Source organism: Arachis ipaensis, chromosome B8 (genome assembly GCF_059453495.1).
Source record: "Arachis ipaensis isolate K30076 ecotype BB chromosome B8, ASM5945349v1, whole genome shotgun sequence".
NCBI lineage: Eukaryota > Viridiplantae > Streptophyta > Magnoliopsida > Fabales > Fabaceae > Arachis > Arachis ipaensis.
The window spans coordinates 44391831-44463919 of record NC_142443.1 but is presented as its reverse complement, the minus strand read 5'-3'; the positions used below and the strand labels follow the sequence as shown (position 1 = coordinate 44463919).

General features: G+C 34.2%; 5 protein-coding genes across 5 annotated transcripts; 2 read left to right on the top strand and 3 right to left on the bottom strand.

The window, feature by feature from the left end:
- Positions 1-3017: 3017 nt before the first annotated feature.
- LOC107613812 (solanesyl diphosphate synthase 1, chloroplastic) lies at positions 3018-6694 on the bottom strand. Its single transcript, XM_016315973.3, has 6 exons — positions 6043-6694; positions 5444-5577; positions 4977-5104; positions 4757-4860; positions 4175-4302; positions 3018-4003 (listed from the first exon to the last, which is right to left on the bottom strand). Exons 1-6 carry the CDS (start codon positions 6263-6265, stop codon positions 3455-3457), a joined length of 1266 nt encoding a protein of 421 aa, XP_016171459.2. The 5' UTR covers positions 6266-6694; the 3' UTR covers positions 3018-3454.
- A 20003-nt stretch (positions 6695-26697) lies between these two features.
- LOC107611009 (uncharacterized) lies at positions 26698-27378 on the top strand. The gene has a single exon (XM_016312978.1). The coding sequence runs from the start codon at positions 26698-26700 to the stop codon at positions 27376-27378; it is 681 nt and encodes a 226-aa protein (XP_016168464.1).
- Positions 27379-27402: 24 nt separating this feature from the next.
- Positions 27403-28141, top strand: LOC107611008 (uncharacterized). Its single transcript, XM_016312977.1, has 2 exons — positions 27403-27992; positions 28063-28141. Exons 1-2 carry the CDS (start codon positions 27403-27405, stop codon positions 28139-28141), a joined length of 669 nt encoding a protein of 222 aa, XP_016168463.1.
- Positions 28142-39760: 11619 nt separating this feature from the next.
- LOC107612748 (1-aminocyclopropane-1-carboxylate oxidase homolog 1) lies at positions 39761-43334 on the bottom strand. Its single transcript, XM_016314471.3, has 3 exons — positions 42669-43334; positions 40929-41250; positions 39761-40171 (listed from the first exon to the last, which is right to left on the bottom strand). The coding sequence occupies exons 1-3, from the start codon at positions 43226-43228 to the stop codon at positions 39920-39922; spliced, it is 1134 nt and encodes a 377-aa protein (XP_016169957.2). The 5' UTR covers positions 43229-43334; the 3' UTR covers positions 39761-39919.
- An 18893-nt stretch (positions 43335-62227) lies between these two features.
- Positions 62228-65488, bottom strand: LOC107612750 (1-aminocyclopropane-1-carboxylate oxidase homolog 1). Its single transcript, XM_088497490.1, has 3 exons — positions 64758-65488; positions 63462-63783; positions 62228-62671 (listed from the first exon to the last, which is right to left on the bottom strand). The coding sequence occupies exons 1-3, from the start codon at positions 65282-65284 to the stop codon at positions 62414-62416; spliced, it is 1107 nt and encodes a 368-aa protein (XP_088353616.1). The 5' UTR covers positions 65285-65488; the 3' UTR covers positions 62228-62413.
- Positions 65489-72089: the final 6601 nt, after the last annotated feature.

The window sequence follows — 72089 nt, the reverse complement described above, 5'->3', positions numbered from 1 at the left end:
CCCAAACTTTTATAAAATAGGAATAAAATTTTAAACACAAAAAAGGCAAAGCACTGATACCACTAAAGGATTACCATGTGTTCATAACACACAGCGGAAGAAAACAAGGTAAGTCTAAAGATCTATTTTGTGCTTAAATTTTACTCTAGAAATAATACATAAATCAAATCTAAATACCTTTAGACGCTTTAGTAAAAACTTTATTCTTCGATTGTACGAAAACTCTATGCGTATCCACACCGAGACCAACCTTTGCTGTCAACTCATTGATCAATGAACATCTAATCTAAATTGAGGAACCTCTTGTAACTCTTTGCACACCATAAAATTCTTCTCCAAGAATCAGGCTCACAAACGTTTATGTGTGTATAGGTAAATATATATAGTATGAGATTTGTTATTGATTTTAAATTTGAATCTCAATTCAAATTTAAATCATATCTTGAAATTCTAAATCTGAATCCTTCAAATTTATGAATCATATCATAAGTCAATTTGAAAATAGAATCAGTTAGGATCTCATCCAAATTTAGAAATAGAATAACTAATTATTCTCAAATTTCATTTAATATTCTCAATTATCATACTATTATATTCTTGGTGCTAGCAAAGAATATAATAATATTCTATTTGAATTAATATAATTATTTATTTGATCAAATCAAAATAATAATTAAATAATTCTATAGCAAAGATTAGAACACTCGTTAGTGTGTGACCCCATAGGTTCAATACTAAGCGAGTAGTAAATTAGTCATAATAAATTTACTAATCAAGGTTGGCGTCTAGCAACACTCCTCAACGACCCGATAGTATGAAGTAATATATTTTTACTAAGAACCTTAGAAGAACAAAGTATAATTCCTTCCATCTTTTCAGCTCTTGGTTAATCCTTAGAGTATGGTTTAATTGTCAAACTCTAACTTGTTACCATTATTATAATGAACTGTGAATGACTTAAGAAAATCATTTCTTCATTCATTCAATCCCCTTGGCCAATGTTTTATTCATCTCATTCATTATAATCATAGAGCTCAAACTCTTTACCGAGAGTTGACGGATTCCTTATTGACTAATCATTAATTCTACAAGTATTTAAATCATACCCAATATCCATTCAACTAACACCCTATGGTATTAGGTGTCCGGAATCAAAATATAATAAATACATTGTTAATTACTATGACAGTCGCAGGTCAAAGAAAACTCTATTACCATGTTCATCTTGGATATATATATATATATATATATATATATATATATAATTTAATAAATGAGATCTATTAATCTTCATCCAATGAAGACCATTATATATATATATATATATATATATATATATATATATATATATATATATATATTTTGATCTTTCCGAATTATTAATGTCCTTTTTAATAATCCTATGATCAAGAACAATTTAGATTAAATTATAAAAGATTTATCTCAATTTTATGATCACTATGACAATGATAAATCTCTAAATTTAATCAAGGACCTTATTATATTAACATTTTAATATAATAACAATAACAAATTATTTGATACGTGATTGATTGGATTGTGGTCATACTACTTATTCCCAACATTCCATTCTCGTTCGGTGTATTTTAAAAATATTTCGGTATATTTTTATTCTGATAAGTTCTGCATAATTCAAAATTCTTTCTCTTCCTCTTCCTCTTCCTCTTCATCTTCATCATCTTCTGCAGCTGCTTCTTCTTCATCTTCTTATTTCATATTCTTATAATTTTTCTTGGGAGGAAAAAATCAAATAAAGAAGAAACAAATACATAATGTTGTAAAATCAGTAGAAAGAGGAGGAGAAAAAATGTAACAATAACAGTAATAAAAAGAAAGACGATGAAAATGAAATACGCGAAGAAAAAGGAGGAGAAACACAAAGAAGAATGAGAAGAAGAAGGAAAAGGAGGAGGAGGAAGAGGAACGCAGAATACAAACATTGGAGGAGGAATGACGTGATTTTACGCGCGCGTTATATAAGTGGGTTTTGTTGGATTAGGATTAACTTATATAAACTTGTATGCCAAAAATATTTGTATGTGTAGCGAGACTCTTTGATTAATTATTTTCAACCGCAAAAGAAATAAAAACATCTTTACAGGTTTTTTTTGGGGAATTTAAACTTATATATCTTTATTTTAAGCTGTGGTTACTTTAAAAATAAAAAATTGAATAAAAAGTGATTAGTTTGTATTAGGATTTTTTTTTTTCTAAAATAAAATAAAAATATTATTTTCCAAAACAAATTAAAAATACTTTACATATTGAAATACATTTTCTTTACCTTTTATCTCGTATTTTCATTTTAATATACCAAATCAAACGCAACATGTTTGTGATAATTTTATTATTTATTTATAAATACATATTTTAACATATAAAAATTAAGTTTAACAAAACACTTGAATATAAGTTGTGTCATTATTTTTTTAGTTCGAATATAAATTATCCATATGAGTTGCTAAAATAATTTAATCAATTTTGACATTAGAATAAAAAAGTTAAAGATAAAACTCATATTATTTATTTTATATTTATAGTCAACAATTTTTCCTATATCTAGTTACAGCTATTACTTATTATCATGTCATGTTTAGCAAATATTCTCATTATGAAATTCTAGCTTTATGAAGTTTTCCGACAACTAGATTTAAAATCCTAAGTAAACAATACTTATTCTAAATTCCTCCCACAATCACATATTCTCGACCAAAAAAAAAAAGAACAGTAAGTTCTTGCCAACACCAAAAACCAGAAGCACCCTGCCTAAAAAAAATATAAGTTATTCTACCTGAATGGCTTAGTATTATACCATTAGTAATTCAACAAAAATAAGTATGAAGTGTTCCTCTTTTCATCATCCTCATTTTTCCCATATAACAAATTTATCACAAGTCAAAGGATTCAACTTGCATATTGAAAGGTTATGATTGCAACAAAAAAAAAAGTATGAAAATCTTTTCTAGGTACATGATAACATAGGTAATAAAGTATGGTGACGAGAAATGATGATTTCACAAGCTCAATTGTATGGTATCTTCACAAAATATAGAAGAAAAAGATACAAAAGACAATTTATCATCTTTTCCCTCCCCTCACTGTTTTCAAGATCTCAGAAAAGAACAATGGGGAAAAAAATATTGCAGACATGCTGTTTATACAACAATGGAGTATATATATATATATTATTTTCCATGTAATTTAATTTGCAAGTTGCAAATATATTAAGTGATGACACTGTGTTTGCTTTGTTCTTCAATTTCTATAATATAACCCCCCCCCCCCCCCCCCCAAAGTAGCTCATGTGGAAGCATTTGCTGGAAATTCTTGAAATGACATAAGTTCAAATGTCATGGTTCTCATCCTTCTATTAGTATCAAAGAATGTTCTTCTGATTTTCTTTTCAATAATATGTTCTCTGCAATACAAATGCTCATGCAATCCTCTGAAGGTTATAGGCTACCATATCCTCAAGAGCTAATCGAAATATGCTTGGAGGAAGGCATTGAAGACTCTGAATAGCAAGATCAGCTTTCTCTTTTGCCAATTCTTGCGCCCTTTCGATGCCACCACAACTCTTGACCAACTTGATGGCTTCGTCAAGGGAACTGGTCTCGCTGAATTCTGATTCAATGATGTCCCTCAACTTTGGTTCTTTTTCCAAGGCGAAAATCACCGGTGCAGTGAGGTTACCTTTGGCAAGGTCAGTGCCTGCAGGTTTGCCTAGTTGCTCGGCCGATTGTGTAAAATCCAATATGTCATCCACAACTTGGAAGGATAGACCCAGATTCTTTCCATATTCAAACATTTTCTCAGTGATGTTTCGGTCGGCGCCACTAAAAATTGCAGCTCCTTTGGTACTGGCAGCAATCAAAGAGGCTGTCTTATAGTAGCTCTTAATTAGATACTCGTCGAGTTCAACATCACAATCAAACAAGCTAGAAGCCTGCTTTATTTCACCACTTGCAAAATCTTTAATAACCTGTCACAGCAACAAGAAGTGTTGAAAAAATCATTGCCTGTTACTGCCAGCAGTGAAAATTTTCAAACAAGAAAACATGGATCTCTTCAAATTCTCTGGTTGGCTTCAAGCGGATAAAGTTTGGAAGTTAAAAATGAAGATTTTTTAAACAGGTATGATAACTGAATTTACCTGACTGATAAGTTTAATAACTTCGATATTTTCAAGGTTGGCGAGATACCATGACGACTGTGCAAACATGAAGTCTCCGGCCAACACTGCCACTCTTGTTCCGAACATTTGATGAACAGTTTCCTTCCCTATACATACATAACAATAACATTGAGTTCAAATAATGAAACTCAAACCAGATGAAGAGATAGTAGGGAAGAAAACCAAGAAACCAATTGTTACAGTATGAAACTTTAAAAAAGAAATCAATATATACTACAAAAATAGCATGTGAAATTATAACTGTTTGTAACATCAGCAATATACTAAGTCTGAAACCAAAAGTTCCAAGATCTAAAGTTCAATCCAATCAAAGTAGAAAAAGATCTATTCCATGTGAACATTGGAAGAACATATCATTTTTTCATTTTTCACTTCAGTTCCATTAAAAATTAAAGCTGACTTAAGTTTTATTCTTTCATCCATTTTTGGAGGGACTATAGCAGGAAGTAGATCATCAGATGATAGAAAAATCAAATGAAAGATTCAACTTTTATTTCTTCAAAAACTATACAGACACTTTTAAAGAGATCACAAGTTTACCTCGTCGTAAGTCACTCTCATCTAGTACATCATCGTGTATCAAACTTGCAGTATGAATCATTTCGATTATCTCTGCTAACCGTCGATGCTTGACAGTAAGGTCCCTAGAGCCATGCATTTAGAAGGTTAACCCTTCAACTCTTTTAGTGTCATATGAATAGAATTTCCACAACATGCAAATAATGTGTGTGTGCACGATTGAGAGACAATTTATGCTTACTTCAAGCCAAGTAGCTCTGCTGTAGCCCGTGACACCAAGAACACCAGAGCCGGTCTCATCCTCTTCCCACCGGCGCTAAATATCTGCTCAGCTGCAGACATTAAAACTGGATTTTCTGCACCTACAATCTATCAGAATTAGAGCATCGTCATCAGATACCTTAAGCATTAATTCAAACATTTACTGTTTGTAAAGTAAAAGAAAATAAAATGCAACAACACCAGCAGATAATAAGAATGATTAGGGCTAGACTAGCAAAATAAGGATTTCAATGAAAGTTAACAAGTCAACAAAAATGAACGCGGGAACTGATTGAGTTGAATCATTGAACAGTGAATATAATTCATTCCATTCAAAGTTCATATCTTTTTCTGGTCAAGTTAAAGGCAAGGCAACAACTCCAGTTCAATCTCAGCATAGAGTAAACACAGAACACAGCATGAATTCTTCGAAGAAGCATCAATTACCGATTGAAGATTTTTGTTGAGTGTCTGCAGGTCATCAGCAACTACTTCAAACAACTTTGATGGTGATATGGGGGTTTCTGAATAACTCTTCAAGTCCAATCCTGTTGGAATTCCTTGAATTGCATCAGTTCCACCTATAAAACGAAAACCAAACCAAATTTTTTCAATGCCTAATAGAACTTACAACTATCATAAGCCTGTAATCAAATACCTATATTAATTCATTCAAACTAGTAAAATTTATCATTGAAGCATCTTTTCCAAAAACTTAAGTTGTTCAGTAGAGGCATGTAAATACTTTTATATCTAATATGCATGCCCCTCACAACCACTTATTTTGGGCTTATTGAATGGACAATGCAGAGGTCTACCCATATATTGTGCTAAAATACAATTTTAGGATTGGGGCAATAAGGATCAAACTCTAAAAATCTTTATCACAAAGGTTCTGAATACCACCATATCATGAACCATCATAGCTATCAAAAGCTATTGAATAGAGAGGCACAAGAATGTTCCTCTATCTAATGAAATTAAGCAACTCAACTACACACTTCATATTTGATCAAAAATTATAATTAAAAACAACAAATTCATACCATTAACAGTAGGTTCAGCAGTCTTCATAGAAGAAACCCTGCACTGAATGCTCCTACTCTTGCAGCAGACAAAATTGGCAGCACCATGACCTCCTCTTCTTCCCCACACTTTAGAATTCACCCTTGCAGCATAGCTTCTCACAGTGTTAGCATTGGAGGAGCATCCACAAGAAACCAAGTTTTTCCCAGCATAATCAATGCTTTTACTTGTCACAGAAATCATTCTGAACTTCTGCGCCAAGCCCAGAAGCTGAAGAATGTGATGAAGAACCAAACAAAGAAACCAATACTAAAATTAAAATCACAAAAGACCCAAATGCGAAATGAGCTCAAGCAGAGACAAAGCAGCAAGTAGCAGCCATTGGAGGAAGGAAAAGAAAGAAAAGAAGTAAGAAAGGGTCTTTTATATGTTTTTCTTTTTTATGGCTCACAAGGTTTTTGAAGTGCTGGTTTTGTAGAAGAACGAACAAACAACACACACGAAAGAGAGTGAGTTAAAAGAGTTTAAGTGAGTGGATCCTATGAGCCCACATCGGATGCAATGCCTGTTCGGTTTTTCTTATCAGATTTTGGTGAGAGAAAAGAAAAGAAAAGAAAAGAGAAGTGATGAGAATGAAATCTGTGACTCGTGCTTCTTTGGACTTTGATTAGTAATAAGATGATAAAATATTTATATATATAAAGAACTCATTTTGGTCAAGTTTTATGATGTCACAGTCATAATTCATTGGGAAAATGTAAGAAATTTTTGGAGTTGATTCATTGCTAACTGTTGTTTATATTATTTTTGGGGTTGGATTTTAGGGTAAATTACTCTTATTTTCTCCCCCCAAAATTAGATAATAAAACACACGTGAAATTCATTAATTTGTCATGTCTCAACAAAAGAAAAATCACCTAACTGTTATATTTTAAAAAGACAGACCCTATATAAAATTAAAAATATTATTTGTACACTAAAATAAGTGACTAAAATCAGCTATTAATGTATTTATATATAATACATGTGTAGTTTAATTTATTTTCAATATGTATTTGTACTCTAATATGTATTTTATCATAGTAACTAATTTTAATTACTAATTTTGATATACATGTAACATAACTCTTATAAAATATATGAACATAAATAATTATAAATTATATTTGAATAAAATCTTATAAAGAAAATTTATTCATAGAAGTTTCAACTTTCTTTTTTTATTAGTTATATCCTTTTTAGGTAGTTCATATTAATTTTGATATAATGCTAAAGTAATTTATATCTATAATGAATTACGTAATTAGTTAAAAAATTGTTTTGAATTATAACATTTGAATTTGATATCCTTATTACATAAGATAAATATCGCAAAATAATAAAAATTAGTCAATAATAAAATTATTATAAATATTAGATATGTAGTTTTTAAGTTTTGAAGTTTTAGATCTGTGAATTTGTTGTTAGTTGATTGTATTTATTGAAACTAAAAAATAAAAATAAAAACTTTTTTTAATCTCTGATTTTAAAGTGAGCTTTTTTTTCTATATTTGCTTTACATAAAAAGATATTAAGAAAATATCATTAATGTCACAAAATATAATCATTAATTTTTTAATGCTATTATATTAAAATGTTGAAAAATAAATTATTTTATTGATTGAGTTTGATAATTACCGAATCTTAAGTAGGCAAAATTTCTTCCGAAAACTAAAATACTGATAATTTCATGGCGAAATTTAATTTTAAACTTTTTTATATATAAAATCTATAACCGATAATTCAATATTAAATTTTAGGAATTAACTAACAAAAACATTAGTTATATGAAGCAACTACAATGTCCTCAAGATTTACAAATTTGATAGATTATAGAGATCAGACAGTAATAATAGTTACGGAAGTGCTACGAAAGGAGGTTGAACATAAGGATAGATTGGTAAATTCAGAGTCAATTTTAAATGAATGGAGTTATGACAATTTAAGGCTCAATCAAAGAAATTTGGTAACACATCAGCAAATTGATGGTAATAATGAAGGGTGGACAAATTTTGTGGGATATAACGAAAAGAATGAAGTGGATTTTGAACTCACCTTTCCGTAAAGTTATAGTTGTAACTATAATGAGTTAGTAAAAGGGATAAAAATTGATAAAGGTTTGAGAGTTGTTGATTGGGCCAACAATGCTAATAATTTCAAAAACAATGCGTTGGGCCAAGGGGGCCCAAGTTCATCAACGCTTGTGAAGGAGGGCGCTGACACTGGCTTTGTTGGGTTGGATCTGCAGAGTGCAGGTCGGGTTGGGAGGGTCCAGGTTACAAAACCCGGATCTCACACTGCTAAAACGCCGCTACGTCGTCCTCGTGCGTTGAGGGGCCATGGCGAGTAGCTTCGGAAAGGAGGAACCTGTGATGGACGCTGCCAAGTCACTCAGGCTGAAGGTGGGGAGGCGCGGCGCCAACTGGGCAGATTGGCGGGGGCTGAATCGGTGCCGTGCGAGCGTGCTATCCGGGAGGAAGAAGACCATGATGCATTTGTTGATGGAGATGGATTGACGAGGATGGTGACCCAAGTTGAAGCCATTCCAAGGCCCGCTGGTGGGGCGCCGGGCCTGGTAGCCGCTGATAGTGAAAGGAAGGCCGGTAGAGGGGCCAGAACAGTGGAGGCAGGGGACTTTACGTTGGAAAAACAGGGTTCACGGATTGTGATGCACCACTATTTCGTGGTACATTTTATGCTTAATTTGAATGGATTTCATCCATTATTCCCACATTTATTCAATGAAATAGCAGGGTTTCATGACTTTCTCCTAATTTGTTTTTAAGAGTGAAAACATGCTTTTTAGGCCCTTAATTGGTTAATTTGAAATCACCTTTGAATCCACTAGATGCCATTATGTGTTTGTTAGTGAATTTAGGTTGAAAAGGCTAGGAATGGATCAAAGGAGTGAAGAGAAAAGCATGCAAAGTGGAGAAATCATGGAGAATCAAGGATTTGGAGTGCATTCATCGACGCACATGCGTGGCAGACACGCTCGCGTGAATTTGAAGTCGCATGGCGACGCGTACACGTGACATGACGCGTACGCGTGGAAAGCAAATTGCCAAGCGATGCGTACGTGTGACCCACGCGTACGCGTCGCAGCTTGGGCGTGACCTCATTAAAGTGAAAACGCTGGGGGCGATTTCTGAGCTGCCCAAGCCCAAATCCAACTGCTTCCAGAGCCTATTACATGCAGAAATCAAGATGAATCAAAGGGAAAAAGCACATAGTTTAGTTTTCTATCATGCTTTAGTTAGTTTCTAGAGAGAGAAGCTCTCTCTTCTCTCTAGAATTAGGTTAGATGTAGATTTGGATTTCTTAGATCTAGGTTTAATTCATGCTTTGATTCACTTTTCCTTTACAATTTCTTGTTCTTCTACCTCTACTTTCTCTAGTTTAGTCTTTTACTCTTGTATTTGTTTATTTTGTTGTTGATGCACTCTTGTTTTGTCTATTTTCCTTTTAATGCAATTTTTGTTTGATTTCTTTTATTGTTGATTTGAGTTGTTGTTGTTAATTTCCTTGCAATTGGTAATGTAGATCTACATTTCTTGCAATTTTATCTTACTTTCCTTTTTTGCCTTCCAAGTATTTGATTAAATACTTGGAAGGATGTTAGAATAGATTTTTGTGTTCTTGGCGTGGGATGGTAACTTAGGTGCAATTGAGTTACTAATGTCCAAGTCTTGATAATTGGTGTCCATTGACTCTAGCCTTCCACTAAGTTAATTAGTGAGATGGTTAGGACTTGTGGATTAGGATTGGTGTAGCTCATTTGACTTTCCTTTACTTGTTAGATGATGACTTAATGAGATTGATCCTTGCGATTATCACGTTGTGGTTAGTAATAAGGATAAAGATCCTTGACCATCATTCCTTGCCAAGACCTTTTTATTATTTGAGTTTCATTTACTTCCTTGCCATTTATTTTTTATGTTCCTAATTCAAAACCCCAAAATATGCATCTCATAACCAATAACAAGAACACTTCCCTGCAATTCCTTTGAGAGACGACTCGAGGTTTGAATACTTTGGTTATTATTTTTATTGGGGTTTGTACTTGTGACAAACAATTTTTTGCATGAGAGAATTGTTTGTTGGTTTATAACTATACTTGCAACGAGATTTCATTTGTGAAATTCTATACCAACCAATTTTCCGTTCATCAAAATGGCACCATTGCCGGAAAATTGCAAATGTGTGCCTTGTTATTGGTTATTGTATATATGTGAATATTGTGAATATGTTTGCCTTTTGTTTCTTTGTTAGTTCTTGCTAGTTTTAGGATTTGGTTTTCTTTGTTTCTTATTTGATTTTGTTTTTATTTGCTCTTGCTATCATGAATTCTCACCCTTTTGGCTATGAGTTTGGTTACAACTAAGTTGTAGGAAATGGGAATTTCAATGGGAATATGCATTAAGGATGGAACAATCAAAGGTGGGAGGAGCCTTAAGCATATGTCAACCTTCTTGGCAACAACCTCCTCCGGTTTCGTATAGGTATAATTCCACTCCTTATGCATATCAATCTAATAGATGTGGTAATTCTTATTGTACGTGTCAACAACCACCACCACATGCCTATGAACCACCTCCTTAACATAGTCCTCAACCATACTCACAAGCCTCTTTTCACCGAATACCTTCCTATGACCCTCATCCATCATATAATCAATCACCCTTACCTCATCCTTGTGACTATTATGTAAGAAAATCCTTAGAGCCATCACAATTTCAACATCAATACTCCCAAGAACCACACATTTCATATGCACCACCTCCATATTCTATCAAGAAGAACCATCTTCCTATTATGATCCCTTTCTCCAAAATGATGAACCCTCCTATCCACCCCAAGCCCCAATGGATGATTTTCTCACTCTATTCCTTCAAAGGCAAGAAGAGATGAAGAGGGAGGTACTAGAATCCACGACCGCCTTGGTAGAGGTGGTAAACCGATTAGCCTCCCAATGTTTGAGCACTCAAGGAACTCCCATGGCCACATGTGGAGAATTAATTGAAGAGCATAGCATGAAGGAGAGATTGGAAACTCTGGTGGCAAATGAGGAATGTTGCTTTGTGTTAGAACAATTTGAGGAACCTATGCTTGTTAAAGAAGAGGAAGAAGTGGTTGAAGACTTAGGAGATGCAGAACCTCCATGGGAATCTAGAGTTATAGAAAATCCCTCTAAGAAGATTGAATTTGATGTTGAGAAGAGTGCACAACCTCCAAACCAATTTTTGAATGAAGACTTGGAAGGAATGAAGCAAGAATTGAGTTCCCTTGGTGATGAAAATCATGCATCAACCCTTCTTGGTGGTGAATCCTTTGAACTTGAATAACCTTCTCCTGGTAAATTTGAAAGTGTTGTGGAGGTAGATTTCTCTCATCCGTTCATTTATGATTTGAGTGATGGAGAAGAGTTAGATGAAATTGATGAACAAACGATTGAATTTGAGAAATCCTGTGAAGAGGTGGAGGTCCTTAGAAAAAGAAGGACGGGAGTTGAATGCGCTTTGTCAAGATCCTTAGAAGCTTCTTTACCTAGGTTGTCGTCCACTCCTCCATTTGAGTGGGTGAAACTCATTTCTATTAGCTTTATTGTCCCACTTAAGTATGGCTTTCTTGAAACGGATGGTCAACTTAGGGCACTTTGCGGGATGAAGCGTAAGAGAAAGATGTTTCGTGGTTAGCGTTGTAAATCAAGGCTCATTATAGTTGATACTTCAAGGATTAGATACAAAGGTTTGGCTAGTGCTCAATTAGATGGGTCTAGAGGGATAATTTGGTGCTTTATTGAGAATTCATCTTGCTTACCACCCGGATGGAATAATGATGATCAACTTGAAGATGGGTGTCAAAACAAAGTGTGGGATCCCGGATCGCACAAGGAGAATAAATTTTGGGAGCTCATGGTTTGTGAATAACTCCATCAAGGCTTGAAGTTATTAATTTTGAAGAATGGAGCTTATTAGAGACTCAAGCATTGGTGGATGTTCCAAGATAAATACAAGCACAAGCCACCTTGATAAGGAGCTCCCCATAAGTCTAACTTAAGGACAATAAATAAAAGTGCTAGGTGGGAGACACCCCACCATGGTAATATCTTTTCATTTTCTTCTTTTGTAAATATTAGTAGAATTAGTTTAATTTCATGTTTTGATTAGTTTGTTGAGTTTATTTGGTAGTCTAATATGTTAAATAAGGTTTTATGGTGTTTTGATAGTTGTTTGGAGGTTTGGAATGTTTGGTTTGGTGCAAGAACATTGAAAAATTTTGAAAAACAGAGCACCAACCCACGCGTACGCGTGGCCCCAAGCTTTTCAACCATCCACGCGCACGCGTCACCCACGCGTACACGTGGATTCAAAATTTCCACCTCCATACAAATTCTAGAGAGTTGTGCCTACTTTGTGCACGTTTTGTGCCTCGAGCACAAGCCAGCCCACGCGTATGCGTCAGGTGACGCGTACGCGTCGCCTCTCTGAATAACACACCACGCGTACGCGTCGCTCCCATTTCACCACCCCACGCGCATGCGTCACGTCACGCGCACGCGTGGATTTCCTTGTTTCACATCTCTTCTTTTCTTTTCTTCTTTCCATTTCTTCTCTTTTCCTCTCTTCTTCCCTTCTCTTACCCATCATCCAACACTACCACACACCTTTAACCATTAGTTAGTTAGTTAGTTAGCTATTTAGTAAGTTTTATTTTTGTTTCATTTTCCATTTTTTTATACGTGTTGGATTATTAATTTTGTTTACTATTTATTGCTGCTGATTGTTGATGAGATGTTATATTAACATCATTGTTGTTAATTGTTATTGTTGGATTCATTGTTGAGGTTGTATTTGGCTACTTAGTTTTGAATTTTTCGTGCTTAACCTTTGTGAACACCAAGTACATGAGAATTGCCTTCAAGCTTTTTAAATCTTTTTGAATTGCATGATCTGGCCACCATGTGATTTGAATCCTTTCCTTTGATTAGGCAATTTCTTGATGGATGTTGTGCATTTATCTTAATGCATTGTGTTTCTTGATCATATGCATCCATATGTTTTTGGCTTGAATGCTTTTATGCTTCTTTATTGCTTGTTTGGTTGTTTTAACCTACGAGTTTAGAGCATCTCAAGCACACTAGAATGAGTGAAGTGCATGCTTCTTTTGTGACATAATTTTTTATGCTAGTATGTGTTCTAAACCGCGTGCAATTTAGAACCCACTCACCTATTTTCATAAATGTCACACTAATTCACTCACTCCATTCTAGTGATTCTTACCTCATTCCAACAATTTACGCTTCCTTACTTTTGTATTTTCTCATCTTACGGTGTTATTTTTTGTTCTTTCATGCATGATGCACCATAAGCAAAAACAAAAGCGGAAAAAAGAATACGCAGCAGCCGGTTGATCCACCAGCTGAAGGTGGCAACCCATGTAGTCACCGTACCCCATTGCTCATCTTTGGATGCACCAAGGACGGTGCAAACTTTTAAGTGTGGGGAGGTCGTCCGGCCAGTCGGCGTTTTTGGGTGACAAGTTTCTAAGCCCAACACTTTTGCATTTCATTTTTAGGTCTTTTAGGATTGTTTAGTTGTGTTTTCTTATTTTGCATATATATACATAATAAGCTTAGTCAAGATAATGAAATTTTCAAGAAATTTATCTATAGGGCACCCCAATTTATTTGAGTAAAAATTTTTAATTGAACTTGCTTGAATTATATATTGTGGATCATGTTTTTGAGCTAAGAACACAAGCATGTGAGATTTGAGCCTAATTGTGTGGTTACATCTTATAACCACTTATTTTCATTCTTGTGTGCATTATTCTCTTTCTATGATTGTAATCTTTGATTTGTTTGATTCTTTATGTCAATTATTTTGTGTATGAATGCATATATATGATTGAGGCCATCATTTTATTTAGCTCACTTACCCAAATAGCCTACCTTTTATCTTCCATTGTTAGCCAACTTTGAGCCTACGATTAACCCACTTTATTCTTAATATTAGCATATTACAAGCCTTAAAGCGAAAAATAATAAATGTCCTTTATTTGGATCTTTGATTAGCTTGGGCTAGTGAGTGTGTATCATTCAAGTGCAGGAAAACTTGGGACATTGGTTGAGAAAAAGTGTGTGTTTTGTATTTCTATTGTAAATATTGAGAATTGGGTACATACTCATGTGTTAATTAAATGTAAAACCATATGCATTGATGCTCTTGTATATACTATATTGCAAAAAAAAGAAAAAAAAATATATATATAAAGAAAAAAATAATAAAAAATAGAAAACGAAAGAAAACGAAAAGCAATAAAAAAGGGACAAAATGCCTGAAGAGAACTTTTGCGTGGTCTAGAATTCAGAATAAATTTTCGTTGCAAGTATAGCTTCTAAACTAACAAAAGTCCTTTCTTACAAACGTTTTGGTTGTCACAAGTAACAAACCCCTAAATAAATTGATAACCGAAGTTTTTAAACCTCGGGTCGTCTTCTCAAGGAACTGCAGGGAGGTGTTCTTATTATTGGTTATGAGTTTTGTAAATTGGGGGTTTTGAAAGTAAGGAACAAGTAATTTAAATGGCAAGTAAAATAAATAAATAACTATAAAATAAACTCTTGGCAAGGTATGAGAACTTGGAAGTCCTATCCTAGTTATCCTTATCAATGGTGATGAGAATTGAGTTTTAATCCCACTTAGTTAGCCTTTACTAAAGCAAAGGAAGGTCAAGTGACTAATCAGTTTGATCCTCATGTCCTAGTCAATTCCTAAGAAAGGACTGGAATTATTGAAGTTCAATTCAATTAGCAAAGACAACAATTATCAATCACGTTGAGTTTGATAACTCAAGAGTTGCCAATTAATCAACCAAAGCCAAAAGGGGAAAAGTAAACTTACTCGAATAAAAATGTCTTCAGATTGGAAGCAACAGTAGCATAAATAAAAGAAAGAAATAATAAACTGAAATGCCTCAAATTATATTAAATAGAAATTCAAATCTAAACATGAATGGTTCATAAGCCAATTTGGCAACAAAAGTAATCGAAGGAAAGCATTAAAATATCTAGAAGTAAAAGAGAAATATAAAGTAAAAGGAATATTGAACCTGATAAGGAGTTGGAATACTAAATTGAAATAATAAGAAATCCTAATCCTAAAACCTAAGAGAGAGGAGAGAACCTCTCTCTCTAAAAACTACATCTAAACTATGAAAAGTAAATAATTGGAGAGCTCCCCTATGAATGGAGGCATTCCCCCCACTTCATAATCTCTAATCTGTGCCTTCTGGACTTGGATCTGGGCCAAAAAGGGTTTCAGAAATCGCTGGGAGCATTTTCTATAATTTCTGGTGTGTGGCGTCTGTCACGCATCCGTGTGAGTCACGCGGTCGCGTCATCTGGAGTTTTTCTTATCACGCGTTCGCTTCGGTCATGCGTCCACATCATCTGTGTTCTGCTCATGGCGCGCGTCCGCGTCAGTCACGTATTCGCGTCACTGTCTTTTCGCGCTAGGCATGCGGCCGCGTCGTCCATGCGTTTGCGTCGCTGTCAGTTTCTTCAAAAACTCCATTTTGTGCTTTCATTCTATTTTTGTATGTTTCTTTTCTATCCTTTAAGTCGTTCCTGCCTTAGGAGATCTGAAACTTCTCAACACACAAATCACGGCATCGAATGGTAATAAAGGGTGATTAAAATAAATAATTTCAAAGCATAGGAAACATGTATTTCACATTTATCACATAATAAGGAAGGGAAAGTAAAACCATGCAATTTACATGAATAAGTGGGTGAAGGATTGAATAAATCTCTTGAATTGAGCACAATATATATCATAAAATATGGGTTTATCAACCTCCCCACACTTAAACAATAGCATGTCCTCATGCTAAATCCAAGATAAAGAATAAGGTAAGGTTAAAGTGGTGAAATCTCATGCAATGCAATCTATTCTAAATGCAACTACCTAAATGAATCATGCAATTCTAATTGTTATTCACTTGTATATAAAACTTACATGTAGTTAAATTAATTCACATTCTCAAGGAATCATATATGCATAGCCAACCTTAGATAATGTTAAAGCGCTTTTACAATTGAGATGGGTAAAAATATTTTTCAAACTTGCAAGACAATTAATAATTTAAGCAGAGATATATGGTGATGAGCTATTGAACCCTCACTGGATTTTGTGTTTACTCTCTAGTCACTCAGTGTTTATTGGGTTAATCACTCTATTCTTCTTTTTATCCTTACTTTCTATAACCTTGTTCTTCATCTAACCAATCAACAATTATAGAATACAGACATACAAAAATCATGAGGTCTTTTTCAAGGTTGTAATGGGGCTAAGGTAAAGGTAAGGGTATATGTATAAGGCTAAGTGAGCTAATAAGTGAATCCTTGATTAGTCTAAGATCTCACCTAACATACATATTTTGTAATTCAAAGCTTCTTAACCTATTTGCCCAGATTTTCTCACTTTGTATTGCAAGCTCATGCATTAATTTTAATTTTATCCTATGTGCATTGATTCTTTTTATTTTGTAATTGGAAAATTTTTGTATCCCCTTAATTAAATACCGAAAATAAAATAAAAGCTTTTTTTTAATGCACATGGTAATTCAATTGATTTCACATGAGCATGCTTCCCAAAATTTTTATTTTGAATATTTTTATTCTTTTTAACTTTCTACCTTTGTTTCTATCATCCATGTTCCCATAAAGTTCCCCACACTTAAACAATACACAATTTCTATCTTAAGCTAACCAAGGATTCAACTTGAGATTTTTATTTTGTTTTTCTGCTTAAAGCTAGTAATGTGGTTTATAGAACAAGAGGGGATTAAAAAGCTCAAGGGGGCTAACAAGGGTGATGTAAAAGGCAGGCTAATTTGGGATACATGAGCAAATATTTCAAGCAATGGCCTCAATCATCTCTTAGTATGTATCTATATTCTATATTGGACATATAGATTAAAACAAAGCAAAGAACATCAGAATAAAAAGAAGGGCGAAACACACAAGAATGAAATTTATGGTTTGAATGTAACCATACAATTAAGCTCAAAACTCACAGGCTGTGTGTTCTCTAGCTCAAAAATCATATATCAGTTATACATGTCATGCAAGTAGAAATTAAGAGTTCTCATTATTCTCAATGTAAAATTTCTTGGGTGGCTTTAAAGTTTTAGTGTTCCTCCTTGATGAAATGTTGTTAACTAACTAACATATTATGCTATATATACAAGGTGTGTGGATTGTTGTTGATTATGTTAAAGTTTCTAGTTTACTTCCTTTTTATTTTCAATTTAAACCAAACTATCATATGCTAAAATGGTAAACTATACTAATTAATCCACATATTCTATAACTAATAAATTTATAATTGCAACTAAACTAAACGGCTAAAATATAAACTAAGGTGCAAAATGCAGATATAGAGTAAAAATACATAAAAAAAGGACAATGTATAAGTACTGAAAGATAAAAATGAAAATAAAGATTAAAAATACATAAAAATAACCAAAATAAGATAAAAGAGTCTGTAGTGGTTCACCAAAAAGATACGCCAGAGATGGCAACCTCCCCACACTTAAAATAAAGCATCGTCCTCGATGCTCACTCAAGCTGGGTGTGAAGGAGTGTCATCACTAGAAGGATGGGCTGCTGGAGTCTCAGTGGTGGCCTGAGGATCTGCAGACTGGATAAGGGTAGGAGGATCTGTCTGCTGCAACGGAGGCTCTGACTGAATAGGAATCTCGGGATCTGCGGCCTGTATCTGGTGTGGCTCCTCCTGCTGTGGCACAGCCTGCTCCGGGTTTGCCTGCTCAGCCTGGGCATGTGTCTCCTCCTCATGGGCACTCGCCTCCGCCTCAGATGTGTCAGAAGGGGTGTCAGGCTCGGAGGGGATGTCGCCGCCGGATCGGATCATCAACTTGAGGTGCTCATAGCGTCGCTTGTTGCGACGCTCCATACGGTCCAAGCAGGCGAAGAGTCGATGCACCAAATGGTAAATAGGCTCAGGAGCAGGTGGAGGTGCAGTGGGTGGGGTTGGTGCAGCAGTGGAAGAAGAGGGAGCAGCTGAAGGCGTGGCTGTCTCAGCAGAAGCGGTGAGGAATGGAGGTGCATAGCCTAAAGCCCGAAACTTCCTGCTGTGAGGGATAATCTTCTTGCAGTCTGTAGCAGGTGGCTTCTCATCAGCATCCTCCCAAGGCACGTCAGCTCGACGGCCTAGCTGGGTGACCAGGTAAGGGAAAGGAAGGGTGCCTCTGACATGGACCCTGGCCATAAAGTGCCGGATGAATCGTGGCAAATACAGGTCCTTACCCTCCTGTACACACCAGAGAAGGGTGATCATACTGGCAGGCAGCTCCGTCTCATGAGTGCTCGACATAACAAAGTTGCTCAGGATCTGGTACCAGAGCCGAGCCTCATCATTCAAATACATAAGCTTGATTCCTTTAGGCATTGTGGCGTTCTTACCCATGACCCATGGGATAGTAGGGTCAAGGGCTATCCTCTCCTTGATAGCATCCCAGTCAAATCTCAGAAACCTCATATCCTCTTCAGCCTTTTGGTAACCGTCAGGCTGATCTGACTTAGGCTGAAGGCGCAGAATATCCTCAATGGCCTCTTCAGTGACCAGTATCTGTTTCCCTCTGAGGTTCACTGCATCCAAGGAAGTCTTGAAATAATTGCAGTAAAACTTTCTTACCCAGGAAGCATTGACCTCAGTCAGGTTTCTCTCCAAGAAGAACCAGCCTCTCTGTTTGATCTGATCGGAGGTGTACTACTGCAGTTCTTCTGGAATTTTAGAGTCCACTCTAGGTACAGGTTTCTGGAGGTAGCAAACACTGGATACTTCAGCTCACAGTATCAGTTTGCAAACTTGATTGGATCATTGGCAGGGAAGAGCTAGTCAGCCTTCTCCTGCGGGGTAAAGTGCTTTTCCCGACAGGAGTCATCATGCATAATCTTCAGGATAGACATAGAGGGTTCACCTCTTTTTCGTTTGCCAGTTGTTGCCTTTCCTTTTACCTTTCTTTGAGGGTCAGACATCCTGAAAAACAGAAATCTAGGATATAATAAAAGCAGGAAAATAAGTAGGCAAATAACAAGATAAGCACAAAGTGGCAAAGGAGCAGTAGAATTATGAAATGAGTTGAATAATTGTGCATATTGGATTGTTTCGGAGTTAAAAAGCGGAGATGAGAAATTTACAATCCAAAATGTATTATAAGGAGAATACTTGTTAATTAGGAGCAATAATAATCATGCCATGAGTTAAAAAGTTGAGAGAGTTAGTCAAAAAGCAGAGGGGGAAGTTAGAAAGTTAAAAGTGGTTAAACTTTGAAAAAGAGGTTAGAAAGCAAAAATCAGTGAGTTAGTAAAAAGAAAATCAGAGTAAGTGGCATGATGATCGGTTTCTAAGTAACAAGAATTTCATCATTTTAAGCAACAGTCAACTCATATTCAAAAAATATCAGGTTAGTGATGATGATTCATAAAGATATAAAAATAGCAAAAAATTAAAATCGAATCATCAAAAGTGCAAATTTATTAACCAGGAAATCGAGAGGAATAAGAATGCTGGCCCGTGCATTCATGAAGTGGTTTGGGAAAAACCAAGTGATGCCAAATTCAAATTGCCAAACCAAAATATGAATGAATATCAAAATAATTTACAGAAAATTGGGCAGCATTTCGGCTAAAATTGGATGATCCCGGGTAATAAACAGCACGCAGAATAGTTCATATAAAGTAAAATAAAGCTGTAATTACATATACGGAATATAAACATGAAATAGAAGTGTAAAAAGCAGCATGAAACAGTAAAGAACAGCATATGAACAGTATTAATCATCACAGCAACAGCTGAATTGCGAAAATTATAAAACAAGTAGCATGAACAACGCAATTAAACAGGCCTAAATCCACTAACCACATCCTAGCTACCTAACCACCTAGAATCAACTACAAACATGCATCTCTAACTAGCCTAATTTTGAACATAATTGAAAACATATGCAACTAACTATGAATGAAAGAAAAATGGCATTCGGCGGAACCTGGTAGGCGTATGAACAAAGCTAGGGAACAGAGAAATGGCGTGGGTATGATGGTGGTGCTGGGAGGGGGGCACGGCGGTGGGTGGCTATTTGTGGTGGCAGGGGGGTTTCGGGTAGGGTGACTGGGGGAGGGGTGGTTGAAGAAGGATGGGGGTAAGGTTGGTGGTAGTGGGAGGCGCGGCGGTGATGGCGCGGTGGTGGTGGGAAGAAGAGGAGAGAAAGAGAAGAAAGAGAGGGAGGAAAGAAGGAGGGGGTGGGCGTCGCGGTTGTGGCTGGGTGGTCGGCGCTGGTGCGGTGGTCAGGGGTGGTTGGCAGTGGGTGCAGAGGAAGGAGGGAGAGAGAACAGGGGGGTTGGGGAGGGAGAGTGGGGCGCAATGAGGGTAGGGTTTCGCGTCACTGGGGTTAGTGAATTTGAATCCACGCGAACGCGTGGGGCACGCAGTCGCGTGGCTAGGGTGGAAAGGGGTTGACGCGATCGTGTGGAATGGGTAAAAGGATGAATGACACGGTCGCGTGAGGCATGCGACCGCGTCGCTAGAAATTGTGCTAAACGCACAATTCCAGTGTCGTTTCAGCGCAACTCTCTGTCTCCTTTGGGGTGTTGTGCAATCCATGCGACGCGAACGCGTCGCTCACGCTTCTGCGTGGGATGGGTTTTTTGCAAGTGACGCATTCGCATCAGGGATGCAAACGCGTGGGCCCTTTTGTGCTAAACGCACAACATCCGCACGATTCCAGCCCGGATTTCTGGGCGTTGGATTATTACGCCGATTTCCAGATTACGCGTTCACGTGGTTGACGCGGACACGGACGCGTGGGGGGTGGTTTTTGCAACTGACGCGAACGCTTTAGCGATGCGGTCGCGTCGCACGCCCTTTCTTTTTTTTTATGCAATTATGCAATTATGCAGATATGCAGTATGCAATGCGAATGAATAATATTCAGGTTCAATGAAAAATAATATAATATAAAAATAAACAACACGAAATAAAACTTGAAAAAGAAACGACCATACCATGGTGGGTTGTCTCCCACCTAGCACTTTTAGTTAAAGTCCTTAAGTTGGACATTTGATGAGCTTCTTGTTAAAGCAAACCATTTGATGAGGTTCTTGTATTAGGTGGTAATGGCCTTAGGATGGGTGTTTCCAGTGGTTCTGTACGTTCTACTCCCTTGTATTTTTCTGTGGATTCCTCCACTTCTTTGCAAAATGCTTCAACTGCAACTGTGTCCTGGTCAAAATCTTCTATGTCTTCCTCATCACTTAAGTCATACGCTGGAGGTTGACAGAAATCTACCTCTGCATCATCTTCGTATTCACTTGGGAAAGATTCTTCAATCTCGGAGAATTCACTTGCGAGTGCAAGTTCATCACTAGGAGAACTTGACCTGTGACTATCACTATCAAGGAAACTTACGTCTTGGGTTATTTCGTCTAGTTCTTCATGAAACACCTGCTTTGGGGATTGTGCACTATCCTCCATAGCATCAATTGTAACGTCCTTGACGGAACTTTTTCACAACTCTGGATTCTCATGGAGGTTCAGCATCTCTTAAATCTTCAACCTGTACTTCTTCTTCTTGGATAATTTGAGCTTCCTCCAATTGTTCCAAAATAAAGTTATGCTCGCTACTGCCTACTGGGGTTTCCAGTGTCTCCTTCATGCTATGTTTGTCATTAGATTCTCCACATAAAGCTATTGGAGTTCCTTGAGTGTCTAAACGTCTGGAAGATAATTGATATATTGCTTGCTCCAGCTGATGAAGGGTTGTATGAAGTTGATCTACTGTTTCCTTGAGACGAACCTGTGATTCTCGAGGTGATGGATATGGACATGGTACACAGGAAAGTGGCGGGGTTTGGGAGTAAGTGGATTGGAGTTGGGATTGTGGTAGATAAGGGTCATATTATGGTGAATGGTGAAAAGGAACTTGTGAGTGTGGTGGTTCAAATCTACGTTGAGAGGATGGTCTATAAGCACAGGGTAGGGCTTGTTGGTAATTACAAGGGGGTCCACCATGTTTATCAGCTTGGTATGCATTATAGAGTGATCCTTGCCCATGATATCTTGGAGGGTGTTGTTGCCTAAAAGGTTGATCAGATCCTCTTGACTCCATCCATCTTTGATTGCTCTGACCTTGATGCATGTTCCTGCTATAACTTCCGTTCCCTTCAACAATATTAGAACCAAACTCAAAGCGAGAGGGGTGAGAATTCATAGTAGCTAATAAAAATAAAAGGGAAAAACAAAAACAAATAAACAAATAAAATAAAAATATTTACAATAACCAATAATAAGACACACGTTTGCAGTTTCCCCGCAACGGCGCCATTTTGAAGAGAGAACTTTTGCGTGGTCTATAATTCAGAATAAATTCCCGTTGCAAGTATAGCTTCTAAACCAACAAAAGTCCTTTCTTACAAACGTTTTGGTTGTCACAAGTAACAAACCCCTAAATAAATTGATAACCGAAGTATTTAAACCTCGGGTCATCTTCTCAAGGAACTGCAGGGAGGTGTTCTTATTATTGGTTATGAGTTTTGTAAATTGGGGATTTTGAAAGTAAGGAACAAGTAATTTAAATGGAAAGTAAAATAAATAAATAACTATAAAATAAACTCTTGGCAAGGTATGAGAACTTGGAAGTCCTATCCTAGTTATCCTTATCAATGGTGATGAGAATTGAGTTTTAATCCCACTTAGTTAGCCTTTACTAAAGCAAAGGAAGGTCAAGTGACTAATCAGTTTGATCCTCAGGTCCTAGTAAATTCCTAAGAAAGGACTGGAATTATTGAAGTTCAATTCAATTAGCAAAGACAACAATTATCAATCACGTTGAGTTTGATAACTCAAGAGTTGCCAATTAATCAACCAAAGCCAAAAGGGGAAAAGTAACTTACTCGAATAAAAATATCTTCAGATTGGAAGCAACAGTAGCATAAATAAAAGAAAGCAATAATAAACTGAAATGCCTCAAATTATATTAAATAGAAATTCAAATCTAAACATGAATGGTTCATAAGCCAATTTGGCAACAAAAGTAATTGAAGGAAAGCATTAAAATATCTGGAAGTAAAAGAGAAATATAAAGTAAAAGGAATATTGAACCTGATAAGGAGTTGGAATACTAAATTGAAATAATAAGAAATCCTAATCCTAAAACCCAAGAGATATGAGAGAACCTCTCTCTCTCTCTCTAAAAACTACATCTAAACTATGAAAAGTGAATAATTGGAGAGCTCCCCTATGAATGGATGCATTTCCCCCACTTCATAACCTCTAATCTGTGCCTTCTGGACTTGGATCTGGGCCAAAAAGGGTTTCAGAAATCGCTGGGAGCGTTTTCTGTAATTTCTGGTGCGTGGCGTCTGTCACGCGTCCACGTAAGTCACGCGGTCGCGTCATCTGGAATTTTCCTTATCACGCGTTCGCTTCGGTCATGCGTCTGCATCATCTGTGTTCTGCTCATGGCGCGCGTCCGCGTCAGTCACGCGTTCGCGTCGCTGTCTTTTCGCGCTAAGCATGCGGCCGCATCGTCCATGCATTCGCGTCGCTGCCAGTTTCTTCAAAAACTCCATTTTGTGCTTTCATTCCATTTTTGTATGTTTCTTTTCCATCCTTTAAGTTATTCCTGCCTTAGGAGATCTGAAACTTCTCAACACACAAATCACGGCATCGAATGGTAATAAAGGGTGATTAAAATAAATAATTTCAAAGCATAGGAAACATGTATTTCACATTTATCACATAATAAGGAAGGGAAAGTAAAACCATACAATTTACATGAATAAGTGGGTGAAGGATTGAATAAATCTCTTGAATTGAGCACAATATATATCATAAAATATGGGTTTATCAATGCCCCAAAGTGAAATCCAATAATAATCAATGCATATGAGTTGTAATCAAGAAAAGAATGCATAAGTGTGTGAAAAAGTGAGAATTATGGGTAGTTAAGTTTGTTTAGAATTGCATAGGTTGTTATATAGGTTAGGTGGGAAGTTTAAGTTAATCAAAGATTCAAATTATAGTCCACTTGACTATATGCATCTTACCTTGACCCTAACCCCATTACAATCTAAAGAAAAGACCTCATGATATTTGTATGCATGCATGAAATAATTGTTGATTGTTAGATGAAAAACAAATCTTGGAAAGCATGATTAGAGGAGAATTGAGTGAATCAACCCTATACACTTGAGCGACTAGAGCGAATACACATCCGGTGAGGGTTCGATTGCTCAATTGCATGTTTTCACCTATGATCATTTATTTTCTTGCAAGTTTGTAGAATCTTTAATAACTCAATTCAATTGTGGTTTGGCTTGGTTGTTAATACCCTTAGCCCTTATGCTTATATTAGTTTTTCTTGGGGATTGATTTATTTTGACCAAGTAATTGCATCTATTTAGATAGTTGCATGTAGATAGATTGCATATAGTTTATTTACACTGAATAAATGATAGTACCCTTTGTCTCTTTCTTGGTTTAGCATGAGGACATGCTATGGTTTAAGTGTGGGAAGATTTGATGCACCATTATTTCGTGGTACATTTTATGCTTAATTTGAGTGGATTTCATCCATTATTCCCACATTTATTTAATGAAATAGCAAGGTTTCATGACTTTCTCCTAATTTGTGCTTAAGAGTGAAAACATGCTTTTTAGGCCCTTAATTGGTTAATTTTAAATTACCTTTGATTCCACTAGATGCCTTGATGTGTTTGTTAGTGAATTCAGGTTGAAAAGGCTAGGAATGGATCAAAAGAGTGAAGAGAAAAGCATGCAAAGTGGAAAAATCATGGAGAATCAAGGATTTGGAGTGCATTCATCGACGCACACGCATGGCAGACGCGCGCACGTGAATTTGAAGTTGCATGGCGACGCGTACGCGTGACATGACGCGTACGCGTGGAAAGCAAATTGCCAAGCGATGCGTACGCATGACCCACGCGTATGCGTCGCAGCTCGCACGTGACCTCATTAAAGTGAAAATGCTGGGGGCGATTTCTGAGCTGCCCAGGTCCAAATCCAACTGCTTCCAGAGCCTATTACATGCAGAAATCAAGAGGAGTCAAAGGGGGGAAGCACATAATTTAGTTTTCTATCATGTTTTAGTTAGTTTCTAGAGAGAGAAGCTCTCTCTTCTCTCTAGAATTAGGTTAGATGTAGATCAGGATTTCTTAGATCTAGGTTTAATTCATGCTTTGATTCACTTTTCCTTTACAATTTCTTGATCTTCTACCTCTACTTTCTCTAGTTTAGTCTTTTACTCTTGTATTTATTTATTTTGTTGTTGATGCACTCTTGTTTCTTCTATTTTCCTTTTAATGCAATTTATGTTTGATTTCTTTTATTGTTAATTTGAGTTGTTGTTGTTAATTTCCTTGCAATTGATAGTGTAGATCTACATTTTTTGCAATTTTATCTTGCTTTTCTTTTTTGCCTTCCAAGTGTTTGATTAAGTGCTTGGAAAGATGTTGGAATAGATTTTTGTGTTCTTGGCTTGGGATGGTAACTTAGGTGAAATTGAGTTACTAATGTCCAAGTCTTGATAATTGGTGTCTATTGACTCTAGCCTTCCACTAAGTTAATTAGTGAGATGGTTAGAACTTGTGGATTAGGATTGGTGTAGCTCATTTGACTTTCTTTTACTTGTTAGAGGATGACTTAATGAGATTGATCCTTGCGATTATCATGTTGTGGTTAGTAACAAGGATAAAGATCCTTGACCATCATTCCTTGCCAAGACCTTTTTACATTTGAGTTTCATTTACTTTCTTGTCATTTACATTTCATGTTCCTTATTCAAAACCCCAAAATACTTGTTTCATAACCAATAATAAGAACACTTCCCTACAATTCCTTTGAGAGACGACCTGAGGTTTGAATACTTCGGTTATTTTTATTGAGGTTTGTACTTGTGACAAACAAATTTTTGCATGAGAGGATTGTTTGTTGGTTTAGAACTATACTTGCAATGAGATTTTATTTGTGAAATTTTATACCAACCAATTTTCTGTTCATCAGATTGGTGGAGCTGTGACGTTAGTTGAGGGGGTTCATGGTGACGAAGATGCGAATGTAGGGGCGGCCGACGGTCACGGTTATGGTGCCACTCATCAAAATAGTCGTGGTGCTAAGGCAAATTTAGCAAATCAAGGCCTGGGAATTGATTCTCTTGGTGAAGAAAACTGCTAATTCAGAATGAGAAAGAGGGCTATGGTGACAGAGAGGACCATATGAGAGAAGAAGGGCTTGCCAATGATGATGAGGACAGCGATATTGAGTATGAAAAATTGGAAGAGCAACTGTTAGAAAATCAAAGGACTTTGGATTTAGCAAAAGAATCAGGAGCAGTGCTATATAACAAAGAAGATGGCATTATGGCTATCTTCCAAGAACAGAATGAAGAAATTACTCAGAAAAGATTGGCAAAACAGAAGGCTAAAGCTAGACGGAGCAGGCCTAAACGTTACAACAAGGTGTCTAATAATAATTTAAAATGATTGTTAGCTCTGGAATATTAGGGGGTTAAGAGGTGATGGGAAGTTTCCAATGGTGAAAGACCTTAAGAGAAAATATAGCTTGAATATGTTAGGCTTGGTAGAGACTAAAAGACAATTAGTGACAAGATTTAATATTTTGAAAATTTGGGGAAATGGTTGTGTGGGGTGGGAGTATGTTGGGTCTGACAGTGCATCTGGCCAGTCGTTGTTAATGTGGGATGATGGTTTCTTTAAAATGAGAAATTGCTATAAAGTTGAGAGATGGTTGTGTGTTGAAGGGATTTTGTCGGAGACTTCTATTAATTGTGCTTTTTTCTTGGTCTATGGTGCACATACTAGAGATGAGAAACTTGTTGTGTGGAAGGAGTTGAGTTACGTGGCTGGCTTGTTTCAAAGACCCAGCTATTTTTTGGGGGACTTTAATGAGATTACACAGGTGGAGGAAAGGCGAGGCTCTGATGGCTTACCTTCAACGACGCAAGATTTTAAGGACTGGATAAACGACATGGGTTTGGTGGAGTTACCGATTACTGACCGTAAGTTTACATGGTTCAGAGGACGTTCATGTAGCCGTATTGATAGAGCTCTGGTTAGCTTGGAATGGCTAGAGGCATTTCCGGAGACTCGCTTAAGAGGTGGTTCACGGGGTTTGTCTGATCACTACTCGATTATAGTGGAGGATAAGAGGCAAAGGAATGGACCAAGGCCGTTCCGAAGTCTAGATTTATAGTTTACACATGACGGGTTTCTAAGAATGGTCAAGGAGGAATGGAGAGGGTTAGGAGAAGTACAATTCACCGAAAATTTGAAGGCTTTGACGGTTCCTTTAGGGAGATGGCATAGAGACAACTTTGGTGATATGGACAAGAAAATCATGAAATTTGAGGAAGAGATTAAGAATAATGATGACATGGTCGGTAATGGGAATTATGATGGAACAGTGGAAGCAAGAAGGAGGGCGCTAGTTACTTGCTGTGAGAAATGGTATGTGAGGAAAGAACTACACTGGAAGCAGATGTCGAGGTCTAGGCATGCGAGGCACATGGATAAAAACACGAGATACTTCCACAACTTAGCTTCCGCGATAAGGAGGAATAATAGGATTGATGCTCTGGTTATTAATGGAAGATTGATAAGAAATCAAGTCAGGATCAAGATTGCCATCAGAGAATTTTATAAGGGTTTATATCATCAAGAGCAGTCTCCTATGGTGTATTTTAGAGATGGTCTGGTAGAAATGATCGGCGAGCAGGATGCTATGGCTTTAGAAGTGCTACCGACTCCTGAGGAGGTTAAAGAAGCAGTGTGGGATTGTGAATCTTCTAAGACTCCAGGAAGTGACGGGTACAACATGAATTTCATAAAAAAGTGATGGGATGATCAAAGCGGTACTGGGTTTCTTCCAATCTTCCAGGTTGCCGACAAATGCTAATGTCATTTGGGTGGCGCTGGCTCCTAAGTTTACTGGTGCTAAGGAAATCAAAGATCTGTGACCGATTAGCATGGTGGGGTGTGTGTATAAGGTAATCTCAAAGATGATGGTTAGGAGAATGAGAGCAATTATGCCAGGGTTAGTAGGCGAGACGCAGAGTGCATTTGTCAAGGGCAGGAAGATTCATGATGGGGCCCTTATCGCGTGTGAAACGATTTAGTGGATCAAAATAAGGAAGAAGGAAGCAACAATAATAAAGTTAGACTTCCATAAAGCATATGATAGAGTCAAGTAGAGTTTTGTAGACCTTGTGTTGTAGAAGATGGGTTTTGGACGGAAATGGAGGGAATGAGTTATGGAGTGTGTCAGTACGTGCTCTATGTCAGTATTGATAAACGGCTCGCCGTCAAAGCCATTCAAGATGGAATAGGGACTGCAACAGGGTGATCCTCTGTCTCCATTTCTATTTGTACTTATTGTCGATGTCCTGCATAGGATGATTGGAGAGGCTGTTAGAAACGGACGCATATCGCCGTTGTTGGTTGTAAGAACCGAAGTTTTTCTATAAAACCGTTTTAATAAAAATAATAATTTTAAGTTCCCGAGATAGATTCAAAATTTAGAAGTTTTAATTTGAAAATATAAAAGTGAAATTTGATTTCAATGAATTTTTCTAAGTTGGAAAATGTATCTTTTGTGATAGGTTTTTGTAAAAATGCGTACTGGCGCTTAAGCTGGCAGTACCGGCTTTAGTCTGTTCAGTACCGTGTATGTTGGAAAAATAAGATTTGGAAAATTGATTTGGTGTTTTGAAAGAACAAAAATAATTTAGAATTAAAAACCGGGCACTAGTTTTAAAGGTTTTAGCCCAAAGTGGGCCAAACGTACTAAAAACCCTAACGGGGTGGACTAGGCCCAAACTGGGCCCAAGGCCCAACATATATATACATGTTTAATGAGCTTTCAGCTCATTTTTCACCTCCAAGAGAGAGAGGCGCAGTTTAAGAGAGAAGGGAGAAGAAAGGGGGGTAACACTATTTATCACCACCTTTCGGGAGCCATATCTTGAGCTACGAAGCTCTAATTGACGAGCCGTTTACAGCCACACGAAACTCTTATCGAGCTCTTCATTTTTATCTAAGAAAATCTGGTGACCTCTAGTAGTGGATAATTGTCGGATTTCGCTCCAATCACCGTTGGATAAGCTTGTCTTGGGAGTTGGTGGTGGCTTTTGATTTGGCTTTGGTGGTTTGGAGCTTGGTGGAAGCTTGTTGGAATCAAGTTTAGTGTTTGAGCATATTGAGAATCGGCCAAGATATGATTTCGGTTTTCTTTATGTAATATGTAATGTTTCGTGAACCTTAGGCTAGTTGACCTTAAGATAAGATTGGATGTTTGGGTGTATATTTAATTGTATGTGATTTTGATGTTTGAAGATAAGTTGTATGGTAGGGATGATGATATAGAGTTGTAGAATGTGGAATATATAAATTTTGATGTTGATTGTTGGTGATTAATGACTATGAATATTAATTATGAGTGTTGTGATTTATTATTGTTTATGAGGATTGTGGGAAAGTGAATGTTGATAATAATTGCTAATGTTGAGATAAATTGTGGAGGAGTATGAATATTAATGTTGATGACAAATGGGTGAAGGATGTGAGCTTTATGAGAATAATGTGAGAAATAAACTTTTTGATGAATTTAGGTAATGTTAGATATTGCTTGGTGATGATAATTGAAACTGATGAGGATTTGTAGTGGTTGTTGATGTTGTTATTGATTGACGATGATTATGAATGTTTATGATGATTTTGGATGTTGATGATTAAGGGTTTTGATGGTGTTGAATGGTGTAATTGGGATATTATGGATGGTTGAGTGACAAACCCCAATTTGACGGTTTGTTTTGCCTTGAATTTAGAACATTTTGATAACCTTTTGTCACATTTAGCCTAAGAATTAGCATGGTTTTGTTATCTCTTCCATGATTGTGCTTAAGTGTAAAAAGCATACTTTTTAAGCCTTATTTTGGTGAATTCTAGTTTCTCTTTGATTCCATAAGATGCCTTGATGTGTTTGCTAGTAATTCCAGGGTTGAAATAGGCTAGGCATGGATCAAAGGAAGCAAGGAAGGAAGCATACAAGTGGAGAGAAGCATAAAAAGTCAAAGAAGCAAAGTCAGCCATGCACGCGCACGCGCACAAGGCGCTCGCGCGCACATTGCAGAATCGACCAGGGACGCGCACGCGTACCATGCGCGCACGCGCCGATGTTGGCACATGACCTCATTAATGCAACACGTGCCTGGCGATTTGAGAGGGTTTCTGAACCCATTTTTGGCGCCAAATTGCTAAGGGAAAGGAATAAAAGGATGAAGGATTAAGGAGAATGCATCATTCATCACTTTCATACTTTTAGATACTTTTCATACTTTAGAAGTTGGAGATAATTAGTTTAGTTTTAGCTTTGTAGTTAGTTTCTAGAGAGAGAAGCTCTCTCTTCTCTCTAGGATTAGGATTAGGTTTAGGTTAATCTCTCTTCTTAGATCTAGGTTTAACTCATGCTTTGATTCATTTTTCATTCACCAATTCCTAATCTTCTCCTCTTCCTCTTTCTAGATGTGTGCTTTAATAATTGTAATTCTTCATTTTGTTTTGGATATATTGTTGTTCCTTGGTTTTCTTTCAATAATGCAATTTGAGGTAATTCATGATAATTGTGATTTCCTTGATTGTTGTTGTTAATTCTTTACATTCAATTGTAGTTAGAATTCATTCTTGTTGTGATTGACTATACTTTTCTTTTGTGCCTTCCAAGTGTTTGATGAAATGCTTGGTTGGATTTTAGTATAGATTTTGTTCCTCTTGGCCTAGGTAGAGTAATTAGTGACACTTGAGTTATCTAGTACCTTTGTTGATTGATAATTGGAGAGATTGCTAATTGGTTTGGAGTGCACTAAGGCTAGTCTTTCCTTGGGAGTTGGCTAAGACTTGTGGCTCAAGTCAATTCATCCACTTGACTTTCCTTTAATTAGTAAGGGTTAACTAAGTGGTAGCAATGAACAATTCTCATCACAATTGAGAAGGATAACTAGGATAGGACTTCTAGTTCTCACACCTTACCAAGAGCCTTTTATAGTTGTTAGTTTATTTTCATTGCCATTTACTTTTCATGCTTCTTATCCAAAACCCCAAAATAACTCATAACCAATAACAAGGGACTTTATTGCAATTCCTAGGGAGAACGACCTGAGGTTTGAATACTTCGGTTTATAAATTTTAGGGGTTTGTTTTAGTGACAAACAACTTTTTGTATGAAAGGATTAGTGATTGGTTTAGAAACTATACTTGCAACGAGACTTCATTTGTGAAATTCTAAACCGTCAAAAATCCAATCATCATTGAGTTGGGAGAAGAATGGTATGGACTTTTATGTTGTTTTGGTATTGTCTGGGTTGTGATTAGTTTGGTTTTGTATTGAGAGTTTTGGTGAAATTGAGGTTTTGAGACTTTTGTAAAAACATATTTTTGGTGAACTTTGACGGATCATAACTTGAGCCTCAGTTTTCAAATTTATTGAAATTTTCTTTAAATTAAAGTTCATTGAAAAATCTTTAAATGGATATAAAGTTTGTAGGAAATGAATTTTTGTAGAGGAAGTTATGTTCATGCAAAATTGTATCAAAATCTGAATTCTGTGCATGCTGCAGAATTTGTGATTTTTGGTTTGTGTGCGCACGCACACCCCTGTGAGTTTTTGAACCTATGCACACGCATAGCCTTGTGCGCATGCACACTCAGGGGAAGGCTTGTTGTTGAGAGCGCTAGCACGACCGGTGTGCACACACAACCAATGAAGTTTTGAATCCTGTGCGCACGCACACATTGGAAGGTGCACTCTGTTGAGGGCCTTCGCACGTCTTGTGCGGATGAACAGAGTTTGAAAATTTTACTCCTTGTGCGTACGCACACCTCTATGCGTATGCACACATTTGAAAGCTTTCCTGGAGCTTGGTGGAAGCTTGTTGGAATCAAGTTTGGTGTTTGAGCATATTGAAAATTGGCCAAGGTATGGTTTCGGTTTCCTTTATGTAATATGTAATGTTTCGTGAACCTTAGGCTAGTTGACCTTAAGATAGGATTGGATGTTTGGGTGTATGTTTAATTGTATGTGATTTTGATGTTTGAAGATAAGTTGTATGGTAGGGATGATGGTATAGAGTTGTGGAATGTGGAATATATAAATTTTGATGTTGATTTGTTGGTGATTAATGACTATGAAGATTAATGATGAATGTTGTGATTTATAATTGTTTATGAGGATTGTGGGAAAGTGAATGTTGATAATGATTGCTAATGTTGAGATAAATTGTGGAGGAGTATGAATATTAATGTTGATGACAAATGGGTGAATGATGTCAGTTTTATGAGAATAATGTGAGAAATAAATTTTTTGATGAATTTGGGTGATGTTAGATATTTCTTGGTGATGATTATTGAAACTGATGAGGATTTGTAGTGGTTGTTGATGTTGTTGTTGATTGACGATGATTATGAATGTTTATGATGATTTTGGATATTGATGATTAAGGGTTTTAATGGTGTTGAATGGTGTAATTGGGATATTATGGATGGTTGAGTTGGGAGAAGAATGGTATGAACTTTTATGTTGTTTTGGTATTGTCTGGGTTGTGATTAGTTTGGTTTTATATTGAGAGTTTTGGTGAAATTGAGGTTTTGAGACTTTTGGTAGAAACAGATTTTTGGTGAACTTTGACGGATCATAATTTGAGCCTCAGTTTTCAAAATTTATTGAAATTTTCTTTAAATTAAAGTTCATTGAAAAATCTTTAAATGGATATAAAGTTTGAAGTAAATGGATTTTTGTAGAGGAAGTTATGATCATTCAAAGTTTGGTGTCAAAATCTGAATTCTGTGCACGCACGCACACCCCTGTGAGTTTTTGAACCTATGCGCACGCACAGCCTTGTGCGCACGCACACTCAGGGGAAGACTTGCTGTTGAGAGCGCTAGCACGACCTGTGCGCACACACAACGAACGAAGTTTTCCAACTTGTGCGCACGCACACGTTGGAAGGTGCACTCTGTTGAGGGCGTTCGCACGTCTTGTGCGGATGAACAGAGTTTGAAAATTTTACTCTTTGTGCGTACGCACACCTCTATGCATATGCACACATTTGAAAACTTTCCTGGGCGTGCGCGCGCACACCTCTGTGCGTACGCACATGCCCTATTTTTCAACTAAAATCTTGTTTTTAACTGTTTAACCTTCCCAACAAGCTTGTAAACTTCTGTGGCACCTATTTAAGATGTTTTGGCTTGCTTTTGGATGTTAAACAAAGAGAAGGTCTTGGAATTATTTGGATATTACTTTGAAAAGTTAGAGAGCGGAGGTTTAGGTTTCTAGTGTACTGAGGATGAGTTCGGTTGAGAGAGAAGGAAGAGTAGTGAACTTGGTGATTTACTGAAAACAAATTGAGAAACTGATGAACTAACGAGTTCGGAATGGAATTAAGAACTGATGATGGTTATTATGAGCTTGATGGATGTTGAAGGAAAGTGTGCTAAACACTATATCCTTAGAATGTTGAGAATTGAGAATTGAAAGTGATTTGAGATGAGAGATGGTGATGCTTTGAGGTCGATGGACTTGTTGGATGTGGATAGGATGCCAGGCACTATATCCTTGGAATGATAGTGTGCCAGGCACTATATCCTTGGAGTGATTTATGATGAAATAGATGTTGTTGTTGTTTTCCTTCTCTGCCGCAAGAGTGTGACAAGCACTATATCTTCGGAATGAGCATGCAAGTGTGCCAGGCAGTATATCCTCGGAACAAAAGCATGCCAGGCGCTATATCCTCGGACGTGGCAGAAAGGCGACATCTGGAAGGATGTGTCGGGTTGGCATTCATAGACCGACAAGTGATATCACGAGCCAATAGGACAGGCATTCATCATGTGCATCTACTATGTGTTTTGTTTGCTTTGCCTAATTGCATCTCTTGTCTAAATGAATAATACGCTTATTTGCTAGTTATTTTACTTGTTGTACATGTATATTACGTGTGATTTACTTGCTTGTATTACTTGTGATTGTCTGGTGTTGAGGAGGTAGGTAGGCGGTGGCGATGGGATCGCACGGAGGTTAGGTTGGTGAAGGTTGTGGGATACAGTGATGTGATTAGTATTAGTTAGAATTCCCCGAAGTTTAGATAACCCGGTTTATATTTTAAGTTTTTTATTTATTTAATTTATTCTAAGTTTGAATATTCGTATTTGATGTGAAGTTCTAGGATTGCCTTCGGCGTCCCGGAGCCTTACATCTTACATATTGGACACTGTTACCATACTGAAAACCTCCGGTTCTCATTCGATACTTTGTTGTTGCTTTTCAGATGCAGGTTGCAACCCACCTCGGTGAGTTGCTTTGATGGTAACAGAGCGGAGGATCCTGGATATGTTTTTGGAGTCTTTTTAATTATGTGTTTATTCTTCTCACTTTTGTATTTACTTCTGCCTAGAAGCTTACTTGGAGAGAAAATCTTGTATAAGTTGTTTTTAACTTTCAGATTTCTGTATGATCTGTATATAACTAGCCGACTTAAACTCCGCAGACCGAAACTAGATTCTTATACTTTGATATTTTGTTATATTATATCTTTTTCTTATGCGTTAAGTTAGTAACTTGTTTATATATTTAAATAAATATTTTGAATTTGAATCCCATTTTATTTATGCAGTAACTTATTCGTTAATCATCAATTTTTGAACGATATTTAAATTTGCGGTAAATTAATATTTAATCTTTTAGATTAAGAGATATTATAAAAAATAAAAAAAAAGTGCTTAATTAAAAAAAATTCTTAACATATGCTCTAACGGAACCGCAATTTTACATTAAAATAAAGAATGGTAAATATTATATATCAACACAATAAATCAAAGTTTTGGAGAAAAAATATTGATAAAAAAAATCTTTTTTTTTTTTGTTTTCCGTGTTATATATATACACACTGTTTTATGATAAATAAGGAGTACAGTAGAGTGATATTTTTGAAAGACAACTGATGAGGGATTAATCTAATAATGTACGTAGGATTGTAGGAAAGCCGTCTACGCTATGTGCTCTAACAAGAACCATAAAATTATCAAAGTTTAGTAATAAAAAGATGTACATGTTTTTTGCTAATAAAATCAATTTGAGTTTCAACAATCAGCCACGTTGTGAGCTCTATTCTCAAGTTTTGTACGTGATATTATTATATGGAATCTTCTTTGTCCAAATGCCATTGTGTGGCCAAATTCAATTGCCAATAACAACTACCCAAATGCCATTCGCTAATATCAAATATTCGTATAAATAGTTGGACCGAACCAATTGATTCAACAAGATTAACTAAAAACCGATTCAATGCAAAATTCAATTTACAGCGAACAGATCAGAAAAAGGGCCAAAAATCAGTAAATTGGTCCTGACTTTTACTAGAGAATCAGTTAAAAAGTAGTAATTTTAAAAAAAATTATATAAATTTATTTATTTTATTATATTTGATTTAATCTTGATTAAATTCCCATAACACTTTTAATTTTATTAATTTAATGACCAATATGGTCCTCAAAAACTTCATAAAAATCAAACATCATTTTCAGGAATAAAAGCACAGCTCAACTTCTTACTATAATTATAAATAGGAGTTTGAATAAAATTGATTTTGCAAACTTGATTTTGATGAAAAATAGGTTTGTGTTAAAGTGATTTATGTTTGGCAATCTTTGCATCAAAATGAATTATAGTAAAATAAATATTGTTTGGATTATACTACTCAAAATTACTTTTAGATAAAAAATTACTAAAATAGATACCAATTAATAATTTTTGTATATTATCTTATCATTTTAATTTAGATATTTAAATAGATCTTATTAATTAATTCTATAATAAAATTAATATTTATACACTAAAATAAAAATAATATATAAAAATTGGCAAAATATATTTTTAATTAAAACTAACAAAATATAAATTTTAGAGAGTACTAAGAATAATAAAAAAAATTAAATATTTATCTTGGTAGTAATTGAAATAAATCAAGAAAATTTTTATGATATTTTTTATATAGTATATTTTTAGTACTCTTAATACTCTTTTTTAATATGCTATAATTTATTATTATTATTATTATTATTATTATTATTATTATTATTTACAATTAATTTTTTGTTTAATTTACTTTACCTAATAGAATCAATAAATTATATTATAAAAAAATAATAAAAATAATACAAAAAATTATAATTATAAAAGTGTATAATATCAAATAAATAATTAATAAAAAATAAAAATAATAAATAATAGAAAAAAAGAGTTCATGTAATAAAAAATAATAAGAATTCCATAAATAATATAATAACATGCATAAAGGATAAAGTTGGTAAAAGATAAATAAAGATGGAGTATTGTGGCTAAAAGTCCGTTGGTAAAAAGCAGAAGCTCAAAATTGTAACTTCCTGTAAACGTGATTTTGAAAGTAAAATCACTTCTGCGTTCATGGATCAAAAGTTTGCCAAACTGAACATTGAAACTTTTAAGAAGGCTAAACATGCTTCTCTTTTGTAACGCATTTGCCAAACACACCCTTATTATATGTGCTATCCAAGTATCCATCTTAACTTCTTTAAAAAAAGGAAGCAAATCAAGATTTTTTTTGTAACTAGAAAAGAAGATATTAATATAATAATATAATTGTGGGAGAATTAATTTTACGAAAACGTTTCATGTTTTTTTTGTCATGTCTCTTTAGAGTTTAGACTAGCATTGACATGAATTGACAACATGCTTTCTTGCATTCGATGATTAGTCTGCACTCTAAAGCACTTATTAATGATATTGATACATACTTCTTCCCTTACTGAAAATTAGAGATATTAATTACCAGGACTATTTGGGTGTGTTATCGTGTGCACTCTACTATGTATGTCACTAAAACATGATGTTTCATGCTTATATGCAATTGGAGTTTGCTTATATGCTTATATCCACGGGTCGAACTAGAATTTAAAACCCAAATTTAGCAAACTTGAGAGTGCCCCGTCAAATTTGTAGATTTTGGCAGGACAACCTGCCATGCCAAGATTTTTTTATAAATATAAAAGAATAATTAATGTTACAAAAATATATATAAAAATTAATAATTATATAATTTTTAATTTAAACATATATTTTTTATTTTTTTAATATTTTTTATTATTAATTTTATTTATTTTATTTCACACTCTTAATGTATATTCAAACTATGATTTATTTTTTAAAATTAAAAATAAAAAAATAATAAAAAAAATTATATTATAATTTATTATTTATATTTATATTTAATTTTTTAATTATAATTTTAAATAATTTTATTAATTATATTTTTTAAAAAGATTAGACGGAACCACTGGCCATTAACCCGCCATAAAAGCGAGACAGAATTACATTTTAAGTCCGCTTATTTTAGCAGGGTGAATCGATCTGTCACTTTTTTAGATGGACCTTGGCCTGCTCAACTCGCTTTGCCACCCTACAGTAGTGACCATGTGATAGTAGTAAGGTTTCAAACATAAATATGTACACACATCAATATTAAGTAAGACAATGACCACTTTCTATAAATTATTTGGTCAAAACTAGTAAACAGTAAATGAGAATGCAGAGTAATAACCAAAGGGTGGTAAAACGGATCGAACTCGTCGGGTTAAACCGCAAAGAAAAAAATGGGTAGGAACGAAATTTTTAATCCGTTAAATTTTAAAAATCCGCCAAAACGCACCACCAAACTCGCGGACTAAGGCGGGGCGGGGTGGCTGCCATCTTGTTTTTTTAAGGGTTTTTTTTTTGCAAATTTATAAATGGTATAAATAGTAACTTGAATAAAAAATTGTTTTCCTTCCTACAAACAACAGCCACAGCCGGCCCTAACCCTTCCCTGATCCTTCAGCAGCTCATCGTCGTCGGTCTCCCCGTCGCCGGTCCCTGTCTCATCTCGTCGATCCTCACCAAATCGAAGTCCCGGCGGCGTTGTCTCGTCTTGCCTCTACTGTTCCCTATGCTCCTCTTTCCTCCTTTGTCTCTTGGACCTCGGCGGTTCTGTGTCCCGCAGATTCTCGGCGGCGCTCCTCTCTCCTCCTCTGGCTCTCGGTGACTGTGATTGAGTAAGTGAAGATTGTTCTGTTCTTTTGTTTTTTCTTAAGTAAGGAACTGTGATTACATTTTACCTATAATTTGTTTTTGTTATGGCTCTATCATATATTCATGTATGTGGTTGTGGACAGCTTCTTTCATGCTTTTAAAATTTTTCGTGGAGTCATAGTACATCTACCTAAGTTCGTCGCACTGAAACAGATTAAAAATCTACCATCATGTGGAATTGAGATGATAAATTTTAATAAGAGCACTTGATTAAAATTTAAGTTAACTGTTGATAATTTCATGATTAAAATGATAGTCATGGTCAGTAATTAAGAATTTCGGTAGGACAATGCCATTAATTAACATGTTCGGCTTGAAATTCTAAATTAGTTGCAATTTTAGCTCTTGATGAATAAATTGGAACAAGACATAGACAACTCTCTTTTTCCTATTTTTAAAACGCTAACTAATATAGGCATAGCTAATTAGCTATAGGTAGCTAGACGTTTCAATACATTCTTTGTGTGCTAGTTGATATGCATTCTTTGATTTTGAATGGGTACTAAGGAAGGTATTTTGGAGGCTCTGATCAGTGCTAAAATAAATTATTCAATGTACATGTTGTGTTAGTTCCAAGAGTATATGACTGGTAGAGTGGTAGGAGGATATCAATTTACTTTAGTTTTAATTTGTTGGATGCTTGGTGTATGTGTTCTGATGCAACATTATCGAAGATTATTATTGATGGTTCAGTTATGATGCTTAACTTCTTTCATGCTTTTGAAATTTTACTGTTTTAATATTTTTTTTATTGATTTATTACTTATTTAGATATTGTTATATATTTGTGTTATTTAAGTTGAGTTGTTGATTTTGCTATAGATAACTCTGTCTCTATGAAAGTTGATGGTGGGAATGTAACACAATCCTAAAAATAAAGATCTGAAACTGCAGAAGATTTAAAAAAAAAAAGGACAAAAGCAACAACATCTGATATGTGGAGATATTTTACAAAATAATCGTTATTATGTTAAATTTAATTTGATCATAAAAAAATTTGTTAAAAAATAGGAAAAGTCTAGGGGACCAACAATTTTATTGAATTTTGGCCAGCATGTAACCAGCAGAGAAAGGTGAGCCATTGGATGAAATCTCACAACAATCTCACACCATTAAATCATCATTGATGGCTATTTGATGGCTACTAATCACAAATGTTGCTGGCTCCCTAACATTGTTCTAAAAAATATTTCAAAAAAAAAGAGGCGGGCCGGCTGCTTTGCCACCCATACGTAATAATTTACAATTGAGTTGCAAGATTGAAGTAATATGTTTTAAAGAAGACTAAAATACTATTTCACTGACACTTTATTTTATTATTTTTAATATTTTTTCCCTTATTCAATTTTTCTTTTTTTTCTATTTTTTTATTTCAAAAAGCTATGAAGCGAACATTTGGCTGAATAAGCCCTTGCTTTCTATATAACCAAGCAAATATGTGTATCATTATTATTGTTTTTTTTTTTTTAATAAGGAACTAACCAAATGTTCAACTTATATATAACTAAATCTCAATTACAATTACAAATTATGTCACTACCAACATGATTATTAAACTAACTCCAGTTTCAAATTTTTCTAGTCAAACTCTAAAATGTTCAAGAGCAGTGGTTCCATCAAGACCTTTGGCATTATAGTATGCTGCATACTCTTCCATCGTAGTTTTTCTGTATTTTGCAGGATTGTCTTCGGATAACAATTCTTTTATAGGACCATAAAGCTTTGATGATGATCTCATACCTGAGCAGAAAAAGCTTGCAACAGATATTCTTGGACCAATGAGATTTGCCAGTACTCTATGTTCAACACTCTTAAATATATCATTTGTTATAAGCTGCACTTTAAGAAAAAGAATAAAATTGTAGAATTAGCAACTTTGGATAAGCTCATTTTAATTTACAAAATTTGCTTAAGAACAAGTTCTCTAGGGTGAAAATTCTTATGAAATTTTTATAATTACTAACTTCCTAATCAGATTTTCCAGTGTACAAAAGTTTTTAATAAAATCTTTGTTTTCATCCAAAATTAAATAAACTTAATACATTATAGGATCTTAGTTGAAACTTTTTTTACATTAATTGCATGGTGTTTTAACATAATATATTATACTTTTAAATTTAGTATGGAAATTCAGCAAGAGCAGTTATTGGTAGCCATTCTAAATTAATGTATATGATTAGTATGCAGTTAACCTATCAATTTTTTTCTTTCTTAAGTTTAATAGTGAAAATACTCCCTAAAAAATAAAGTATGCATTATTTTAGTTCTTCAAAGATCAATGCCTCAAATTGGTTTCGGATGATACTACTGTGAATTAAATTGGTCCTATAATCAATAAGATGTTGACATATGATATAATCATTTTGTGATACCTCAATATCTAATTAGTAAAGGGATTAATTTGATTTATCACGGTATCTTTTAAGGATTAATTTGATCTGTTTGATCTTTCGAGTATTAAATTGATGAATACACAAGAATCATTTAACTATTAACCCTTTTCTTCTCAACAACAAAGCTTTTGTTATCAATGAAACTATAGACATAAAAAATATTAGTAATAGTTTTTAAAAGAGAATAAGAAAACTTGCCTGCAGAAGATCACCAATATTGATCACTAGAGCCCCTGGTACCGGCGGTATATCGATCCACTTATCCTCATGAAGGACTTGAAGGCCGCCAATATGGTCTTGGAGAAGCACCGTGATAAAGTCGTTATCAGAATGCTTGGTGGTTCCCAAAGTTAGTTCAGGTTCAGGACATGCAGGGTAGTAATGACAAAGCAAAATACGTCCATAAGTGCAACCTATGTCTCTTAAATAGTTTGAATGCAAACCAAGAGCTTCTGATAGTAATTCAAAGAGTGCAATCCCAAATTTCATAATATTAGTCCCATATTCAAGAAGGATATCCCTACAAGAAGATTCAAATTAGTATTACCAAGTAAATATATGTTCTCTGGTAGAAAATACAGGGTTTAAATTTGTGTCTTTGTTCATTGTGTAACGTAACTATATTTGCAATGAATTTTATAACTTTTTGTTTAACTTTCTTCTATTAAATTTGATCCATAATTCATGTATATTTGGATTAGTTGAAGTGTTAGTTGATATAACTTGTATTCAAGCTTTTTTATTAGGAAAAGTATAGGTAGATAATAAAAATACTAAACAATGTGAATACTGGATATATCGGATGTTCATTTCACTAGGTGTACGGATGGTTATTCTAATATTAAGATTTAGGTAGGTAATTTGGAGGTGGTGTGTTTTGATTTGATTGGTAGTTGTTCATGTTGTTCAAGAAAGTTATTGGTTACTTAGCATAACCCTTTTTATTAATATTCTATTCTTTTTCTATTCTTTTTTAAAATTTATTATCAAAATATCATTTTTTAAATTAATTATTTAATTGTTATCTCTTTATTAAGGTTACAATTGATTTATTATTTATTTTTAATTATAATTTATTATGTTATTATAAAAAAAGTGCCATTTGAATAATTAATTTTAAAAAAGTGACATTTAGTATTAAGTTTCGAAAATAATGACACTTTGGTGTAAAAATTCTGATATTCACAGAGTCACAAACAAAATGAACAAATGAAAGTGAAACTGCTAAATTAGAAAATTCACAGAAATTATTGTAGGTGTTTTGCAATTAGTTAATATAAAATTTCTTTTCTCTGATTATAAAATATAATAATGCTAACGAATAGTAAAAAAAATCTCTATCAATAAAGAGATTAAACAAAGAAAAATTGTTGAAATATGTTTGGTTTGTATTTTAAAAAAAAAAATTGTAAGAAAGCAAAACAAAAAATAATATTTTTTTACTTTTTGATTTTTTTTAATTCACAAAATTCTAAAAATAAAAATACAATTATACTCTAACTTCTTTTTAAGAAGATCTACCACCAAAATAAAGATTTTTTATCTATAGTTGTTTCAAAAACACAAATACATAGATACAAAAATGTAAAGAAAATGTTCAATAAGCCAATAAGACTAATACAGAAAGGGGAAAAAATATCACGAGACAGAGAGAAAAAGAAAAGACATGATGATACTAATGAAATATAATGTCACAACAAAAATATTATCAATACATTAAAAATTAGCTATCAAATCTATTATCATGTATGTATATAAATATATATTATTTAATATATATTCTATATTCTATATTAATATCTAAACACTTATTGATGTCACAAATATATCCTATCTCATCCTAACTATCTGTGTTTGAAACTAAGCCAAACAGAACAAATTAAGGAAGTCTAGATTAATCTAGTAATATAAGTGAAAGCTAGTGCAATTAGAACATACCTGCATACTACTGGCAATTCTACTGGTTTAGGATTATCAGGAGCAAGATAACACACAAAAGTATCTCTCCAATTAAGTGCTGGTGAACTATATAAATCAAAATTACTGTTATAAATAAACGACCTATTCTGGTCACGTGTATAAAACTTTTTCTTCACTTCATCGTCTTGTTCGAAGAACCTTCTAACCCCATCTTTCATCTCCTCAAGAACACTCTCAGGGATGCCATGATTCACCACTTGAAAGAAACCCCATGTCTTACAAGCTTCCCTTATTCTTGAAACAACTCCTTCGCGTTTGCTTGGATCTTTGGTAACAACAACATCTTCAAGGTCTATAACTGGAATTGTATGTTCTGAGTTGCATACATTTGCGGCTTTGTCAGATTTCGTATTATCATGTTGGTGATGGAAGAGTGATGGAATCTTTGTAAGGCCTTTGTCAACAAGACCCTTGACGCCAGTTTTTGTTTCATCGAATGATTTGAGGTCGTTGAGTCTGTTAGAACTGAGCTTCACTGTTCCTACTGCAACTTCTTGATCAGTGTAAGAAACCTCCATTGATCTCCTTATTACTTATTAGTTATTAGTGTTTCCTTACTTTCTTTATAGAGTTTATCCTATAAAAGAAGCTAAGAACAATATTATATGGCACCTAATTGAAGACAATAAAAATATCTTTTTATAAAAAATTTTATATTAAAAATATATTCTATTTATTTAATCATATTTTAAAAAAAAATAATATTTTTATAATATATCAACTATCTATATATTATGTCTGTGGCGGGCCTCGCGGATAGAGGCTTTCAATTAAGAAAAAATATTTTATGGCCACATCCATGGTATGCAGACGGATATAGCGGCAAACCATTATTGACTTTTTAACACAAGTGACAAAAGTTCGATATTGAACCAAACCTAAACTCTTAAATTTAAGATGAAAACTCGTCCAACTACACGGCGGGGTTAGATTTTTTGCTCCACTTCATTTTTATCATATATAAAGAAATTATGGATTTAGTTTAGTGAGTAGTGCAAGTAGTTTAGGATAACTATTTCACTACAGAAAATTCTATGGTGCTGACTGGAAGAAAAATGGCATGCTATGAGAATCATACGTGTCTTGTTTAAAAAATGACTCATTTATTGTTCTTGTCACAACTTTATGAATTGATTTTCTGTTTCTCGTTTTCATATGTGAGGTTAAACGAAAATAATTATCAGGTTAATTAACTTGCTATCTGCACCGAACGCTCGAAAATTTTGGCCATTTTGTATGCATTATTAATGTATTACACCTTTGTGTAAGTTTTTGGTTTGGACTTTAATTTGGACTATTTTTTGTAGATTTCTATTTACTAAAAGTTTTAGTAATTGGATTCACAAATTTTATTTAGTTTTAATATTTTAACTTATCATAAGAATATTTATTTTTAGTTTTTTATTCCAAAAAAATAAAATGTATTAGACCAGCAATAAATCTATATTTTCTATTAATATTAATATAATTGTAATCGTAAAATAAATAATATAAAACACATTTATTTTTATTATAATATATTTAGTTCATTTTAATTATTTAATAATTAATATTAAAATATAAAATAGTTAAATTTTAAGATTTTTTGATAACAAGTTAAAATATATTATATTATGTGATAATAATCAAGATAGTATTAAAATATGTTTTTATGGTTTAAGTAATAATTTTTTTTTATTATTCTACTATACAAATTTTTATGTTAGATATTTTTGTTACAAGTTAAAATATTAGAATAAATATTTAAAAATTAATAAATATATTTTTTGTATTATTATTATTATTATTATTGGAAAACGTCTCCTTTTTAATGGTTTTTTTTTTTCTCATTTTTTTCATCCAAGTATAAATACTAATAGGTTTTCTTGGTAGTTAATTGGATATCAAATTATGAAACTTAGCTTCTATTTACTTGGTAAATATATTAGTTCTATACCGTTTAATTTTCACAAGCTAACAAAATTTTGGAGATTATCCCATGTTAGTTAAAAATAAATAAATTAGAAAGAAAAGATGATTCGAATTGTTAAGTAAATTTTTGGAAGAGAAGTTGGTATCGAAGAAGACATATTTAGGGACATTGAGTAAGAGTTTGATTAGTTTAGCAAATCGAGGAGTTACTCAAATAAAGAAGATCGAAAGTTCTTGAAATCAAAGGTTATTCTGTAACTGTTACGTGATCAGGCAAAAGAATGAGAACGGTTACCCATGTTTTCGCACACGTGGGAGTTTCATTTCAAAATTGATCAGTTAAGAAAATGCTTATAAATAATAGAAAACTCGAAGTTACAATGGTTGGAACTTTGCTTCAGAAAACATTCAAACACACTCACATCCCTAGCGAATATCTGAGTCTGCGTTCGAGTCTCTTTTCTGTAGGGTTTCTTCTATGTTTTTATCTTTTCAATTTACAATTTTTGCAAAAACTTTACTTTTCGTGTTCAATTTATCTTTCAAGCAACTTAATTTTCCTGTCAAATTTACATTCCAGCATTTTTAATTTCCATGTTAAAAGTCCTTTGATTCAGTCGAAGGCATTTTATCGCTTTGTTTAAATCCAACGCAAACCATTTTGATTTCGGTCAATTTTACTTTCAAAATATTTATTTAACACCTTTTCTAGTCTTCCATTTTAAATTTTGTCTAATTCGAGGATCTTTGATGCACTTCTAGAAAACTGGCACTCGCAAAAAAGAGGAGTAGGTTTTGCTCCCAGCCATTAGAATCGAATCACCATCGATTTGCTAAAAATCGACAAAACAAATTGGTACGTCCATTGGACAGTTTTTAAATTAAAGTGGGTCAAATAATTTTGGTGTCACTTGGTGTATGCAATTAAGAAGTGCAAGGATTGTTTACATGGCTAATGAAGTGTCGAAAGTGTGTAACACCCTAATATTCAAATCCTTATGCTCGAGTCATAAGTCAATGATAATAAGGTGGTACGACTCTGATGGGGGATTTTTAATACATAATTATAAGTAAAATTGAAAGGAAGTATTAAACAAGAAGCCTAAAAAGAGTAAAAATAAAATCGTGAAGTCGTATCACTCACGCATCGACAACTCAAAGATAAAGCGTGAAGTCGAAGGCGATATACAGATAAAGGCATTAGGGAGAATAAGAGAAGGACAGTATAAGTATATAACATAATTAAATAGCCACTAGTCGCGACCCGCGAAGTTTAGCCGGCTAGGGTACAGTATAACAGTAGATGACAACAGTATCTCCTAACCTCTCCCAAAAAAACATAAAAACCTCTATAGGCAAGTTCAAAAGAGTTCAATACATAATATGAGCTTTTCAAAATAAAGGTGGAGAGATTCTAAGCAAAATATAAAGTAGAGAATATAAAGATCTTTGCCGTCTCTTAGATGAACCACAGTTCACTTGGACCTGTATTTGAAAAACAAGAGATATATACGGAATGAGAACCCCCGACCCATGGGTTCCTAATACGGTAAAAGTGCCAAATAAATACAACGCATTGTAATAAAAACTCACTAAGAATCCTAAACTTCCTCTTACCAAATATTCATCCTCTATTCTCGCTAATCCATAAATAGGCAACTGTCATAAGGGAATGCTAAATATGATTCATTTTTCTCGTACTTTCCAACGTTCTAACTCTCCGACAATTCACAATTAGAATTATAAACAAAACCATCCCCAGCTATTCTATCTTAGCAATTCTATATCATTACCTCATATCCTCTCCTGGAGCAAGTGAAATCATTTTACTGCGTCTACCCAGGGAGCTCAAATTATCTCATTTAATAATCATCATCATTATTCAATCACATCATCAACTCATCTCATCAAGAACAGCCCCAGCGTCAATCGACACCAGCATGAGGGACCTCTCAGTTGTACAAATACAAGCAATACAGGAAAATAATACACAATGAAGTACAAGTAGAACAAGTAGCACGTAATCAAGTAACATAGCATATACGATAGATATAGCAATCCAAAACAAATAGACAAATCTAAACAATTCAAACATATGCAAATGATGTATGCCTGCCTTATGGCTGAAGATATCATCTGTCAATTATCAAGCCAACCTGACGTGTCCGGTAGCTAACCCGGGAACAGTCTCTCTGTTGCGCTTTATTACCATTAGAGGGAATCCATGCCTTGTCACCATTAGAGGGTATCTGTGCCCTGTCACCATTAGAGGGTATCTGTGCCTATCACCATTAGAGGGTATCGGTGCCCTGTCACCCTTACAACCAGAGAGAAAATACAAGCAAACTCACATTCAACATTTTTCATCATTATTCATTTACAACATTCATTCATAATCACTCTTCATTATCACCAATTCTCAAACATTGACCCAGAGCAAGCGGGACGAACCACGACCCTTGCTACTACCCATGTATCACAAATACATTCATTCAAAACTCTATAATTAAACTCATTTATCATAATTCTCCTTCGCCATCTCATACTCGGAGCAAGTGGACAACGCCATTGCCTACTACCTGGGGTCACACGTCACATTCATTTTCAAACCATCATTTCTGCACTTCCTCAATCACAATTCATTACTCCAAGCATTTCTTTATCAACAAGTTATCATATTTCCTAGCCTCTTCTCATTACTAGGCATACTATACAAATTTAGGACTTAAAGGATGAAAATGGAGGATTAGAAGTTTGAAATTCAGCTTTTTTAAAAATTCAAAAATCAATTTTTGCTGAAAACGGGGTCACGCATGCGCGTCACCCACGCATACGCGTGGGAAGCGGAGAAAAGCAGGTGACGCGTAAGCGTCGCCCATGCCTACGCATGGGAAGTAGAGAGGTAGGATGACGCATGTGCGTCAGCCACGTGTACGCGTGGATGTGTTTTGTGCTCCTCGCACAAAACCGGCACGCTACCATCACAACTCTCTGGAATTTGTACCACGCAGCTGCATCAATACATCGACACGTATGCGTCGGCCAAGCGCACGCGTAAGAGAGTAAAAATCGTGAGTGACGCGTGCGCATCAGCCATGCGTGCGCGTTGGAGTATGATTTACCAAAAATTTTCTAAGTTCAAAAAGCTGCAGGATTTCATTTTCAAACTCCAAACTTCCGATGGGCATAACTTTTTTGTTTCAAATTATTTTCCACCCATTTTTCGAATGGTATATACATCTCGAATCCAATTTTATTTCTAAATAAGTTTGATACAAATCGGAGATTTGGAGACCAAGTTATGCTCTGTAAAAGTAGACCAAAATCACAACTTTCATAAAAACCAACCGAAAACTAAATTTTCAAGACAAACTAAGTTCAAACCTTTTCAAAACCAACCAAAACTTACCAAAATCAACCTCAAGCCCCTCAACTCATATCTTCAATATTCTCATTAAATTCACAATCCACCAACCCACCATTTTGACCAATCCCAATCAAATAACTCAATTTCAAACAAAATATCATATCATATATTTCATTCCACATCTCAAGTTCCAACAATACCAATTCTATCAACCCCTAATACATATAAATCCATATCATCATATACAACCCACATGCATTATCAACAAAGACATCAATTCCTCCCTCAAAACCAATAACCACATAATCCATACAATGCATTATAACCAAATAACAACAATCACAAGTCCATTGAATCTCATATGATATCACACAATACACACATCACTTACCTGCCTTACCTCTTTCTGGCCTCCGGCCCAAATTCATAATTTAAATGCCTATTCCACAAACTAATATTCATTATCCAATTCATCAAATTCTCAACAGACCAACATACAAATTTACGCAATTCCCAACCCAATCTTTAATACATATCAACTACACATATTGGTACCAACCACTTACATAATTCAAACTTAATCCTAGGGGCATCTAGCCTAGGAATTCTCATCACACCACACGGTACTTAAATGAAACTTGAACTGTACCTCTTGGAACCAAACCAATTGAGCCTCTTCTTTGGAAGTCTCCACCAACTTTAGCTCTAAGCCTCACCAAAGCTCCACAAGCAAAACCAACCTCCCAATTGTGCACCAAAATCAACCAATACTCTAATATAACCAATTTCACACTTACAATCAACCTAGGGTTCATGAAAATGATAAATCACAAGGGTTGGAGGGTTTCTTACCTTAACCCACTGAATTTTGTGATGAATATCACCCATGGCTCATACTAGAACACTCCTAAACAACCAAAATCATAAAATTACTCAACACCCATAACCAAACTCGAATTTAAGAGGAAAAACGAAATCTGGGCAGAAGACAGTGGAATACTCACCAAAAAACTTAGATAGAATTGTAGAGGATGAGAAGAGCAATGCGTGGTCGCAAACGGCTCGTCAATCAGAGTTTCGGAGAGAAAGTTATGGTAATTTAAAATTTGGAAATCTAGGTTTTCTTTCTCTCTTCTCTCTATCCGCCCCCTCTCTCATTTCCTAGGGGCTAGGGTAAATGAGCTGAAATGCTCATAACTAATATTTATATATGTTGGGTCTTGGGCCCACTTGGGCCCAGTTCACTTGTTTTAGTCTATTGGCCCAATTTTGGACCAAAACCTTTAAGATTAGAGTTTTAAATCGTATTTTAAATATTTCTAGCTTCCCAAGTTATAATTTCTCATTTTCTAACCTTATTCACTTATAATTAATTTATTCAGTTGCAGTACTGAATAGATCTCAGCCGGTGTTGCCGGTCAAATTTCTAGTGCGCATTTTTACGCAGAAAACTATTTTTCCGATTTAGAAAAATCCACTGAGTCCAATTATCATATTTAAATTATTGAATTCCGATTACTAAATTTTCTAACCATGTTCGCTCCTATTTAATTTATTATTTAATTAATTACGGTTTGACCGTGTTTTACATTCTACCCACCTAACAGGAATTTTCGCCCTCGAAAATTCGCTATCAAATATTCATATAAGCTCTCTCGTATTCAACTGAACTCCTACCATTCTTTTACCATTCTTCAACATAAATTTTAACACCCTATCCCGATTCCAGCTAAAGCTATATTTATCCGTTATACTCTTAGCTTCTTATATGCTTCTCTCAATAACTAACCAAATGTTATGTTCATCTCACCCTTCATAAAACTTCTAAGTTAAAACTATCGATTGATATCATAACTTAAGATTTCTAAACTCTTCAAGTTCTTTTCAGAATTCTAGCAGAACCTCCCCTATAAATTTGGGTTCGCCGTCCTTCACGGTTTTCCTAAAACCAATCTCAGTACAATATCAGCATTTCAATTTAATGTTTACCACATTCGTCTTTGAATCTAATCATTATACATTTCAATCTAAATCCAAGGTCATCATGATTAAGTCGTAATACTTATCCCTCAAACACGACGATTGGTACTCACTTATCACCTAAATCTAATTACACACCAATAATCATTTTCGTATCCACTCCGGAATCAGTCAAAGTTCACAGCCACAATCAATTCAAGTACCTGAGAATCATTACTCGCATTAACCCACTAGACCCTTCGAGTATTTCAAGCTTAAGACATTCTAGTCAACTTTACACCTCCTATACGTAACTATCCTGTGCTACTGCTTCTGCTGCGTCACTCTGATTGCTTTTTATTAAAGATCTACCTAATCGTTTATGATAGCCAAACCTTCTATTAAGATAACTTAGGGTCATCTAGAACAGATCATGATTTTTCATTCGACCATGTGTTATGAGTGAATACCAGTCTTCAGTATTGTCTAAAGTGGTAAAGAATTAAGTTATCAGTTTTCTTATTACCTCAGGTATGAACCCGAGGGGTAGGAATCATCCTCCTCGGTCCAGGAGAGCTTGGTATTGATGGCTTTGGCAGAACATGAGAGGATCCTTCCCCAACCACCTTGGCCGAGATGTTCTGGGCAGCTGTAGCCTTCCTCGCCTTTTTAAAGGCCCTCATGGAGTCATTATTTTTAACTATTTCTGAAAAATACAAACAAAACAAAGTTACAAAGCTAGAAGAAATAGAAAACAAGAAACAAGCAAGCCAAAAGAAGTCGACCACTACCCAGCTCGGCTCGGACAAGGGAAGGGTCTCCTAAAAATCTCTTTGTATCAAGATGAGGAGGTTGTCCCCAAATCCCCTCCAACAAAGTCACGAAAGCCTGCTCAATCTCATCAAGCATTTTCCACGTATATCTAGAAACTACAACTTTCTTTTGCCAACATAAGGGGAAGGCAGGTTCACCATTCGACTCTAAGAAAAATAGTCGAGCTCCCTCAACAGCTCGGACCTTGAAGAAGTAGTTCTTAAAATCCCTAAAAGACTCATCGTACATAGAAAATACTTTGTGTCCTTGGGCATACCTGAAAGAAACCCAAGAAGCTTTCTTTTTGGTAGTCCCAGGCTTGGTCAAAACGAAAAGATATAGAAAGAGAGTTTGAGAAGGTGTGACATCCAACTCTTGGCAAAGCAACTGAAAGATCTTGATGAAGCCCCAGGAGTTCGGATGGAGCTGGGATGGGGCCACATTACATGACCACAACAAGTTGGTCTCAAAAGAAATAAAAGGAAAAGTAATATTCAGCTAGCTGAAAAAATAGTCGTAGGCATAGAAGAAGGAACGTTCCCCTTGAATCAAAGATGGAAAGCAAACCCTTTCATCGGAGTCTGGCGCTACCAATTCATAATCTTTCTCCTGGTCTCTACGACTACAGATACAGTGACGTTTTCTAAGTTCCACAAGATACTCGGAATTAACTACTGAGACACACATCAGAACAAGAGAGTCCAGCCAATCAGACATACCCTCAGGAACCTTAGAAGACGTTTCAACAATATTTTTGCGAGAAGACATGGCCAACTTGTCCTACAGCAAGGAAAAGAAAATGGATTACTAATCAAAACAGCTCGGACAACATGACTCAGAGCAATACAAACAGTAAAAGGAAAACCCCAAGAGGCACACCAAGGTCCAGGGGCATCCTTTGGAGACAGGGACAGAGTAAGGACTCAGAAAAAGTATACAAGACTACACCCCAACAAAACTCTCAGCGAAGTAAAATAATCCCTTCCAACAAGCAACAACACGAGAAGAAAATCAAAGCAAAGTCATCAGAAAATTGTCGTCTCTTACAACTCTATCAGCAAAGAAAAACTATCAACAGGGCGTAAAGTCATCAAAGGAGCAACCTTTTTAACAAACAGCAGTTCATAAAAACCTCAAAAATCAAAAGAACGATTAGAAAGCAGCGACAACATGCAAAGCCCTAAAAGCATCAAACTACCGGGGAATTCACCCAAGAACATATATAAAGAAAACCAGAAAACACAAATCACAGTGACAACCAAGCATGGTAATATGAAAAGGTTCAAGCTTTCCAACATAAACTCAAGCAAAACCGCAACTTTGCCAAAGATAGAACAATGCAAGCACAAGGGAAGAACGACGAAAGAAGTAAAGAAATAGAAAGAAGAACCAACCTGAAAGAGGAGGAAGCGACGAGAAAGTTGAAGACGAAGGGATGGAAAATCCAGAATTTCCTTTCGAACAGAGGAAGCTCTTGTAACCACCAATGACGCCACGAAGAGAAGCGTGAAAAAAGGCTCAGGCAAAGACAGAAAAAAGGAAGAAGGGTGGAGTTACGGTGAGCAAAAGAGAAGTTGCAGTAAGCAAGGAGAAAGGAAATGGAAGCGAAAGGCTTTGTGAAAATTCAAAATGAGAAAAGGAAACGGCAAAGGGGGGAGTTAATGGGTTTTTAAAACCCTCGCACGTTCCCAAGAAAGTGCAAAACGCGCGCTACAAGGAGAAACGTTCCGCATTTAAAGCTACTTACATGAAGTTCCACAAACAGACCCAACAAAAAGAATGCTCGAGTCCGACTTCCCCAAAAGAGATCGAAAAAACTCGACTTCAAAAGAAAGACTGAGCTCGAGCAGGGGCACTGTTCATACCCTGGGTCGAGCTGTCTGACCTGGGATGTTTAACGACAAGTTGACCGACCTCTTCAGGTCAGGACCATCCGACCTTTTCTCAAAGAGCTCGGCCAAATTACCAGAAAAAGCCCAAATAGGGCCCAAACAGAGGAACACGACCCAAATCCAAAGGTAGTCCAAGCCTACAGAGATAAGGACGGTTCCCTTGAAGATAAGATGACCTCACTCAAAGATAAGATAAGATAAGATAAGATAACTATCTTATCTCCAAGAAGGTCACTCCGCACCATTATAAATACACTGGAGCACCCAGGTATAACTCATACTCTAATTCTACTAAAAACCTGCTTAATACCCTTGCTAACTTAAGCATTGGAGTCCCTTGCAGGTACCACCACCTTCCGGTGATGAAGGATCAGCATCACCAACAAATCGGACAAGTCGGACGTGGCGGCTCCGGCCACCACCCACAAGTCGGACACATCAGCGCCGACCAGCACAGAAGATTTCATCCGAGATCAACCTACAGTTTCAGGTAACCCTCGGAACACTATTGTTGGCAAAAGTAGAAGTTCAACATGCATATATCTAGAAAAGATGGAAACTATTACAAAAAAATTATAAAACTTGAGATGAAAAGAAATTCAAGGTGCCACTAGTTTTGCTAAATCGGAGCGTAGCTTTGCCCTTTTGTTGTCCAGAATTAAAAGTACTTCAATTTGTTTGAACTTGTCAGCTTGGACTTTCTCAAGTTGTTTTTCATATTCTCCCTGCCTGGTATCAATTGAAACAAGTTTTTGAATGAGGTTGTGTTGTTCTTGTTGGGCTGTTGCCAGAAGTTTGGCTATAGTAGCTCGATTTTGGCGTATTGTGGTAAGCTTTTCATTAATCTGAGCTAATTCTGCTTCAAGTCTTGCTTCTTCTTGGTCATAAAAAGCTTGAATAGAAATAGAATGGGAGATTCTCAAATCAAATTCCTCACGAGAAGTTTGGATTAGTTGAGCGGCTGCAAAATAATTTTCTATATTAGTTTTGATATTGGTTTCTTCAGTCTCAATTTCTTGCAGTTGAAATTGAGATGCAACGCTCTCATTGAGAAGTTGTTTGAATTCTTGAATTGAGGCAGAATTTGGTGTGTTAGTTGGGAGTTCAAAAGAAGAATTCAAAAGATCAGCCAAGAGTTGGTTAAGAATTGGATCATTAACCCATGTGGTAGGTTGATGATCCAAGAGTTTGATGAGTGATCGAAGCTGTTCTTGAGTGCCAGGATCTAATTCGAATGAAGACCTTAATGTAGCAGGTCTTGAGATTGCTGGTACAGGCACTGGTACTTTATTTTCTTGGATAACTTGATTTAAAACAGAAATCAAGTCGGCCAAGGTAGCACTTGTAGGGGTGGTAGAAGCACTCGATATTTCAGGTCTTGGTCCTGGAGGAGTCTGAAGATCAACTCGGAGTGAAGGACTAGGCAGTTTGGGAGGAGTTTCTAAGACCCTGGATCGAGAAGAATCTGAATTGGTGGTGTCAGCAATTCTAGAAGCAGAATCAGAGTCTGGGGCCACCTAGTTTTCTGCAGAGAATACAGTTTGATTGTTTGGTGAAATTGACTCAAGTATATGGGTATCTTCTAGAGAACACTGCAAGGGATTTGTTGTCGGATCAACCACCTGTGTCGTATGAAGGGGAGGTGGAAAAGCAGCTGGAATTGACTGAATGGGCCCTGTGAATTGAATCGAATCATGTGATGTGGAGTGCTCTGGGTTATTTTGTTGTTACAGAATCAGTTGATCAAGAGCCCCAGTGGATGAAATTGAATGGGCAACATTGGTAGGCTAGTATAAAAGGTACACAGTTATAAGTTCAAAATTTATTTTAGACCAAGTAAAATGTGTGTAAAGATAATTGTGTTACCTGAGGAAGTCTGGATTTTCGTACCAGCTGAGAACCAGGGTCAAAATCGGCTGCATCTTCCGATTGGGAGGAGGTAGCAAGAGTATCCTTATTGGTTGGTTCACTTTCATAAGTGCTTTCGCTTGATGATATCAGCAGTAACTGGTAAAAAAGTTCAGAATTAAGTGTGGTTAAGAAAATATAATTTGAAGAACATTTCAAGTTAAAAGGAAAAGTTATGAATAAAATAGTTACTTTTCGAGAGGTTCTGGTAGGAGTCCTTCTACTTTTGTGTGGTGGTAGTCGAGCAGTGTCAGCTTTTCTTTTGTGAGTTCTTTTTGGAGAACTCTCAGCGACAAGGACCGTTCGAACAGTAGTTTATTGAATTTTTTTTAAGATACGGGTGTACCTTGAATAATAAGTAGCCCACCATTCAAAAACAAGATTTGGTGATGTATGAACTGCGTTCATAGATCAAGAAGTTGAAGCGGTCTCTGCGTTGTTGATTTTTTAAGAGACAGGTGTTGAAATCTTCTTGAGATATTAGATCAATGTGGCAGAATGGATCAATGTGTCGAGGTTGTGGTGTTGGGATAGCTTGAGAAAACCCCAGTTGTCTGGCTGCTAAGTGAGGAGCATATAGGGTTATCTTGAACTTTTCTTTTTTGTGTTGTGGCAGCCCTATCGGGATTACCTGAACAGCCAGTAGGTTTATCCAATTTGGATTTGCAAGTTCTCTCTCCTCATTAGTGTTAGGAAAGAGTAAACAATCAAGTCAGTCAGGGCCGCAATTGCGACGCAGAAAGGGAGTGAAGTTGAGTTGATCATTGTCAAAATCTTTGCAAGAATGAAAAAGGGAGAAAACAGCCCAGAATCTGTCTTCATCTGATTGGGTGTTCAGAAAATTGGGTTTGTAATTAGACAATCGAAAACCTTCAATGTGTTGTTTGTCAGTACTGACACCTTCAGGTTTTGTCATAAAATTTTCAAAAATGGCATTAAGCCATAATTGAAGGAGCCACAGAGGACCTTCTGTACTGATTATTTTATTGTCTCGGGGGTCGCAAACAAATTGACTAAGCTATTCAAAAATGTGCCTTAGAAGAAGCTTGGCCAAGTTGAGAATTTTCCCTTCATGAAGAAGAGTAGCCAAGGGAAGGAAGAACTTTGACATTTGTATGCTTCGAGAGCAGAATAGGATTGCATTTAACCAATAAAACAAGAAGGCTATATGTTCACTATCTGTGATTTCTGTACCATCTTCATCCATGTTATGGGAAATGAAGTCGTTGTAAGAGTTGGTTAAGACAACATTATACTGGTGCTTAGATTGCATGTCAGGAGTACAATCTGGATAATTTATTGGGAGTCATGTAATGGCAGCTACATCGAGGAGAGACATTCCAATCATTCCGCAAGGGAGGTGGAAGTTATTGGTCGTCCTGTTCCAGAAACAAGTCACCGTCCTAATTATCCAAGGGTATGTTGAGAGTGAGAAATGAGAAAGCCTTAGTAGTTCCTGCATTCCTAGGGCTCCCCAGGTAGTACTTTTTGTGGGTTCGAGGCATTGGTACCAAGCAGTGAAATCGAATCCTCGAGGGTTGATTTTTGGATTATTTCTGAAGGATTTTTGGTTGATGAAATGAGAGATGTTAAAAGCCTGATTTATTAATAAATCTTTCCCTTCAGCGCTAAGAAAGAAAGAAAGTTTTTTGTTTGCTCTTTCAAGAGATTCAATTGGTCTGAGGAAACATTGTGTATCTACACCGATTGTAAGGGGATTAAGATTCTGGTATCATTAACTTGCAAATAGGGATCGTTAATGATTTCATCATTGACTTAATTGAGAATACGAAGGGCTGGTGGAGATGGCGGTGCTATTGTAGGACCTTTACCCTTGTCTTGAGTGGTGGCATGAGAAGAGGAACCAGCCATCGTTGAGTACAAGAAAAAGAGATTAAAGGTCGAGGATTTGGTGAAGTTCTTAATGTAAGGAAGATTCAAAGAATAATGAGTATTCGAAAGATTTGAATCAAAGGGGGAAATGATGAATTTAAAGTATTACGGTAGCCGTTATTATGAAAAGGATGCGAATAGAGGTAACTTCGTGAAGAAGATGAAGTGGTAGAGAGAGAAAAAGTGCAAGTTTTGGGAGACGTGTCGAGTGGGTCAGTATTAATGGGGAGTTTAAATGGCAATTATTACTGACTTGAGAACTGACGTTTTCAGTTTTGGATTAAGTGTTTTATCTTCTAATAATGTTATCGAAGGCAAACACATTAATCCAAGGGGGGCAATTTGTTGATCGAAAAATATTTTTCAATGAAATTAAGTTGATTCGGAATAAGTCAGGAACAACTTCTCGAGAAGATGTACTCGTGAGCGTGGAGTTGAAAGTAATGGGCGTCAATTGGATTTCGAGTGACTTATTTTGATGGGCTTAATCGAATAAGCTGTTCGAAATGGATAATCGAGTAAAGCATTCGAAAGGCAGGTCGAATGGTTACGGTAGTAAAACAGTTAAAGGCTTTTATCACATGAGAAAATTATGGGAACCGTCTACAATCAAGTGGCGGGGACAGTTACCAAGGAGAAAGCATTTGAAAGTTTAAATTTGTAATTAATTGTAATTAATTATAATTAATTGTCAGTTACTAAAAGTAGATTATAAATACTAGGAAGCCTTAGGAAATTAGGGTTGGAACTTTTACTCAGAAAAATACTCAAGCACACTTACATCCCAGTGAATTCTTGAGTCTGCAATCGAGTAACTTTTCTGTAGAGTTCCTTCTATCTTTTCATTCTTTCAATTTAATTTTCTGTAAACTTAATATTTCAAGTAAATTTACTTTTTCAAGTGTTCTTTATTTCTATTGTTCAATTTATCCTTCTGTATTTTAGTTTCACATGTTGATGAGCAGATATTTTATACGTTTTTTGGGGTTAATTTCATATAGATTTTAGTATGTTTTAGTTGGTTTTTAGTTTATTTTCATTAGTTTCTAGGCAAAATCCACATTTCTGGACTCTACTATGAGTTTGTGTATTTTTCTGTAATTTCAGGTATTTTCTAGCTGAAATTGAGGGAGCTGAGCAAAAATCTGATTCAGGCTGAAAAAGGACTGCTAATGCTGTTGGATTCTGACCTCTCTGCACTCAAAATGGATTTTCTGGAGCTACAGGACTCCAAATAGCGTGATTTCAATTGCTTTAGAAAGTAGACATCCAGGGATTTCCAGAAATATATAATAGTTCATACTTTGCTCAAGGATAGATGACGTAAACTGGCGTTCAACGCCAGCTCTCTGCCCAATTCTGGCGTCCAGCGCCAGAAACAAGTTGCAAGTTGGAGTTCAACGCCAGAAAAGGATCCAAAGCTGGCGTTGAACGCCCAAAACAGCCCCAAGCACGTGAGAAGCTTTAGTCTCAGTCCCAGCACACACCAAGTGGGCCCCAGAAGTGGATTTCTGCACTATCTGTTATAGTTTACTCATTTTCTGTAAACCTAGGTTACTAGTTTAGTATTTAAACAACTTTTAGAGATTTATTTTGCATCTCATGATATTTTTTAGATAAAAACTTTATACTCTTTGACGGCATGAGTCTCTAAACTCCATTGTTGGGGGTGAGGAGCTCTGCTGTGTCTCGATGAATTAATGCAAGTATTTCTGTTTTCCATTCAAACATGCGTGTTCCTATCTAAGATATCCATTCGTGCCTAACTATGGAGAAGGTGATGATCAATGACACTCATCACCTTCCTCAATCCATGAACGTGTGTCTGACAATCACTTTCGTTCTACATCAGATTGAATGAATATCTCTTAGATTCCCTAATCAGAATCTCCGTGGTATAAGCTAGATTGATGGCGGCATTCATGAGAATTCGAAAAGTCTAAACCTTGTCTGTGGTATTCCGAGTAGGATTCTGGGATTGGATGGCTGTGACGAACTTCAAACTCGCGAGTGCTGGGCGTAGTGACAGACGCAAAAGGATAGTAAATCCTATTCCGGTACGACTGAGAACCTGCAGATGATTAGCCGTGCGGTGACAGCGCACCTGGACCCTTTTCACTGGAAGGATAGATGGTAGCCATTGACAACGGTGATCCACCTACACACAGCTTGCCATAGGAGGACGTGCGTGCATGAATCAGAGGACAGAGGAAAGCAGAGATTCTGAAGACAAAGCATCTCCAAAACTCCAACATATTATCCATTACTGCATAACAAGTAACCTTTAATCCATGCTCTCTTGTTTATTCGCAACTCAACTGATAAATATAATTGACTTCCTGACTAAGAATTGCAAGATAACCATAGATTGCTTCAAACCAACAATCTCTGTGGGATTCAACCCTTACTCACGTAAGGTATTACTTGGACGACCCAGTGCACTTGCTGGTTAGTGGTACGAGTGTGAAAAGTGTGATTCACAATTCGTGCACCACATGTCAAAGTCCTTTGATCCAATCAAAGGCATTTTATTGCTTTCTTTTCAGTTACAATGCAAATTATTTTTTATTTGTAAACGATTTCTTTTTTGAAAATTTTATTTCTTTTTTATTACTTCCTCAATTTACAGAGTTTAATTTATCCTTATTCTTAAAACTTATTTAATGAAAGACACTTTGATACACTTTTAGAAGAATTGGTACCTGCAAAGAGGAGTAGGTTTCGCTCCCAGACTATTAAAAAATCGAACCACTATCGATTTGCTAAAAATCGACAAAACAAATATATATGAAAATTATAATACATATAGATATCTTTTATCAAATAGTTTATTTCTATTTAATTTATTTTAATTTTAATTATAAACTCACTCATTTTTAAATTAATTATATTTTTATTTAACAATAAAAGTAAAGTATCGTTTTTGTCCCCAACATTTTAGGTAAATCCTATTTGTGTCCATAACATTTAAATCGTCCTATTTGTATCCCTAACGTTTGTAAAAGTGATTCAATGTTATCCTGCAGTCAATTACACATCATGAGCGCTTTAGTTTAAGTTTTAAAAATCTCTTCTTGAGGTTAGAATACAAATGTCTGGGATTGAATCGATGATCTACTCCGAAAAATAGCTCATCAAATGTTGAAACTAATTCCTACAACATTTATATAATTCACTTTTCTAGGGACATAATTGAATCTAAACACAAATAGTGGATATAATATTAAAATTGAACACATCCAAGTGAGACCTAATTGAGAATGAATACATCCAAGTGAGAATAATTGAAAAATATAATCTGATTTGTTAGTATAATTGATAGTATGATAACATTGAATCACTTTTATAAACGTTAAGGATACAAATAGAACAATTTAAACGTTAGGGACACAAATAGGACTTACCCCAAACGTTGGGGACAAAAACGATACTCTACTCTAACAATAATTATAAACTCACTTATTTTTTCTTTTCATAATTATATAATATCTATTAATATTATTTTTCAATAAATACATGTAATATATAATAGTATAATAGATATAAACTAATTAATAAATTATTAAAACTTGAAAATAATAGTTATTTTAATATAAAAATAAAATAAAAATATTTGTAATCGAGTAAAAATAATAAAATACTTATTGAAAATGTTCCATATTGTTTTAGAATAGCTAGATATTCTTAAAATGTTAGTAAAAATACATATTTTAAATTTTAATTTTAAGTTTTTAACTATTTTTTATTTTTTATTTACATAGAACCGGATTAATCTGTCAGTAATTCACCAGTTGAGCTAGTAATCCAATGACTCAGTAATCTCATGGATTGGTGTTAAAACAATGTGGTTGATATCTATTACATTCCTATTTTCTTTGAAACTCTGGCCTTTAGCATCTTCCAACTTTATTCTAAGTCATTTTCTTATTCTAGGTAGATTTAAGGTCTAAGACATTTTCTTATTTTAGGTAGATTTAAGGTCCAATTTGAAAAAATAGCTTAATTAAGTTATTTTGAAAAAAATAAGTTAAATAATAAATGATTATATTAAAAGTAATTTATAAATTAAGTTATTTTATGTTTGAGATTTTAGTTTTAAAAGTGTTTATTTTATAAAAATGTGATAAAAAGTAGTAGTATTATGAAAAAAGTCTTTTTTTTTAACTTCACTATAAGCTCCTAAATAACTTCTTAAAAAATTGCAATTTGATTTTAAAAATTGCACCAAACATTAATACTACTACTTTTCATAAATCAAAAACTCAAAAAAATTACTTTTAAAACTTTCCAAATAGACCTTATTCTCATAGGAACCTAAAGGTAACTCTTTCTCTAAGACACGTTCAAACGTCTGACATCAATTCTAGCTTCTTGACTATAATTCTTTCTAAACTTTCTTTTTAGAGGAGTGCTACACATACAAGTCATTTTTGTTTATAAGTCTTACAAGTTGGGCCTAACACGCGCGTTACAGAAGCAGAAGAAGAAGAAGAAGAAGAAGAAGAAGAAGTTGGGCCTAACACGCGCATTACAGAAGAAGAAGAAGAAGCGTGAATATAAATGACTTGTATGATTTGTATGGAAAACCGTTCTCTCTTTGCCTTCGATCTCCTTCTGTTTTTTTCGATTTTCATGGTTTCTGAAATCAAGCTTTGAAATTGTTTTGAAGATGATGAAACTTCAGAAATACATCCGAACGATTACAAAAATACACTCAAACGATTATAGAAATACATCCAAATGATTACAGAAATACACCCAAACAGTTACAGAAATAAACCAAACGATTACAGAAATACACCAAAAGGATTACAGAAATACACTCAAAGGATTTAAGAAATACACCCAAAGGATTTAAGAAATATAGCCAATATAGGGAGAGACAGTATATTTCTTCTTGAAATCAATACACCCAAAGAATTATAGAAATACACTCAAAGGATTACAAAAATACACCCAAAGAATTTAAGAAATACACCCAAAATTCGTTGAAGTACACCTTATGCATAATTCAGAACTCTTTCTCTTTTTCCTCCTCATCTTCTGCTACTACTTCTTCTTCTTCAAAAACGATTTCAGAGCTTGATGTCAAAAAACAATGGAAACCGAGAATAACGAAGAAAGAAAACAAAGAGAAAAGCACGTAAATGAAGAAGAAGAACGTGTAGCAAGAAGAAGAAGAAGGAGAAAGAGAAGGCAAAAAACGTACCTTGAATAATGTTTCTTCATTTTTTCTGGTGATTTTGATGAAGGAGAAAGAGAAAACGAAAAGAAGAGAAGAAATTTCAATAAAAAAAGAGGGAGGAAGAGAAGAAAAAGAGACACAGAGAAAGAAGAAGAAGAAGAAGAGGCACAAAAAAAACGTGAAACGGCGTGTTTATAAATGACTTGTATGAAAAATCACTTGTATGTGGAGAATTACTCTTCTTTTTAACCATCAACCTTCTCAATACAATCTAACTCCATAACCTCTTTATTTCCTCACAACCTTATCAGAAATTTCAAGAAATGACTAAAATCATGAGTCATAACTTGTGGTTTAGAATCATAACTTTCTAAACCTAAAACATATTCATTTCAACTTGACTAAGTCCATTAACAACATCCCACGCAGCTTCAATTATGCATCAAATCTTATCAACTCCACTTCCCAAATACATTAGTTAGGATTCTTCAAGCTTTATTAGATAAAGATACATAAATGGTTATATAATTGATTTCTTTCCGGAAAGGTAGTTATACTGAAAAAAGAGCAAAAAGAATGGAGAAGGGGCTGGGGAAACAGGGCTTGTAATAACTATGCATGTGAATACCAAATGTTGCCATCAATGGCACAACACATATATATGGGTAGCATGCTTTTCTTTCTTATACCAAGTACATTCAAATATTGTAGCATCCAGATAACGATATAATAGCACTCAAAAGTATTATTGGCCAACAGCATGCAATTGTTGAAATCACAACTTCAAGTGAGAAATTGAGCAAGTCCTAAGGCCCTTCTGAAAACCATTTTTTATGTAATCTTTCAAAGAGGTGTCTCTGTATAATGGTGGAGTCTCTTCAGATAAGAGCTGCTTGATTGGACCATAAACTTTTGGTGTGGCCTCTGCTGGTTCAACTCTTGGTCTAAACAATGACGCCACTGAAATTCTTGGACCTATAGTATTTGCTAAAACTCTATGCTGAACACTAATGAACTTGTCATTGGTCACAAGCTGAAAAAAAAAAAAAAAAAAAAAAAAAGAGTAAAGGGGCAAAACTAATAATCACAATCTAGTTCTCATTTATCCATAGACATCATTCTGCACGTTCAAGCAAAAGACTAAGTCTCATCATCATTTGGAGTTTTAGTCTTGACTATTTATGCAAGACTTGTTGACTATCATTTTGGCTCACAAAATCTTAATTCAGCGATAAAATGATCCTTTGAAAATTGATAATCATGTTGCAATACCTAAAAGATTGATTTTGCATGACAAATCCATCCAAGCTAAGAATAATTTTGTCTGTGTATTTATATTTCAAGGACAACAATAGTAACTTACTCCAGAAATTTAAGAAAATATTACACTATTGAATAACTTTTTATTCGTGCACTGTAAAAGAAAAAACAATTGAGAGATTAGAAATTTATATGTTATAAATCATTTTTAAAACAAGTTTATGTCAATCCAAAATCATTTATTATCCTTTTTATATATACTTGAAAATCAATGAAATATATTTGTTCAAAATATATATAAACAAATGATTTTTCAATTATAATAGTTAAATCAATAAATATACATCTTATAAAAAGTTATGGGCGATGTAACTTTGGTTAAATTTATATTGGTGTTATTTTACCCTAACTCAAAAAATAGTATCAACCATAGAATGCAATGCTAAATTAGAAGAGAAAGAATGACACATAAGACTATAAAACCTTGGAAGAAAAATGCCTTGTGTCACACTCTTTCTTAAATACATATCATTAATGTCCATTTTTATGCATGAAGAAGTTACCTGTAGGAGATCTCCAACGTTGACTACAAGAGCACCATGGAGCGGCGGCACATCGATCCATTGGTCGTGATGAAGAACTTGGAGGCCGCCAATCTGATCCTGTAAAAGAATTGTCATGAAGTCGCGATCGGTGTGCTTGCAACTGCCTATGGTTAACTCAGGCTGAGGGCATGCAGGGTAGCAGTGACATATAAGGAGAAGCCCTTCAGCACAGCCAATATCTTTGAGATGAGACTTGTTAAGGCCAAGAGCCTCTGATAGTAACTCGAACAAAGTTAAACCAAGTTTCATTACTTTCTCTGAATATTCCATCACAATATCTCTGCATCCATGAGCAAATTGTAGGGAATTTAAGTCTTAATTGATCATATGGTAAGAGAATTTTATTTGTTCTCTCATTGTCACTGACTCACTGGTCATCGTCACTTTTGTTGTTACATACTTGAATTCATGTATCTTGATAAAAAAAAAGAATGTAATAACATAAGTTTGGCATTAACTATGTGTTTCATTAGTCACTATTCCTATTGAAATTAAGTTCAAGTATATGTTTAGATACCATTAAGTTATAAAGAAAAAGTAAAATTTTATTATATTTGGCAAAAATATTTTAAATAAAGCTAAAAATGCTAGAAAAATAAAAAATATTTTAAAAGATATTTTAACATAATAAATAAATAAAAAATAAATTTATATTATTTTATCTAAACATATATAAATTTAGAAAATATAATTTTATATGAGATATCCAAATTTTAAATTATTTTTACATTTTCAAGAGATTTCTTAAATCATTTAAAAGTTAATTAAAGGAATAAAAGCTCAAGCAGAGATAATGTTAAAACTTAAAAGTAGTAGTGATATCCGTATCACAATTTACAAAGAAACTGATATAGTGAATAATGGGCATTAGAGCTTAACAATGTGAATTAAATTGAATATTTTAGCGAAAATATAGAATATTTTTCCCTATTCCTTAACTTAGGATCAGCTATCTCATCCAAATAAAAGCTCTAATTTTTGTTCCATATGGCACCCCTAGTGTGTTTGGAAGCAAATCTTGAAATACAACTATTAATCATATTCGGTTTACATTAAAATCAACCGTCAATATACATATAAAAATATAAAATATACATTAAAAATAAATTAAAATATAAATATATTTATACCAAATATATATTAACGAATTTTAATGATTGATTTTAATGTGTAAACTATAGATATAAAATATCAAGTGTCATATAATTACAACATCAACATAAATTAGTATATATAATAAATTGAACCACAAACCTGCAAACATGTGGTAGTTCTTCTGCTTTGGGTGGATTTGGAGCCATGGAAATTCCAAGTGTGTCCTTCCAATCAGCAGCTGGATCTTGGAACAGAGTGAAATTAGAGACATAAAAAACCTTCCCACTAAGATCACGTGTGTAGTACCGTTTCCTGACCTCAGGATCTTGCTCATGGAACATGCGAGTTCCATTAATCATGTCATCCAACACATGAATTGGGATGTCATGGTTTATGATCTGAAAGAACCCCCAATTCTCACACGCATCCTTAACCTTCGCCGCAACATCATCACCAATAATACCATTATTGAGATCTATTATGGGGATGCTGAACTTTGAATTTGGTTTACTGCTACTATTTGACTCATGTTCTTTGCAATGGAATATAGGTGGAACTTTTGTGACCCCGTTTTCTATGAGGCCTTGAACACCGGTTTTTGAATCATCAAATGCTTTGAGTTCACTTATTCTATCAAAACTAGTAGCTGCTGCTTCTTGAGACTCTTCTTTGCTTGTGACCACCATGATTTTGCTTTTTTGGGAGGTAACTCTGAAGGGTACACTATTACTGACTACTTAGTACAGAGTTAGTAGTGGTTGTAAACAGTCATATATAGTGTGTTGATAAAGCACATACAAAGTTTTCTTTTACCAATTTTATTAGGAAGGGTTTATGGCAGCAACGGTTGCAAATAGGGTTGTGGCCCCCATTGAAGAAACTAATTACTAATTCCAGGTGTGGATCATCCAATTGATGAAGGTAATTAAACCAATTTTGCAATTAGGTTTGTATTATTTTGTAGGAGGAATTTTAAATGCTCATGAAATATGGGTACTTCAGTTTTAATCATTGATTTTATTTATAAAAAATATATATAATATATATTAATTAAAATTAACGAGTAATGTTATTAGAATACGTGAGTATTAATATATTATCGGTATTTACTATTTAGTAAACCCTTTTAGTAAATCCACCCTTTTAGTAAATTCTTTTGGACTAATATATTAATACTTTTGTGTATATATTATGGTCTAAGTAGAATCAATGCCCTAAGGGTTGGCCATATCCTCGAAGTTCCATTTTATTTTGGACATCGGTACATCACATACTTGGAAATATTTTTTTGGATATGGCTACATATTCAAAGATTTTTTCATCCAAATTTATTTAAATAAGTCCAATACCAACAAAAATCACTTTCATTAAAAAAGTGTCATTGCACGCACTTTTTTTTCTTTTTCTTTTAAATATAGGCATACGTCATCTTCTTCTTCTTTAAAATTCACACATACTTCCTTCTTCTCCTCCTCCTCTTTCTTCTTGTTCGCGCACGCAGATTCTTCTTCTGCTTCTGTTTCTCTTTCTCTTCTTTTTTTTTCTCCTCTTTCGTTATTGCCATCACCAACAATACCAACATTTTGCTAATGAATTATTTTTCAATCGAATTGGATGAAATGTAATCGCTAAATTGAATTGAATTGAATTGAATGGACGCAGATATTTTGAATTGAATTGAATTGATAATCTCTAAATTGTAGACATAGGTGTTTTGAATTTGATTTTATATAATGGATAATGTTCCGTTCATTTAGTAGTATACAATTGTTTCACCTTAATAACATACATGTTCAGTTCATTATGAATTGAATTAAATTGAATTGAATGGACGCAGGTGTTCTAAATTGAATTGAATTGAATTGATAATCTCTAAATTGTAGACACAGGTGTTTTGAATTTCATTTTAGGGATAAGTATTGTTTTGGTCCCTAATGTTGAGGGTCAGAATTGAAACCGTCCCCAACGTAATTTTTTATTTAGAATCATCCTTAACGTTTTTTTTCGTATTAAAATCGTCCTTTGAACATTTTTCGGACAAAAATACCTTCCACCACCACCAGCACCTTTACCTCCACCACCAAAAATAACATCAATAAAATCAACACAAATTCAACAAATCAAGGAATCAGAAATTCAACAAATCAACACAAATTCAACAAATTCAACAACCAAATCAACTCACAACAACAATAAAATTAGAAAACAACAAATCAAAATCAGAATTAGAAGTAGAAGCAGAAGCAGTCATGGAAGCAAAAGTAGAAACTCAAACAGAAGTAGAAAGCAGAGGCCAAAGCAAGGAGCAGAAGGCGAAGCAAGAAGAAGAAGCAGATGCAGAAGAAGAAGCAGATGCAGAAGCCGAAGCAGAAGAAGAAGCAGATGTAGAAGCTGAAGCAGAACCACCGGCGCTTCCCCGACGGCAACTCGTGGGTGAATCGGCGGTGACGGCTCAGCGGCGTGGTCTCCCGAGGACGACGCAACGGCGGCGGCAAGCCCTAGCAGCGTCGGCGCATCTCCTTTCCCTCTTCTCTTCTCCCCTGTCGCAACCCCTCTCTCCTTTCTTCTTTCTTTCGGTGACGGCGACGACAGCTCCAAGCTCCGCCGGCGCTGTCCCTCCCCCCCTGCCCCTTCCCCTTTCCCTTTCCCTCCCCTCCCCCCTTCGTGTAGCCTTTTTGTCCTCCCCCAACCACGTTCTTTTCTTTTATTTTTTTAAAATTTTATAATTTTTTTTATTAAAGTAGGGATAGTTTAGGAATAAAATTAAAAATTTTATTAAAAAAACGATTTTAGTACGAGAAAAAAATGTTAAGGATGATTTTAAATAAAAAATTACGTTGGGACGGTTTCGATTCTGACCCTCAATGTTAGGAACCAAAACAATACTTATCCCTTCATTTTATATAATAGATAATATTCCGTTCATTTAGTATTATACAATTATTTCACCTTAATCATGTGTTCGGTTTATTATGCAGAAAGTTGTTTTGAATTTGATTTTATATAATGGATAATGTTCCATTCATTTAGTACTATACAATTGTTTCTCCTTAATAACATGTTCGGTTCATTATGAATTGAATTGAATTGATAATTTCTAAGAGGATGAGAAGAAGAAGGAAAGAAGAAAAACCTGCGTATGCAAATTCGGAAGAGGAAGAAATACGAGGAGGAGAAGGAGAAGGGAAAAGAAATGAAAAAAGAGCATGTAATTTAAAAAGTTGTTACAACAACTTGGATAAACTTGGATAAGAATTTTATTTGAATATAAAAATTTTTTTTATCACAAAGTAAATCCCGTTACAAAAGTTTTTAATAACTAAAAAAAGAATTGTTAAAAAAAATATGGATGTTTTGTAACAATTTGAAATTTTGGTTACAAAAAAACAATACTCATTTTACAATAATTTAGATTATTAAAGATTGTTACGTGTAAATTTTTTCTTTTCGATATTTGTATTTCTTTTTAGAAAAGATCTTTTTATTTATCAATTATATTTGAATAACATAAGATAAGAGTATTTTTTTGTTCATTTATTATATGAAAAATATTTTTATTTTAAAAAAAATCTTTTAAAAAAAGATATAAATTGTAACTTCAAAAAATATATTTTTTATTTTTTTAGTATTTTTATTTTTACTATTAAAAATTTACCAAAATACTAAAAAAAATCTTTTTTATTGAAAAAAGATATTTTTTATCGATTTAATAGTGTCTAAATATACGCTAAATTTCTTGAAAAAATTACTTTTATATTTGGTTACTTTTTCTCTTCTGAATAGAGATGTAATTTCACATTCTAAACCAACCTACTGGTAAAACCATAAAAGTAAAACTTTTAGCCAAAAAATTACTTAGACAATTAGTTAATTGAATTTATTTTTTTAAATCCTACCAATTATGCCTGTTTATTTTTTTCTTGGTAGTCTCTTTGTTATTCATTTCTCTTTCATTTATATGATCATATAGTTTTTCATTTTATTTTTTTGGTTTTTGTTTATAAGAATTCTGTTCTATTTTGTATTGTATTGTAATTTTTTTTGTATGAAACTTTTTAATTTTTAGGTTAGATTGGTTAAAATTTGTAACTGTTATATTTGTGTTTTATGTTTATTATTGTAATTTTGTTATAATATAAATTATTGATCCTATTAAAAAGAATGATATAGATGAAACACTAACTATAACACTTGAATCATAAATAGTAAAAATTTATTATCTAAAATAGTTCTGAGAGCACTACAAAAAATAATGAGATAATTTAAAAAATATTTTGATATATTATTTACATATTATTTCTGTTTTTTATTTAAAGCATGCTTTGTCAATTTTTTGTTATTTTTAGTTTAATATGTAAATATGAGTTTTTATTAATTTGATAAGTAATAAAATATATTTAATATTTAAAATAAAATAATAAAATAATATAAAATAATTATTTAAATTTATATAACTTTTTGTATTTTTATCCTATAAGTAATTTTAACTAATATAATACAAACAACATTTAATTTAATATAATTCATTTTCATATAAAAATTGTTAAGTATAATTGATGTCAATACCAACCCACTTTTTTTTAAAATTAATTTTATGCAAATTCTTATTTATAAACTTTATTCCACACACATTATCTTATGGTACAGATTATACTTTTAAAAGAAAAAAAAAGAGAGCAGATGAAGGAGAGAATATGATTATTACAATTATTACTATTATAATTACCATTATTATTATTAGCCTATATTATTATTATTATTATTATTATTATTATTATTATTATTATTATTATTATTATTATTAGGCGTATGAATTGTGGTGTGTTATCGATAATAATAAAATTACTGATAACAAGAGGGTGTTAGTAATTTTAATAGTAGAGTTTAGGTTAGAAGAATTTAGGGTTACTAATGAGTTATGAATTGTAGAGTTTTATTTTAAATTGGTAGTGAAGATATGTGATGTGGTGTGTGTAACAGGGAACTTTTTTAAAAATATAATCTACTCAACAACATGATTACCTATTTTTGTAGGAAAATATTTATATTTAAAGCTAGTTAGCGTGTCCTTAAAAAAAATGAATGATATGATTCAGATGTAAAATTTTTTGTAGTTAACGTGTTCTAAAAAATTAACATCTTGTTTTTTATTATTTGATTTTTATTTTTGATTATTTTTTACGAAAAAATAGTCTAAAATATTGTTAAAAAGATTTAATTATTAAAAAAAAAATTTAATACCAAAATTATATTAAAAAGACTAAATTTTTTAGTTATATTTATAATATTTAAAGAAAATGACTAAATCTTATTATAAAGAGACAAAATATATCTTTAATTATTTTGTTATTTATTTTCATTATTTTTATACTAATATTTTTTATTTTTCTTAAAATTTTAGTAATTTTTATTAAAATCAATAAGTAATTAAAAATAAAAATATTATAAAAATAAATAAAAATAAAAATAAATAATTAATGAAAATTATTAAAATTTTAGGAGAAATAAAAATTATTGATATAAAAATTATAAAAAATAAATAAAAAATAATTAAGGATATATTTATTTTTTTAATAAAAAAATTTGATCCTCCTTCTTAAATATTATAAATATTAATAAAAAATTTTAATTCTTCTTAATAATTTTAATATTAAAATTCTTTTTTAATAATTAAATTTTTTTAATAGTCCTTTAGACTAATTTTTCTATTTCTTTTTATCTTGTAAGATCTTATAAAAAAAACTAAAAATCCTAATTGCATTGATCAAGTAAATTGTATGTCTATTTAGTAACTATCACTCATTCAAAATTATATTTTTTTGGTATTATATTTCATATGAATTTATATTATAATAACGTCACTTCTATTTTAGTAGATCCACTTCTGAATTAAAAAATTTTAGGCAGGTAAATGAGGATCATATTTTAAAACATTTACACTGTGTTTGAATTGAGAGAAAATAAGTGAAAAGAAAAAAAACAAAAAGAAAATAAACAAAAAAAATTTTATTTTCCTTGTTTGGATATAAAAGAAATAAGAAGGAAAGAAATTTTTTGCATGAGTCTCACCAAAAAAATTTTTCCTCTATTATAAACAAAGAAAAGAAAGTTATTTTTAATATATTTTAATATTATCTTCAGTTATATTGTTATTAATAATTATTAATATAAATTTAGTTTTCATAATTTTGATATATTTTCATAGTTATATTCAAAAACAATGTTAGAATTGTTATAATATCCCAAGCTAGTCTTTGCAAAAAGAGGTATTTGACTAATTAATAATTTATCTAAATGTTTAAAATTTTGAATAAATTTAACTATATCTTAGTTTAAACCCTTCATTACATTATGCAACTTTTTATTTTCATCAATGCAGTTTAGGTAGGTAATGATAAAACGTTTTTCATTAAGACTATTAATTTCAGATTTTAAACCTTTTATTTTCTTCAATAAGATCAATAGAATTTTTGACTTCTTTTAATTTTTCTATGAGGTAAGTATTTTCAGCTTTTAAGATATTATTTTCAAATTCAAGCTCAGAACATTGATTCAAAAATTTTCTAATTTTCTTAGTGAGATCATCAATCATTTGATGGAGTTCATCATTAGTGGGCTCAAAATATGTTACTTCATCATCTTGATTGTGATCGGCCATCAAGCATACTTGAGAGTTGTGGTCTGATTCTTCATCCTCTTCAGAGTCGTTTTCAGATCTTTCCATGAAGCCATGAGCATCTTCTTCTTGTCTTTACAAGTTTTATCTTCTCTCTTGAGTTTGGGACAATCATATTTGAAATGTTCAACTTCTTTGCAGTTATGGCAGATGACTTTGCTGATGTTTTTCTTTGATTTTTTTTGAGTTGTCTCCTCTACTCCTTCTTTTTTTTCTTATTAGCCTTCTAAATTTCCTAGCAAAAAATATAATCTCGTCATTTGATAAATAGTCACTGGAATAATCTTCCATGAATTCAACATAAGACTTAAGAGTCACTCTTTTTTTGTGTGTCATTTTCATGTGAGTGGTTTTGTAAGTTAGTAACTTTTCTCTCAATTCATCATAGGTTATTTGATTCAGGTTACTTCTTTTAGAGATAACAGTAGCCTTGGTTTCTCATTCTTTTGTTAGGCTTCTCAAGACGTTTCTCACTAGCACTTGTTCGGATGAGTGATTCCCAAACCATCCAAACTATTTATGATGATAGAGGATCTCTCAAACATTTCATCTATTATTTTTCTTCCTTCATAGTAAACATTTCATACTCCTTGCTCAACATAGCAATCCTTATTTCTTTTACTTGCTTGGTACCCTCATGTGTAACTTGGAGCTTATTTCGGATTTTTTTGCTGTTTTGCATCTAGATACCTTCCGGTATTCCTCGAAATTGATGGCGCAATTTAGCATGTTGATAGCCTTGGCACGAGTTTCACCTTTTTTTATCGTCGTCATTCTATTCTACTTCTTCTTTAGGAGTTACAACTCCTTCAACG

Coding starts and splice junctions, on each gene's coding strand:
- LOC107611009 (XM_016312978.1), top strand. CDS start 26,698: ATGGTGAAAGACCTTAAGAGAAAATATAGCTTGAATATGTTAGGCTTG.
- LOC107613812 (XM_016315973.3), bottom strand. CDS start 6,265: ATGATTTCTGTGACAAGTAAAAGCATTGATTATGCTGGGAAAAACTTG. Junction 5,578..6,042: donor TGCTGAACCTACTGTTAATG/GTATGAATTTGT, acceptor TTCGTTTTATAG/GTGGAACTGATGCAATTCAA. Junction 4,303..4,756: donor TGAGAGTGACTTACGACGAG/GTAAACTTGTGA, acceptor ATGTATGTATAG/GGAAGGAAACTGTTCATCAA.
- LOC107612748 (XM_016314471.3), bottom strand. CDS start 43,228: ATGGAGGTTTCTTACACTGATCAAGAAGTTGCAGTAGGAACAGTGAAG. Junction 41,251..42,668: donor GAATTGCCAGTAGTATGCAG/GTATGTTCTAAT, acceptor ATCTTCTTGTAG/GGATATCCTTCTTGAATATG. Junction 40,172..40,928: donor ATATTGGTGATCTTCTGCAG/GCAAGTTTTCTT, acceptor CTTAAAGTGCAG/CTTATAACAAATGATATATT.
- LOC107611008 (XM_016312977.1), top strand. CDS start 27,403: ATGGTCAAGGAGGAATGGAGAGGGTTAGGAGAAGTACAATTCACCGAA. Junction 27,993..28,062: donor AAGACTCCAGGAAGTGACGG/GTACAACATGAA, acceptor CCAATCTTCCAG/GTTGCCGACAAATGCTAATG.
- LOC107612750 (XM_088497490.1), bottom strand. CDS start 65,284: ATGGTGGTCACAAGCAAAGAAGAGTCTCAAGAAGCAGCAGCTACTAGT. Junction 63,784..64,757: donor GAACTACCACATGTTTGCAG/GTTTGTGGTTCA, acceptor TCATGGATGCAG/AGATATTGTGATGGAATATT. Junction 62,672..63,461: donor ACGTTGGAGATCTCCTACAG/GTAACTTCTTCA, acceptor TTTTTTTTTCAG/CTTGTGACCAATGACAAGTT.